The sequence below is a fragment of the Henckelia pumila genome, chromosome 1 (genome assembly GCF_033568475.1).
Source record: "Henckelia pumila isolate YLH828 chromosome 1, ASM3356847v2, whole genome shotgun sequence".
NCBI lineage: Eukaryota > Viridiplantae > Streptophyta > Magnoliopsida > Lamiales > Gesneriaceae > Henckelia > Henckelia pumila.
Window position 1 is genome coordinate 125,348,874 of NC_133120.1, and position 72,089 is coordinate 125,420,962.

The 72,089-nt window shown below is 35.2% G+C and overlaps 2 protein-coding genes and 1 long non-coding RNA gene across 11 annotated transcripts; 2 read left to right on the forward strand and 1 right to left on the reverse strand.

The window, feature by feature from the left end:
• The first annotated feature begins 3,041 nt into the window (after nt 1–3,041).
• On the forward strand, nt 3,042–4,886 carry LOC140873948 (uncharacterized). Its single transcript, XM_073277231.1, has 3 exons — nt 3,042–4,294; nt 4,420–4,507; nt 4,614–4,886. The coding sequence occupies exons 1-3, from the start codon at nt 3,042–3,044 to the stop codon at nt 4,884–4,886; spliced, it is 1,614 nt and encodes a 537-aa protein (XP_073133332.1).
• Nucleotides 4,887–6,210: 1,324 nt separating this feature from the next.
• LOC140877122 (uncharacterized) lies at nt 6,211–38,598 on the forward strand. Its single transcript, XR_012149250.1, has 3 exons — nt 6,211–6,303; nt 6,375–6,476; nt 38,235–38,598. It is a non-coding gene; the product is annotated as an uncharacterized lncRNA (long non-coding RNA).
• Nucleotides 38,599–40,440: 1,842 nt separating this feature from the next.
• On the reverse strand, nt 40,441–44,391 carry LOC140874837 (plasma membrane ATPase 2-like). 9 transcript variants are annotated; one of them, XM_073278273.1, is made up of 6 exons: nt 44,092–44,391; nt 42,848–42,870; nt 42,662–42,743; nt 42,436–42,568; nt 41,681–41,765; nt 40,441–40,756 (listed from the first exon to the last, which is right to left on the reverse strand). In XM_073278273.1, the coding sequence occupies exons 3-6, from the start codon at nt 42,690–42,692 to the stop codon at nt 40,730–40,732; spliced, it is 276 nt and encodes a 91-aa protein (XP_073134374.1). In that variant the 5' UTR covers nt 42,693–42,743; nt 42,848–42,870; nt 44,092–44,391; the 3' UTR covers nt 40,441–40,729. The 9 variants fall into 9 exon arrangements, 6 of the variants coding, with proteins under 6 accessions (XP_073134374.1, XP_073134373.1, XP_073134377.1 ...); XR_012148235.1 differs by lacking the exon at nt 44,092–44,391 and adding an exon at nt 42,139–42,320 and having other exon boundaries at nt 42,405–42,568; nt 42,662–44,075; XR_012148236.1 differs by lacking the exon at nt 44,092–44,391 and adding an exon at nt 42,139–42,320 and having other exon boundaries at nt 41,681–41,780; nt 42,405–42,568; nt 42,662–44,075.
• Nucleotides 44,392–72,089: the final 27,698 nt, after the last annotated feature.

Here is a 72,089-nt window from a genome sequence, read left to right on the forward strand (position 1 = left end):
GGAGAATAAATCCAAATGAAAAAGTCAAGCATGTGACTCCTCCACTAGTAAAAGTTATCATCGGACATGTGACTCCCACTAGCAAAAGATGCCATCAATAATGGCATAAAGAATTCTAGATAGCTGTAAGATTCCCTGAAGTTTCTCGGTGAAACGAGTGGAACTTCGGCTATACATACAGGATTTTAAGGAAGCTGAAGACATCGATCATTTCCTTCAGTTTTCTTACAAATAAAACATTGTAATATTTTTATTTCTATTGTATTAAGTTTTTAATTTTATGTATTTCAAGAACAAGGCTACTATGAGTAGCTAAACAAGTTATCTCCTCCTCTTCAAAGGAGGTTGATTTATGTATTAATATGTTGTCTGAATAAATTTCCGAAGCTCTTCTCTATCATGTTATTTTATTTAAAAAATTAAGCTTTTACTATACGCCCTAATGTAGGAAACGAAATAGGGCTGTGCTAGCTGCTGCTGAAGGAGTCTGTGTCAGGAACCATCGGTTGTGATCACGTGGTTTGGTTGTGAGGAACAACCTGTAAAACCCGGTGGATATAACCCGGCAACAGTGTGGTCAAAGAGGTATTCTGCTTTAATTTACTGACGGAAGCATGATGAGAATAAGCCTTTAAATTTTAAATAGGGAAATAAAGGGTAGAATGGGCATTATTTAGTTTTAAGGACAAATTGAAGAAACTATTTAATGAATCAGAGATATATTTGGAACATGAAAGGTGAAAGGGATATAATACGGAAAATGAAAAAGATACAGGGATATATTTAGGAATTGTCCCGTAAATTTTCATCGAAAGTGATCATTTGGTCCTATACACATGGGTCACATTCTAGCATCAGGTCGGTATTATGTAAACGTCACAATAGCATCGCATCGGGAAAACAAAAGAAAAACAAAAGAAAAACAAAGATGGAAAACTGAAAAGAAATTTGACCAAAATCACATCGAAAATAAACAAATATATTTTATTATGATTACAATTTTCCCTTGAAGAAATACGAGAATCAAGAAATCTTTAGCTTTCTTCCTCTTCGCCTCCCTTAGATTTTGTTTTAGGATTTGAGTTACCCTTATTCTCCCCCTCCTCCATTGTTGTTTCCTTTGGCTTTGGCTGTGTCACAGATCCCAAAAGCTTCTGCACTACTCCATGAACGTATGCTTCGATTTGCTCAGCAGGAATGACAAGGTTTTGGCCCTGCTGAGATTCCTCGGGTGGTGGTTGATCATGAGAATCCATATCTACGTCTATAGAACAAGCTTTCCACAGACAGCGCCAATGATATGGTTTTGATAAACGGATTGCTCGGACCAGCAAGGAAGATGGGTGGGCTTGAATGAAAGACCGGGCTATGTGGATTATGGGATGAGTCGTGAGCTGGTTTTACCAATTTTCTTCTTGCAATGATACCTGCACACAAGAAAAGCATCAAAGCTCATTAGTGGGGCGCCAGAAGGTTTTTCGGCGGGGGCACTTCGATGCTTAAGTCAAACTCAGATGAGGAGTGGACTTAAAGAGAATATAGAAAGAAAATATAGTAATTTTTAGGCTCAAGTGAAATACCCTTGCTAATACCTGATGGAAGATATTTATAGACCTTAGAGTGAGGTGGTTATTCCATTTTTTTTGGGTAGTGTCCACGATTTGCTTCGTGGGTGACCGGTCCGGAATGTCCGGGGTCATAACAATGTGGAGAACATGCTCCTGAAAAATAGGTGTTGACTAGATCACTATGACTTGGTTTTTCCTGTCCGACCCCCTCTTCCTCAAGCATCCGCTTGAGACGAGCTACTTGTCCAGCCCCAAGCTAAGATGGATCGACCCTGGAGCTAGGGATGGGCATTTAGTGTCGGGTATTGGTTACCCGACCCGACCCGATCGGGTCGGTTATTTTTTAAAAAAATCAGGTTTGGGTAGAAACCAAACCCGATATTATGCTTTTCGGGTTGGTATCGGGTAGTTACTACCCGATCGGGTTTGGGTACCCGACTTTTTTTTAAAATTTTTTTAACTTTTTTTTTTGAAAAATCAATATATATTAATATGCATTATCCAAGTTCATATCCTCTCTATTTTTATTTTATTTCTCTCAACTAAAATGATCGTTCGTTTTTTCTTGGATTGGGTATACATACAATAGCACTTAAGAAATAATGATTATTTTTCCACATATCTTGATCATTTAATTCTTTGATATATTTGAGAAATTTCTTATAAAACTAGTAAAAAATAAGAAAATATCAAAGGATTGAAGTACCTGACAACCACAAATATATGGATTGATTTTAATTTTTACATTCAATGAATTTGCAAAAAAAAAAAAAAAAAAAACGGGTACCCGACTGCGGGTAACCGACCCTACCCAAAAAAATCAGGTATCCGATTATTTCGGATCGGGTTCGGGTAGTAATTTTAACTACCGACATGTCGGGTACCCGACCCGCGTCCAACCTACCTGGAGCTTTTACCTCCTTTCCCCGAGTACCAGCCCTGATACCCTTAACTTCCAGGGATATCACCAGTTGAGTTTCAATCATGATCATATAACTTTGTTTTTTTTTATTTATTGTTTTTATTTTTATTATGTCAGAGTGCCAATTTTTTATAAATTCAATTCTCTCTTGACATTCTTCTTACATTTCCTCCTACACATTTAAATTTAATAATTAATATTTTATATTTACTATTACTCAAATTAATCAATATATCACTTGCACTTTTTTTCCTTTATTATAATACAATAATATCTAGAAAAGTAAAAACATTATTCAAAAATTAAGATATCAAAAACTACTTTAATATTTCAACTTAAACTTGGAAAAATAATTATAACCTAATAAAATATTATAATAATATTTAATTATGGCTATTAATATTTTTATTTCTTAATTTAAACATTAAAAAACCTTGTCCCTTCAAATCTCAACAAATTGTGATATGTGTACATGCTGTGGCAGAATTATGGATTTTTTTTATTTGAATTCAAGATGTTGAACCCGAGAAAGGTAGAGTTCAACCTAGAAAATGGGTATTACGTATGCTTTAATGTCTGGATGGAGTACAAAAGGGTATAAAGCATGCCCAACTTGTAATGAAAAAACTCCTTCAAAAGGAATAAGGAGTAAAATAGCTTACATTGGACATAGACGTTTTCTTCCTTTAAATGATCCAATGAGGCGAAACAAACAATTTGATGGTAAGGTGGAACCGAGATCTCCTCCTAAAGAATTAACTGCTGAAGATATATTAGCTCAATTAGAACATGTGCATGTTGGTCTTCCTGGAAAGAATAAGCAATATGGAGGTATAAAGCGCAAGCGTTCACTTCTCGAGCTTAATTGGTCCAAAAAAAGCATATTTTTTCAGCTTGAATATTGGCAATACTTACCAGTTCGGCATAACTTGGATGTAATGCATATCGAGAAGAATGTATGTGATAGTGTTCTTGGCACCTTGTTGAACATAGATGGAAAGTCAAAAGACATAGAAAAGGCGAGGTTAGACCTTCAAGACATGGGGATAAGAAAAGAGTTGCATCTCTACAAAGATGGAAATAAGTGGAAGAAGCCACCAGCAATATATACATTAAGTGTTGAAGACAGACGTTTATTTCTTCAATTTATCAAATCGGTGAAGTTTCCAGATGGTTTTGCTGCTAATTTATCAAAAAATGTCAGTGAGGCCACTGGTAAAATATTGGGGCTTAAGTCTCATGACTGTCATGTTTTGCTCCAGCGTTTATTGCCAGCGGGAATCAGGCCATACTTGAACAAAGAAGTCCGTGAAACCATAATTGAGTTGTGTAATTTTTTCCAACAAATATGTGCCAAGACTTTGAACGTAAGTGATCTTGAATTGTTGGAGAAAAATGTGGTTCTTATTTTGTGCAAATTGGAAAGAATATTCCCTCCAGCGTTCTTTGATATTATGGTTCACTTGATTATTCATTTACCACGAGAGACAATGATGGGTGGTCCTGTGTTTTTTATATGGATGTATGCAATTGAACGAGCTATGGGTATCTACAAACAATATGTTCACAATCGAGCATGTCCAGAGGAGTCAATCGTTGAAGCTTACATTGTTAATGATACTTTAAACTTTTGTTTGATGTATTTTCGAGATATCGAAACTAGATATAATCGCCTAGAAAGAAATGATGATACTCTGAACACTCACCCGTCTCGAGTTATTTCTATATTCAAGCATGTTGGTCGACCGTTGGGAAAGAAAGAGGTCAAAGTTCTTGAACCTTCTTTACGGAGTAAGGCAGAGTGGTATGTGCTAAATAATTGCCAAGAAGTTGAAAAATACATTGAGTAAGTCATCTATAGCTTTTCGATAATTGTTTTTACCTATATGCATATTATTATTAATTAATATTATTTTAAATATCATGTAGGGAACATCGAAATTATCTATTAGCTAGAGGAGTGCGGGATGTAGAACAACAACAAGAAGTTGAATTTCCAATGTGGTTTAGGGATAAGGTAAATAAAAACATGTATAAATACTCAATATGATAAATTATTGAATCCTAAATAATATTATCACAAACTGAAATTTAAACATCATACTTCTTCAAATATTTGCTAGGCTAATGAAATGCGAGCATCTGGATCATCCGAGGTTACAGGTGAATTGTATGAATTAGCTAATAGATCAAATTTCATTGCGTACTCATACTCTGGGGCTATTATCAATGGCGTTAAATTTCTTGTTGAACAACGAGATGTAAGACGAACCACACAAAATAGCGGTATTCTTGTACCTGGAGTCGGAGGGCTAAACTTTTACGGCGTTCTTCAAGAAGTTATAGAGTTGTGTTATTTGAAAGATTGCACAGTGTTGATGTTCAAGTGCAAATGATTTGACACTGATACTAGGAAGAGAAGAATTCACGAACACAATATATTCACAAGCATTTATATTGGGGCATAATGGTACAAAAATGATTCATTCATACTTGCATCACAGGCGAAATCAGTGTATTACATGAATGATATTAAGAATGGCCCACTCTGGAAATAAGTGAAAGCTTATGTCCCACGTAATTTGTGGGAATATCCTAACATTGAATATGAAAATGATATGGACACTAGTCCTGATGTTCAAGTAATGCAAGAAATCAATTCACAATCATTGCAATTTGTGGTAGAACTGCCAGAATTAGAGAATGTCAGCATCCATCGTGATGATATCGAACCAACCGAGGTTATGCATATTGAGCATTTGTTGCATAATATAGATGATTTTGTGATTGATGATGATATTTTGGAAGATGACAAAATAGAAGAATATGATGAAGAAGATGATGGCATGGTTCTATTGAAACCGATGAGGATGATAGTATTGAAAGTGAAACTAAGGACACATCGTCAGATGGAGTAAGAAATATATGTTTTTACTTGTTGTCGATTTTTCTTTTCTATATGTTATTGTCTTTTTTATCTCATTATTTATGATGTCATTCATTTTTTTGTGTTATTAATTTTTTTTTACAGGATGTCTAGTTTGGATGCTAGTAGTTCTGGTGCTGGTGGTCATACAGGTGGATCAGGAGGGGATGGAGAAACTAGACAAAGAACATGGAGACGAGAATCATGTAGTAAAGTTCTCGAGAAAGCATTAATAAAGAACAAAAACAAACTAGAGGTCAAGTTCGAAAATTTTACAAGGGGCAGTGTTGGAGAAACTGGTAAATGGTTTAATAATCTAATAGCTCCAATAGTTCGAGATACAATGTCTCATAGTGTTATGGCTTGGGAGGATGTTACTATGGTTCAAAAACAACTCATCTTCGATCTTCTTGTTGTAAGTTTGAAAAATTAATTAATTGCTTTCTTCCAATTATGTAATAATTTATGCATTAATATAAATGTTTTTTTGTTTAATTTATTTTGGGTAGACCAAATTTATATATGAAAAGACGAGTGTGGTGAAGGCAGAGGTGGAACGGCTCACCATGATAGCTATTCGAGAACAAAGGTGCAAGATGAGGATACACTGGAAACAACTTGGTGGGTTGCAAAATAAAGATGCACCAAAGCAGAAACCGTACAAGGGAGTAAACCAAGATGATTGGAATTTTCTTTGTGATTATTTTGGGAAAAAAGAACAAATGGTTAGCATTAATTATATTAGTTGATAGCTATTTTGTATTAACTGCACTGATATTATTATTATTTTGTACGAAAAATCTGAGAAGAATACAAATAATCGGTTTAGTAGACCACTTGAGGATGCACATGGATCAAAAACTTTGGTTCAACATTATCATGTTGGTGTAAGCTTTATTTAAAAATTGTGACTCTACTTTCATAATGTATATAATAATAACTTATTTTTATTTTTAAGGCAAATCCTGTGACCGAAGAGCTTCCGAGTGTTATTGACACCTTCGAGCAATTCTTTCACAAAGAAAGACATTGGAAGAACGATTATGTTGCACAAAAACATGTAAGTATCTTTCAATATTCTTGGACTGAATTTTTTATCTTAAAGTGATTGTTTGGTGTTTATAATATTGTGGCACATGTTTACACAATTTGTAATTGCCAAGTGTATATTTTATGACTTCATGTTCTTTCCGTGTCTCTGTGGGTGTATAATCACATGCAAAGTGTGTTTGTGAGTATGTTTATTTGGTCACCTTTTTGGGTTTGTTCAGTTTGTGAATGGATATTGATAAAGTTGTGAAATGATGCTGGTTCCTTTCGGACATTTTCTCCATTCTTTTCAAGAATGCAGGCTATAGAGGGAGTGCCAGTGTTGCTTTGTGATTGCTTTTTTTTTTTTTTTAATTCCTAGTAATGGCTATTTTTCATGTGCCTAGGATGAATGGCATGTTGATTTAAAATGAATATAAAAAGTTTAAGTTCCTCTACATGTGAATTTGCATGTACCCACAAAATGTCTTATAAATAGCATGTGTTCCCATACTTGTTATTTTTGTCTTCATTTTCAATTTTATCACAATAATTGATCTTGAATAAATCTCGAATTAAGCCACAATTATTGTTAAACAAAGAAAACAATGGGCAGATGGGCGGAGCTAGCATTTTCATTCAGTGTAGGCGACCGTACATGGATCTATGAAGGGATGACAACGGTGGAAAGGTTTCTTCATATAAAAACAATCATCACTTCAATTGAAACTACAAACAAAAAGAACCCCGCAAAAAACAATCCAATATGATCATCAAGAGTGGGTGTTAAACAAAATGAAGAGTGGCTTATCATCATGACATTAACAAAAAACTAAACTAAGCACCGCGTAGGAGGTGGCGCATTCCAGATCATACGACTAGACGTGGGGAGAAGGGGTGGTCATTGGTGGCATAGGGATGTAAAATGACCAATTGAAATTAGAATCAGGGTCGATCCTAATAATTTTTGGGTCTGAGTCTAAATTCTAAAAAAGGCCCCTATATCATAATGTAGGTTTATATTCTTTTAGACTAATAACAAATTTTTCGATCTAAAAAATGTGCAATAGTCAAAATTTTCTATTTTGATTGAGTGATAAGATAAAACATGTACAAAATGATTGCTATAAAATAACTCGTCTAACAGTTTAGAGCTAAAAATATTTATTAAATTGTTCAGAAATTTTTTTCCTCAATTAATAACATAACTGTTAGGATCGGTTGAAAGTTTAGAGGGGGGTGAATATACTTTCAAGCAGTTTAGTAAGAAATATTGAACTCGATCGGTTTAGTGATTGAATTCGAGACTTATCTTAATGTCAGATGTAGTTTGACAAACAAAATATGTGCAGAAATATGTCAAACTGCAGATTTAAAAAATTGAGTGAATATCAGTTTAGGGTGTGTGGTGAAGGTGAGTAAACTGAAATAGTACAAGCAGTTGTTTATGGATGTTCGGAGATTTCAAACACTCATACGTCACCCCTTCTTCCACCTCGGAAGGATTTCACTAGAAGACTTTGAATTTTACAAGCAATTTGCAAAACCCCGATCCAGTTTAGGACTTAGACACTGCCTAAACAAGAACTCCTAGTACAACACTTTAGTTTCAGTCCTAGACTGATAAGAGAATAGAATGAATACAACTCGAAATTCTTAGCACAAAAATGATCCTACAATGATCAGAATAATACTTCAGCGTTTGTGCTTCGAGTTCCTTGATCAAATCTTGAGCGTATGAAGCTTTTTGTATTCTCGCAAGAATGGCAGAGTTTTCAGAACATCAGTGACTCCTGAGATTGATTAAGATCTCTATTTATACCCTTTGGATTGCCAACGGTCATAAATTCAAATTGTCCTTCAGATAGGATTTAAATAATTCCCGTTGGATTTGTCACTATCATCAACGAATTTTGGAGCCGACATTCCCTTAGTATCGCGGCACTACCTTCTGCAGAGTTGTCAGAGTACGGATGATCTTATCCAGAAATGGCAGGGTAGTAAACTGTTGTGGGTAAACTGATGCAGTCAGTTTGGCAAGGGTAAACTGATGGATTCAGTTTAGCGAGGTAAACTGCATCCCTTAGCCAGTTGAGCGCGGTCGTTGATGATGACGTAGTTTAGTTCCGAATATCAGTTTAGCGCTTTTTAGTTGCTCAATTAGTTTGGCTTTTTTTTAGACTTTGTAAATACCAAAACTAAATTTTTCAACAATAACCAATTCATTCAATCTTTTCTTATGACATGGTTTATTGAGGAAATGTTTTGAAGAGCTTCAAATTTGAGAAATTTTGTTTTGCACTTACAACTGTAAAAAGTATAGTCAACAACATTTTATAAGCAATGTGAGCATTTGAGAAAATATTCATCTATTTTTTTCAAGTAATTCACTACATCCATTGCCGACTTTGTTTTTCTTGGTAATGAGAACTTCAAGAATGTCAACTCTGAAAAAAAAAATCGTCCTCATTAATATCAGAACAACCCCTATGACTCAGAAATATGTTTTTATATTGGTCCAATTACACTACTATAATAATAAATTTAGGAAATAAAAAAAGTTTTTTTTTTATATTGGACACAAAAAAAATAATTTATATTTGAAAAAAATTATCAAGAGACCTAGGAATAATAAACTTCATAAATAAATTTATCAATAGGCCCAAAAATAAAATAAAAAAACTTATATTAGGCAGTAGGCAAAAGAAAAAAATTTCCTGTGATATGAATAAAACCAAATAATTATTAATTTATATTGGATCAATTTACACTTTTATATAATAATTTTTTTCAAAATTATGGGCCCCGAAATAAAATGGGCCTGAGTCGAATGACTCTTCTGCCTCCAAATAAGAACGGCCCTGATTAGAATGAAATACATTTGTTATATTATTTTATGTGTGTACTAAGAAAATGTTGCGATTGGCTACAATTATTTGGTTGAGTTGGTATTTTGTCAGATAATATTAATGAATGAATATTAGGTCGTTGAAGAAGGAATTTTTGGAGAATATGTGTTTAAATTGAAATTAATTATTTAAAAATGAAATTTTATTTATTTACAACTTTACATTAATTATTTTTTTTAGAATTATATATTTATTTTAAAAATATTAATATAATTGGATTGATAAATATATTAGTTTAAATTGATATGTGTGTGTGTGTGTTTCAAAATTTTGATATTTACTTTTTCAATATGTATATACTTATATTTGTATTAGGAAAGTGTATTGATAAAAATATTCTTTATTCTTATAAAATTAATTATCTTAATACATTAAGTTTTTTTAAAAAATAAGAACGGTCATAGTTGAAAGAATATTAAAATTATAAATCAATTTTTTTTTCCTTTTTGAATCTAATTTTAATTTGACCATTAACTACTGAACATGTAATTTTGTTATTGATTAGATTAAATTCACAAGTCCAAGATTCTCATGTTTACACATACATGCCCTACACACCAAAGCTGTGTACATACATAAGCCTTTTTTTTTTCCCTACCTACACACGAAAGCTGTGCACATATATATGAACCTTTTTTTATTGGCCCAGTGTAGGCAACTGCCCACATTGGGCCTACATAAGCTCCGCCCAATTTATTTATGGGTTGTTCTCCAACCAAAAGACAAATGCATTTAATTACTTGCACTAAATTACTTATTCTATTTTGGATTTGAGTTTAGATTAAATGTTTTTTTTTGTACATCTTTCCTTGGTTTGGGTACGTACTAATGTCTTATGCTCCATCTAATAGTATATATTAATTAATTTATTCTTTTGTATGGTGTTTCCCTCTGTTTCTGGGTTTCTTCAGTTTGTGAATGGATATGGATGATGATACCTCGAGAAATTATTTTAACTTGAACCCGTTCAATATGGGTTTAAGAGGGTTGACCCAATTATAGGATTATTATTAGAGATAAGGTTCAGCCCAGTTTTCTACATGTTAGGGCACGTCAAGACCTGAACTGCTGTTAATGGGCCAACCCGAGCTGGGGCCCAGTGGGCTTGGTAGGTTTTCTAGTTCAAGTGAAACTCGAATACATTGACGATAAGCTTGACCATTGCACAGATATGGATGAGATAGGGATAAGCTCAAGGGCGGACCAATGAATGAAGAGTCCTAGTACAGAACATGTTATAATTCGACTAGGTAACTTACTCTATTTTCTCCTATAAATACAGGTATTGTTATGGTTTCATTATTCACTATTCATCACACATTCACTCACTCATATCTCTCAGTTTTCACATTAATCATACTCTCTGCCTTCAAGCCACTGACTTAGGCATCGGAGGGGTCACGCCGAAAACACTTTCGGCGCCCCTTGACCTAGCTGTTGCTTGTGCAGATCTAAGTGGTGCCCGACCCGACCTGCTTCATAAAGGAGTTGGAGGATCCATTCTACCAGACCGAACCCGAGGTAAAATTTCGACATCATCAATTGGCGCCGTCTGTGGGAATTTTAAGAAAAAGAGTTTCGATGGCTAATCAGAATGGAAATCACCCAAATTTAGAGGAGTTAGTAACTCAGGCTATTCAGAGGGCTTTGGCGGAAAGGGGTGAGGTCAATCCTCCACACCCCGATCATAATGCCCACCTCGAGGAGATCAAAAAGTTGAAGGAGGAGATGGAGAAGCTAAGGAAGAAGCAGGCCGGGTACCTAGCTACCACAACCAGAAACATTCTTTTTACTCAGGAGATATTGGACGCTGATCTCCCCAAACAATTCAAATTGCCTCACGTCGGGGAGTATGATGGTAAAGGAGATCCTGAAGACCATTTAGCACGCTTAGAGAATGCAGCTCTGTTGCATAAATACTCTGACCAGATTAAGTGAAGGTCTTTCCTTACAACTCTCATAGGACCAGCCCAGCAATGGTTCAATATGCTACGCCCTGGGGAGATCAAGGAATTCAAGGATTTTAGCAAATCCTTTTTGCATCACTTTGCTAGTAGCAAAAAGCATCCTACCACTACTTTCAGCCTCTTTGCAATCAAGCAACGAGAACATGAAAATTTGAGAACATATATCCGCAGGTTTAGTGCCTTGGCTCTCGAGGTACCCATGGCTACCCCAGACTTGCTCATCAGTGCCTTCATGCAACGGCTGGATACAAAAGATTTTCTCAAATCTATAATAAAGAGGTCGCCGGAGACATACGAGGAATTACTCGCCCGAGCTGAGAAATATGTCAACATGGAAGAAATACAGGTCTCACGAGCAGTTGTGAAGAGGGAACGACCAAAAAGTTCAAAGAACAATAGGGTTCCGAGCAGTAATTCCGGGATGGGACAGCCATTCCGACCCGCACTATTGGGAGAATTCACCTCTTTCACTCCTTTGCGCATGTGCAAAGTCCGAGCTCTTCAAATTTGTGACGATCGGAAACTCACGCAAAGGCCTCCATGGACTGAGAAGGGACCTCGGAATAGGGAATCGGATAAATATTGTCACTTTCATAATGAGTATGGGCACACTACGGAGAACTGTCGTCAATTAGATCAAGAGATTGAAAGGATAATACATCAACACTCTGAATTAAAAAAATATATTGACCCGTCAAGAGGGGTATCGCCCGAACAGGGGACAGGGATGAAGGTCAAGACAAAGAGTCAGGACTGTTCCTCCCCACGAAGACTTCAATCATCCAAATCAAGACCAACCCAGGGATGACCGAGCTCATCAAAGACCGGCCCCTCCTGCTCGAGGAATTATCAATATGATTTCTGGAGGCCCTACAGATGGAGATTCTAATCGAGCTAGGAAAACTAGCAGCCGAAAATTAATAAATATGGAGATTGACAATCAGACTGTCAAAACTGGCCCGAACCTCTCTTTTGGGCCGGAAGATTTAAAAGGGGTTTCTAGCTACCATAATGATGCACTGGTAATAAGGGCCATGGTCGCGAATTACGATGTGGCCCGGATATTTGTGGATTCAGGTAGTTCTGTCAATGTTCTATTCCAAGAAGCTATCGATCAAATGGACCTGGGGCAGTACAAAATGGAGCTCGTCGTTACATCACTCTTTGGTTTCACGGGTCATGCAATCCGGCCTGTTGGGTTAGTACATCTACCCCTAACTCTTGGGAAAGGCAACGGTCGCAAAACCAGGATTGTGAGCTTTATTATAGTAGATGCTCCGTCTGCCTATAACGCCATACTGGGTCGACCTGCCATGACCACTTTCATGGCCATCGCATCATATCTGCATCAGAAAATAAAGTTCCCAGTGGGTAATGAGATCGGTGAAGTACAAGATGATCAAGTTATTGCTCGAAAATGCTATGTGGATCGAGGAAGTCAGAATAGAACAAAAGGTGACCAGGATGGATAGAGTTGACAGACCTGGACTTTCTAGCATGAAAAAAATCAACCTGATAGAAGACACAGCTGTCATCGCTGAAGAAGAAATTGAGGAAATCATGATCTCCCCTCCTTCGGGGACGATAAAAATTGCTCGAACCCTTGAAGCACAGCTAAAGCAAACCTTATTGGAATGTTTGGAAAAAATAAAGATGTTTTTGCATGGTCAGTTTCAGAACTGGTAGGGGTCCATCGGGAACTAGCAGAGCACAAACTCAATGTAATAAAGGGCTGTCGCCCTATTATTCAAAAGAAAAGACACTTCGGTCCTGAAAAAGATTCAATAATAAAGGAGCAGGTGGACGAGTTACTAAGGGCTGGGCATATTGAAGAAATCCACTTCCCGACCTGGTTGTCTAACATAGTCTTAGACTAAAAAATCTACGGGAAAATGGTGTATGTGTGTAGATTTTCGAGATTTGAATAAAGCATGCCATAAAGATTGCTACCCATACCTAGAATCGATCAGCTTGTCGATTCAAATGCAGGGCATGAATTACTCAGCTTTTTGGATGTTTACCAAGGGTATCACCAAATTCCCTTAGCAAAAGAGGACAAAGTGTTGGAACATGCGTTCTCTGATCACACGGATGTGATACCCGGAGCAGCGGAAGTTTAAAAATTTTATTTTTCGATATGGAACGATTCCATATCGTGGGTATCAAATCCTAACGATTAAAATCTTACAAGTAAAAATATAAATTCACAATTAAATATTTTTACCTCTTCAAGCTAGGACTTGATTATGGACTCCAACAGAATTTAATCTGCTCTTCTTGTAAATCTCGGGAACCGATGACTATCACGATCAACCTTCGAAATTAAGTCCACAAATAGAAAACTAAAACCCTCTGATTGATTGCACTAAAAATCAATCAGATGTTTATCGAAGAAAATAAACAGATTTGATCTGTCAATTCAGAATGTAATTTTTCACAAAAATCACAGCCTGAATTATCTCTAAAAGGAGTAGAGGATTTTCGAAAAATCCCCTTGAAAATATATGTGTGTAATTCGAAAATTGCAAGAGGAATTGTGTGTAATTTTCGAACACTACACATGTATTTATAGATAATTTCTAGACTAGATTAAGTTATAATTGTATTAGGACTTTAACTTCTTAGGGCCCACAATCCATAACTTAAGCCCAACAAGCCAAGCCTGTTATTATAGAAATTAATATAAAATTCATCGTGACTCCGATTGATAAACTGATTTTACCAATGTGCACAGAAACCATTTCTGCATCTTTTGAAGTCAAGATAATTTTTCTGAATCTCAATTCAGTGATTTCCAAAAATGTCCATCCCTATGTCATTTTAGGAAATTCAACTCCCTTTAGTTAAGAAGTCCAACTTCTTTTTCATTAAATTTAAATCTTTAAATTTAACTATCTCAACGGGGTTTAGTAATCCATTACTTGTGTGACCCTCAATGGTTCAGGGATACAGCTAGCCATGGGCTCACAACTCCTTGTGATTCGGAACAACAATTTCCGACTTACCCATCGAATCATGGTAAGAGCGTCTAGCAACATCGTCTCATGATTCCCTAGGTATCACTGATAGTGCCTGCAAGAACCAGTAGATTTTGGTTAGCGTACAGTACGGTCCTTTCATCCATATATCCCGATCGAATCAACAACCATTGGTATATCGAGAGTCGTTCGAGATTCGATAACTATGCAATGCATCTTGAAGATCAAATAGTGACATTGCATGTGCTACTAGGAAAACCGAGTAACCTAAAATACATCATGTACTTTGGCCAGAGATTCATCACACTAATATCTCTTCAGATCGCATAGGATATCCACACTCGCAAGTATGTGGTGAATCCTTGACAACAAAGCATCGACTCCTATATGTGTCATAACTGTACCCAATCCCGACACCTGATGACCCTAATAGAGTCGGTAAACGAGTCAAAGTACAGTACTAGCATATAGAGTCTCAATGATGTTTCAAGTAGTAAGGACTAATGGTGTACAACCAAAACCGCGGACTTATCCACTCAAATAATAATAACCACTTGGAAAGTCCGAATAGGGTAGTTCGATCATTCATCATATGAATATCCATTTGCATGCTTTGAACATCTCCATGTTCAATACCAATGAAACGTGGTACTTGGCATCACAAATGCTAGTCTCAATCTCGAGCGATCCTTATCCTTATTAGCGGACGGGTCAATTGACTAGGAACTGTTTAGAATATACAGTGACTATAAGATGTGTTTCATAATAGTGATATCTCTTTATTCACTATCTCATCTTACTTACACTATAATATATTCAAGGTCTTTATCAAAATAACAATAGTATATCACAATATAACAATATGAAGAAAGACAGAGAAAATGCCATTAATGAATGTAAATTATATTAAACAAAGATTGTTTATACATAGAGTCATAAAAGCCCTTAGCCACAAGTTGGCTAACCGGGCACCCACTCTTTCAATCTCCCACTTGCCCTAAAGCCAACTAGTCATACTACGTAATCCCATTGCTTCGCGATGTTTGTCAAACAATGGTCCTGGCAAGGGCTTAGTAAGTGGATCAGCGATATTGTCTGTAGAGGCCACTCTCTCGACAGTGATGTCTCCTCTTTCCACAATCTCCCGGATGATGTGGTATTTCCTCAGTATGTGTTTGGATCTTTGATGAGACTTTGGTTCCTTTGCCTGAGCAACGACACCAGTGTTGTCGCAGTACACCGGAACTGGACCAACAGCTTCAGGAATTACGCCCAACTCTTGGACGAAATTCCTCATCCAAACGGCCTCTTTAAAGCAGCTGATGCTGCAATGTATTCTGCCTCAGTGGTGGAATCCGTTGTGGTGTCCTGCTTGGAACTCTTCCAAGAGACAGCACCGCCATTGAGCATGAATACAAATCCAGAGGTTGACTTTGAGTCATGCACGTCGCTTTGGAAGCTAGAGTCGGTATAGCCTTCCAATTTCAATTTCTCTTCCTCCATAAACCATGAATATATTCTTAGTCCTTCTCAAGTACTTAAGAATATCCTTCACGGCTTTCCAATGCATTTGACCGGGGTTGGCCTGATATCTGCTCGTGACACTCAGAGCAAAGGATACATCCGGTCTGGTAGATATTATCCCATACATAATACTACCTATGGCTGATGCATATGGTATGTGTGCCATTTTCTCTATCTCTTCGTCAGTCTTGGGACACATAGACTTGGATAGAGAAACTCCATGACACATAGGTAGATGTCCTCTCTTGGACTCATCCATAGAAAACCTTTTCAATATGGTGTCGATGTAGGTTGCTTGAGTGAGTCCTATCATTCTCTTAGATCTATCTCTATAGATCTGTATCCCTAGAATATAGGAGGCCTCACCCAAATCCTTCATCGAGAATTTACCTGATAACCATATCTTTGTTGACTGCAACATCCCTACGTCATTCCCAATGAGTAGGATGTCATCAACATAAAGCACTAAGAACGTCACCGCATCCTTAACTACTTTCTTGTACACGCACGGTTCCTCCGGGTTTTTGATGAAACCAAAGTCCTTTATTGTTTCATCAAATTTCTGGTTCCAACTTTTTGATGCTTGTTTGAGACCATAAATTGATCTCTGAAGCTTGCATACCTTATGCTCGCTTCCCATGGATGTGAATCCCTCGGGCTGCATCATATAGATTTTTTTCTTAATGTTTCCATTAAGAAATGCAATCTTCACATCCATTTGCCATATCTCATAGTCATACCATGCTGCTATGGCAATAAGGATTCTTATGGACTTGAACATTGCGACTGGTGAAAAGGTTTCATCATAGTCAACTCCTTGTCTTTGAGTATAACTTTTTGCTACCAATCGTGCCTTGTAGGTGAGTACCTTGCCATCAGGCCCAAGTTTTCTCTTGTAGATCCATTTACACCCTATTGGAACAATTCCATCGGGAGGATCTACTAAAGAACAAACTTGGTTTGTATGCATCGAGTGTATTTTCGACTGCATAGCATCAAGCCATAAATTCGAATCCGCATCAGAAATTGCTTCCTTGAAGTTTCTTGGATCACATCCAATGTCGGGTTCACTTTGATCCCTTTCAAGAAGAAGACCATATCGAATAGGAGGTCTAGAAGTCCTCTCGGATCTCCTAGATGTAGGCGTGTCCACTGAAGGTTCTTGAGGTGTGGGATCGTTATTTTGTATCTCAGGTTCTTCTCAAATTTCTTCGAGTTCCATCATCTTGCCTTTCTTATCTAATAAAAACTCCTTCTTCATAAAGATGGCATTCCTCAAAACAAACACTTTTGTTTCATTAGGATGATAGAAATAATATCCGATTGAATTCTTCGGATATCCTACAAAATAACATAAGGTGGATCGACTATCCAACTTATCTCCCACTATCTGCTTTATGTAAGTAGGACATCCCCAAATCCTTAAGTACGAATACTTAGGAGCTTTGCCATTCCATAACTCGTATGGAATTTTATCTACTGCTTTAGTGTGGACATTGTTCAACAACATTACCGCCGTTTCAAACGCATAGCCCCAAAACAAAGGTGGGAGCGCAGTGAAGCTCATCATAGATCGAACCATGTCCAACAAAGTTCGATTGCGACGCTCCGAGACACCATTCAGCTGAGGTGTCATAGGAGGAGTCCACTGAGAGAGAATCCCATTCTCTTTTAGATAGCTCAAAAACTCGGTACTTAAGTATTCTCCACCTCGATCCGATCGAAGTTCTTTAATACTTCTACCTTGTTTGTTTTCTACTTTAGCCTTGAATTCTTTGAACTTTTCAAATGATTCAGACTTATATTTCATTAAATATAAATACCCATACCTTGAATAATCATCAGTAAAGGTAATAAAGTAGGTGTGACCAAATTTAGTACCGATACTAAATGGTCCACAAACATTTGTATGGATCAAATCCAACAGGTTTTGACTACGCTCAAGCTTCCCTTTGAAAGGAGATTTAGTCATTTTTTCTTTTAGGCAGGACTCACAAGTAGGTAGAGAGTTAATATCAGACATATCAAACATGCCCTCTCCCACTAGCTTGTTCATCCTCCTTGAGGAAATATGACCTAGCCTAGCATGCCAAAGGTTTGCCGGGTTTTGACTATAGTTTTTCCTTTTATTTGTTGTTACCGGTTTATCAACATAATTAATTGGAACGTCTTTTAATTTTAAGTTATATAGATCATTTTCAAGTTGTCCATTTCCAATTAAACATTCATTCTTGTAAATATTGCAAATCTCATTCACAAAATTGCAAGAAAAACCATCTCTATTAAGCATAGAAACGGAAATAATGTTTTTAATCAAATCTGGCACAAATAAAACATCTCTTAAAAGTAACTTAAAATCGTTCTGCAAAACTAAATAAACGTCTCCCACTGCTTTGGCTTCAACTCTGGAATCATTTTCGAGCCTCAGCTGGATCTCACCCATCCTAAGCTTACGACTTCTTGTCATCACCTGCAAATCATTGCAAATGTGAGATCCACATCCGGTATCCAATACCCAAGAAGTAGTATTAAGTGAAACATTTATTTCAATGTAAAACATACGCTTTGCAGTTCGCAACTGCTCGAGGTATTCCTTGCAGTTACGTTTCCAATGATCGGGTTTCTTGCAGTGATGGCAAACATCTCCAGATATGTTCACGTTTGAAGCTTTTGTCTTTCCCTTCTTTTGTACATGGTACAATTTTCTTGGGTGGGGCAGAACATTTCTTACCCTTTTCACTTGGCCCCTTCTTGGAGTAAGAAGAGGAGCCAACCAAGAGTACCGGTTTATCCTTCTTTAATGTGGCCTCATAAGACACAAGCATATTGACCATCTCTTCAAGGGTGGCCTCTATCTTGTTCATATTGAAGTTCACCACAAATCCGTCAAACGACGAAGGAAGAGAAAGAAGTAACAAGTCCGCGTTTAGTTCATGCTCCAAAGTCAAATCGAGTGTTACCAATTTTTCAATTAACACAATCATGTGTACCCCATGCTCACGGACAGAAGTCTCATCTCGCATGCGGCATGTCATGAGCTCTTTGACGGTGGCATACCTCTCCGACCTTGACTGAGCTCCAAAAATTTCCTTGAGGTGCATGTGTATGTCAGCAACATTCACGGCATCCTCAAATCGCCTCTGGAGTTCATCAGACATTGAAGCTTGCATATAGCATTTAGCCTTGATATCATGGTCTCACCATTGATCAAGTTTTGCCAATTCTTCCAGACTTATATTAGCCGGTGCTTCCTTTGGAGGATTCTTTTCTAACACGTAGAAAATTTTCTTCGAGTTTAGAACAATCTTTAATTTACGGAACCATTCCGTATAGTTTGCGCCAGTCAATTTGTTTTGTTCGAGAATTGAGTATAGTGGATTGCGGGAATTCATTGTAATGAAATACTGAAAAGAAACAGACAATAATCAGTGATTGTTTAATTAATTTACTAAGACATAAAATATGGAGAGATTTAATTTTATGAATTTCACTTCCACTATTTTAACGATTTCACTACCCTCTAGTGAAAACGGGAAACTTGTTTCCTTAGTGGGAACATGGAGTCCAATTGACAAACTATAGTCCCGAATAATATCAGCCAACCATAATTTTTAAAAGGTAGAGACCAATTGCTTCCAAAGCAACCCCCATGTTTTTACCTCATGTCCAATAAGGGCCCGATAATATGACGTCATTTAATGTGACATGCCAAGATGACCCATCAATATTAAGTTGTGATGGACGGTCGCGATGTGGATCCCCAATAATATGAGCCAATCCCATGGGAGTTCCACCCAACTTACAACATGTGTCGATCCAATGTACAGCTTTTCGACGAACAGGCCCCTCCAATAATATGAGCCGGACCATGCCCGCGGGTAGCATCTCATACATTGATCGTTTATGGAAGGTAGGAACATTTAAACAATATTTAAATTCTCTTTTGTTTATCTTGATATCAATTTTAAATCATATTTAAAATGAGAGATTTTTAATTTTTAAAATTGTCTCATCAAGCAATATTTGTATGCTTGCGGTATTCATACAATTTAGTCTAAACATGCATACAACAATAATATCATATATTATTTAAAGGATGATCGATCCCAATCACTAATCGACCCGTGGTTGCCAATCACGAGTTTAAGTCCAATCCTAGGTGATATGCAAGTATGCAATGCAATCCTATTACATTGAGCTTCCAATTTACATTTCTTCGGTCTTTATTGTCTGTTGGGCCCACCTTTGTCTTCAAATCTTTATCTCCCACTAAGTCTAATAAATTTACAATAAATTTCGATGACAAGTAGGGGATACATATTTAAGGGTGGGAACGGGCCATAAACCAGGCCCACTTTTTATTACAAATGACAATTCAAATTGGGCTATAAACTAAGCTCATTAATAAAACCCAACAACAATAAAACCAAATGTAAATAACCTAACATACACCTACCAAATTGATCATGGCAATCGATCATCCCTTTATCCAATAATTAATTCAATAATTAAATAATTGGATAACATGCAATGGCATCATAATTAAAAAGATAAAATCAAATTTTATCTTATCCTTTCATAAGATCATATCTTATCATCAATTGTACCAAAATAATTAATTTTATAAAATCTAATTTAACGGATAAAATTTATAAATTTTTCAAAAATTCAAATTTATCCAAAAATCAGTTTTAAAAATTTCGAACTCAAACAATTTGATCCGATGCCTCGTGGACCAATCAAAAACAATTTTCAATCGGACCAAAAACTAAAATTTAAAAAATTTCAAAAAATCCAAAAAATCAAATTTTAAAATTTGCGGACTGTCCGGGACATTCCCGGATAGCCCCGCCTCCACGTGGGATAGGGCTGCCCACGTGGAGGTGGAGCGACATGCTGCCCCTGAATAGCGACGTGCGCTGCCTTGGGCAGCGACAATCACTGCCCGATTGCCCTTGTTTCCCTTCAAATTTAATTTTAAAAATTTTTCGTTTTGTTTCAAAAATCGAGGCTAAAAATTTTGTACAATCGATTAATTTTAATCGTTTGATCAAAGTTTACGACCTGGCTTTGATACCACTGTTGGAACATGCGTTCTCTGATCACACGGATGTGATACCCGGAGCAGCGGAAGTTTAAAAATTTTATTTTTCGATATGGAACGATTCCATATCGTGGATATCAAATCCTAACGATTAAAATTGCAAGTAAAAATATAAATTCACAATTAAATATTTTTACCTCTTCATGCTAAGGCTTGATTATGGACTCCAACAGAATTTAATCTGCTCTTCTTGTAAATCCCGGAAATCGATGACTATCACGATCAACCTCCGGAATTAAGTCCACGAATAGAAAACTAAAACCCTCTTATTGATTGCACTAGAAATCAATCAGATGTTTATCGAAGAAAATAAACAGATTTGATCTGTCAATTCAGAATGTAATTTTTCACAAAAATCACAGCCTGAATTATCTCAAAAAAGAGTAGAGGATTTTCGAAAAATCCCCTTGAAAATATACATGTGTAATTCGAAAATTGCAAGAGGAATTGTGTGTAATTTTCGAACACTACACATGTATTTATAGATAATTTTTAGACTATATTAAGTTATAATTGTATTAGGACTCTAACTCCTTAGGGCCCACAATCCATAACTTAAGCCCAACAAGCCAAGCCTGTTATTATAGAAATTAATATAAAATTCATCGTGACTCCAATTGATAAAATGATTTTACCAATGTGCACAGAAACCATTTCTGCATCTTTTGAAGTCAAGATAATTTTTCTGAATCCCAATTCAGTGATTTCCAAAAATGTCCATCCCTATGTCATTTTAGGAAAATCCACTCCCTTTAGTTAAGAAGTCCAACTTCTCTTTCATTAAATTTAACTCTTTAAATTTAACTATCTCAACAGGATTTAGTAATCCATTACTTGTGTGACCCTCAATGGTTCAGGGATACAGCTAGCCGTGGGCTCACAACTCCCTGTGACTCGGAACAACAATTTCCGACTTACCCATCGAATCATGGTAAGAGCGTCTAGCAACATCGCCCCATGATTCCCTAGGTATCACTGATAGTGCCTGCAAGAACCAGTAGATTTTGGTTAGCGTACAGTACGGTCCCTTCATCCATATATCCCGATTGAATCAACAACCATTGGTACATCGAGAGTCGTTCGAGATTCGATAACTATTCAATGCATCTTGAAGATCAAATAGTGACATCGCATGTGCTACTAGGAAAACCGAGTAACCTAAAACACATCATGTACTCTGGCCAGAGATTCGTCACACTAATATCTCCTCAGATCGCATAGGATATCCACACTCGCAAGTATGTGGTGAATCCTTGATAACAAAGCATCGACTCCTATATGTGTCGTAACTGTACCCAATCTCGACACCTGATGACCCGAATAGAGTCGGTAAACAAGTCAAAGTACAGTACTAGCATATAGAGTCTCAATGATGTTTCAAGTAGTAAGGACTAATGGTGTACAACCAAAACCACGGACTTATCCACTCAAATAATAATAACCACTTGGAAAATCCGAATAGGGTAGTTCGATCATTCATCATATGAATATCCATTTGCATGCTTTGAACATCTCCATGTTCAATACCAATGAAACGTGGTACTTGGCATCACAAATGCTAGTGTAACATCCCGTATTCTAGAACACTTAATAAAATAGTTGCGGAAAAGGTTGGAAAAATTTTTCCTAACTTAAAAGTCATACAGCGAGTGCATCACACCAATTCCAAAAGAATTTAAAATCTAAATCTTTAACAATAGAACTCATGACTCCGTGTTCACGAAGTCTAATAAACACTGATGCAACTCAATAACATAGACCATTTAAAATACGGCACGTAAAAACTTACTACTAACATTTAAATAGGAAAAGGGAATGTGAATTCAATTAATTATTATATAAATAAAATACAGTTGAAAGCAATTGAGAAACTCACTTAACAACTATCAAACTGAAATGAATATTTAAAAGACGAACCATTTGAGATCCTCAAAACTCATCTTTAAAATATTGACAATTTAAATAATTAAACCATTACTTTTGAACATCGTAAATAAAATATTGTAGCAACATAACATAAATAAACATAGGTAAATATTTTCTTTTTAAATACATCAGAGCTTTTGAACTATTGTGTCATGCAATGTTTTCGCCTCTTGGACTCTTCAGCCGTGCTACCAAAGCTTTTTAAATCAAAAGTGCTAAAACATCTGCACCATTCAAGTATAGTGAGTCTAAAGGACTCAGCAAGATTAAAATATACATATCGATGTCATTATAGCTTCAAAATAATTTAAACTTAAAATGACTTGACCATACATAACATGATACCTTGAACTTGAAGAATTTTTAACGTAAACATCATGGAACTTTAAACTTAAAATCTTGAACATGAACTTCAAAACTCTTAAAAGATGCAAGAAACTTAAACTTGGACATCAACTTACTTAACTTTAAATCTTGAAAGTATACCTCATGCATATTCTCAAAACTTTACCATTTCATTCTTAAATGAACGTTTACACATAACATCTAATGTAAATCATGCAATTTGAGCATACAATTATTCATGAACATAAACCATGAACATAACATAAAAACTTATCACTTTGGGGTGATGAATTATGTGAAATTGTGGCAACCTTCATAATGGGCACATTCATCTTTTCTTGTTGATCAACAAGCATATGGCACTAAGCCTCATAACATTCGTTCATTCCTTTTCGGAGGCTCCTCCGGAGCTCATCCCGGAGGACCTAACCCGTACATTGAGCCGTATTTGGGAGGGCTACTCCGGAGCCCAAACCGGAGCACCGTTCCCGTATTGCCACCACAAAGACACATGAGACATCAAAATATTTTCATGCATCAACATATTATATCTTCATAATTCAACATAGCATTATTCATTCATGCTTCATCATTTTCATTTCATCAACATATCATTTCATCCATCCTGAAGCATCATTGAAACATCATAATTTCCATCTTAACTTTTGTTTCATGAACATAAAACTTTACTCGATAACTTCGTGCATGTAATAAATGATAAAAATCATACTTTCATATTGAACATAGGTTTCATGAAAGAAACTTAGACATTTACATGCATCACATAGCGTAATCGATCCACGTAAGTCGTTCTTGTCGTTCTTGACTTAAAACTTGAAACTTTTTGCATAGAAACTCTTAAATATATTTTAGAAGCCTTAAAAGATCAAAATCATGAATTTAGGACCCTAAAATAAAATATTAAAATCATAAATTTCGAATTAAATGGGCGCCCGCTCAACTTCTAGGCGCGGGCGCGCCTGACCTGCGCAACTGGTTCATCTTGCTCGCTCCAAAACTCTATTCCTAAATAAGAATCTGAAAAAGTGGTAAACATGAAAGCTGTAGATCTTGATCTTGGCTTTCGAATGCCGAAAACCTCACCTAAAATAGATTTTTCAGTAAAACGTTATACAGATTCCCCCAAGATGTGTCACTGCCGGAAATTCAAAACATTTGACACACTTCGGAGCAATTTTGGCCAATCTTCCAAACTGATTTTGATAAAACTCAAAACACAAAAATTGTAGATAAATAAGTTACTTTCCAAATAGAATTGGCCTCATATCATTTGGATCAATACACAAATTTTTATCCTCAAAATCATAACAAGTATCGGTATTCCGGTGTCACCGGACACAACTTCAACACTTTAACTTCAAACATATACTTCTTTTACCCAAAATCCTAACTTCATAAATCATCAAAACTCATTTTCTTGTAATTGAAAATGGATTAACTAACTTCAAAACACTAAAATATTAAATGATTTTGCTTCAAAACTTTTAAACCGTAACTACCATAAAAATATTGCTTAACTTCTTCAAAATCTCAAAAATTCATTTTCTTTCAATTAAACATCATTTTCTCACCTTTAAAACTTCCAATAACATCATTTTCTCACCTTTAAAACTTCCAATAACATCATAATCTTCAAAAGAATCATTATTTTCTACACATCTATCAAAAACTTGTCAAGAACGACCACGCTTCACAATTTCAAAACTTCATAACTTGATACTCGTAATTTCATGCTTCTTCAAAATCATAAACCATTAAAACATGCACATAAACATACATTTTCATATTAAAATAATTATAATCTTGAATGAGTTTCAAAACCTTAAAATACTTGTTGAAAAACTTGCCTTAACCGTATATGGAGTTTATCCGGATTCTTGGCAATGATCTAACCACAAGATGAACGAGATACGAAGCTTTGAATTTCTAAATCTCGTAGAAGAACCGCAGGGGAAGAAACAAAGGAGAAAGGAGAAGAATGATGAAGGCAAGAAAGAAACGTGAAGAATGATGGGAGGGGAAAGAGTCAAGGGGACAAGGGGTATTAAGGATGGGGTAGGGAGTAGATAAGTGGGGTGAAGAGGAATTAATAGTATGTGGGTGCTGTCTACATAAAACGTAGTCAGTCCAACACACCTTAAACTAGACTAGTGATATTTTCTCCTCTCGATGATTAAAATAAAAATCATACTAATATTATACTCAAAGCACTCGTAGAATTATTTTCTAACACTTCGTGAGTAGGTTAGCCTCGTCCCGTGAGTCCAAAATCAAACTCGACCTGAATCCATCAACTCAATCGAAATCGTTAAAATAATATAGACACAATTCATGAAATCATATGCATAATAATCATTTAAAACAATTAAGAATATAAAATTATTTAATCAATATTACTCTTTTAAATCATAAATAATAAAATGAAATAACTTAAAAATCATTTAACACAACACATGAAATCATTTAATTAAGAATAAGTATTAAATCTTGATTAAATAAAATAAAATAAAATAACTTAAAACTCATTTAAAATTCTTTTAATAAATCATGAATAGATTTATGGATTTTTCGGGTATTACAATCTACCCTCCTTAAAGTAATTTCGTCCTCGAAATTTGACTGATCAATCTCCAAAATTATAAAATTTTCCTCAACTAATCCATACAATCCCACACTTACATGTCTAGTTTCCAATATTATTGTCTTATAAATCAACAATCTGCTGCGCACTCTGATAAAAATTTATCGTTCTTATTTACAATTCTAATCTTATCAAATCAAAACATATCTGTTCGAATCTGCCACGAATTCGCTTGAAGATTTAATTCAGATCGAAACATATCTTTTTATGTCGGCCATGAATCTGCTTTAAGACTTAATTCAGATCACCAAAATCCTCAATATCTTCAGACACGTGATTTTTACTCAAACGCTAGCTAAAATTCAAAGAAAACGGTAACAAAACGACTTGTTTTCTTCTTATTTTGCCCTATAAATTTGATCACAAAACAAATTTCAATCACACTCAACTTACCCTTCGCACACAAGGTATTTCTCCAAGAACTCAAAGAAGAAGAAGATGACATTTTTAATATTATTCATTGAAACCATCATGATTATCCTTCTCATGTACCTTGTATTTACCGGTGAATATCCACCCGAACTTTTTTATTTGTTCTTACAAATGCTTGTACTCCTTGTTCTTCCATTATATTGTATTGTCGTAATAATAGAGCTTAATTAAACCCAATCAAATTCTCAAATTCATCTGCTAAAACTTAGCATTCAAAGTATTAATTTCAAAAATAAGTTTGTTCCAACAAACTTAACCTTGTAAATTTCAAAAGTAATTTCACACATCAACAAATTTTCGTCTCAAAGCTTAATCCAAAATCATTCTTCTTAAAATCCAAAGCAACAAAAATCGAGAACATTCCTTGTCAACTAGTATATCCTATACAACAAGGGTTCCCAATTTGAAATCTAATTATTATCTTACATTTCTCATGGTGCAAGTATAACATCAAACGAAAAATAATCTTAGTTGTAATGCCCAAAGAAGGAATTTTTCATCAATAAATCCCGTGCCCTCATAAAACCTTTTATTCCAACAATAGTATCCAAAGTATAGCACATTCAAATCGAAAAATGATCACTTAATTTATCCAAACAAGATATTACTATTAACCAAATTTAGAAAGTAACATTAATTTAAATTCATGTCTTTGAACAATGATCATTATTTTCTCAAGATGCTCTTAATCAAGTAAAGTTCGTTACGATCACAAATCCAAAATCCATTAAACACATGAAAAATTTTCTTTTGAAAATCACACCCGATCATAACTGTAAGAGAAAACACAATTTAAAATTTCAAACATTAAACTTACAGTCATGGAGGCAGGAGCATTCGAGTCCTTGACGAGATTGCACACACGAACTATATCCCAGAGCCAATTGCTCTGATACCAACTGTAACGTCCCGTATTCTAGAACATTTAATAAAATAGTTGCGAAAAAGGTTGGAAAAATTTTTCATAACTTAAAAGTCATACAGCGAGTGCATCACACCAATTCCAAAAGAATTTAAAATCTAAATATTTAACAATAGAACTCATGACTCCGTGTTCACGAAGTCTAATAAACACTGATGCAACTCAATAACAAAGACCATTTAAAATACGGCACGTAAAAACTTACTACTAACATTTAAATAGGAAAAGGGAATGTGAATTCAATTAATTATTATATAAATAAAATACAGTTGAAAGCAATTGAGAAACTCACTTAACAACTATCAAACTGAAATGAATATTTAAAAGACGAACCATTTGAGATCCTCAAAACTCATCTTTAAAATATTGACAATTTAAATAATTAAACCATTACTTTTGAACATCGTAAATAAAATATTATAGCAACATAACATAAATAAACATAGGTAAATATTTTCTTTTTAAATACATCAGAGCTTTTGAACTATTGTGTCATGCAATGTTTTCGCCTCTTGGACTCTTCAGCCGTGCTACCAAAGCTTTTTAAATCAAAACTGCTAAAACATCTGCACCATTCAAGTATAGTGAGTCTAAAGGACTCAACAAGATTAAAATATACATATCGATGTCATTATAGCTTCAAAATAATTTAAACTTAAAATGACTTGAGCATACATAACATGATACCTTGAACTTGAAGAATTTTTAACGTAAACATCATGGAACTTTAAACTTAAAATCTTGAACATGAACTTCAAAACTCTTAAAAGATGCAAGAAACTTAAACTTGGACATCAACTTACTTAACTTTAAATCTTGAAAGTATACCTCATGCATATTCTCAAAACTTTACCATTTCATTCTTAAATGAACGTTTACACATAACATCTAATGTAAATCATGCAATTTGAGCATACAATTATTCATGAACATAAACCATGAACATAACATAAAAACTTATCACTTTGGGGTGATGAATTATGTGAAATTGTGGCAACCTTCATAATGGGCACATTCATCTTTTCTTGTTGATCAACAAGCATATGGCACTAAGCCTCATAACATTCGTTCATTCCTTTTCGGAGGCTCCTCCGGAGCTCATCCCGGAGGACCTAACCCGTACATTGAGCCGTATTTGGGAGGGCTACTCCGGAGCCCAAACCGGAGCACCGTTCCCGTATTGCCACCACAAAGACACATGAGACATCAAAATATTTTCATGCATCAACATATTATATCTTCATAATTCAACATAGCATTATTCATTCATGCTTCATCATTTTCATTTCATCAACATATCATTTCATCCATCCTGAAGCATCATTGAAACATCATAATTTCCATCTTAACTTTTGTTTCATGAACATAAAACTTTACTCGATAACTTCGTGCATGTAATAAATGATAAAAATCATACTTTCATATTGAACATAGGTTTCATGAAAGAAACTTAGACATTTACATGCATCACATAGCGTAATCGATCCACGTAAGTCGTTCTTGTCATTCTTGACTTAAAACTTGAAACTTTTTGCATAGAAACTCTTAAATATATTTTAGAAGCCTTAAAAGATCAAAACCATGAATTTAGGACCCTAAAATAAAATATTAAAATCATAAATTTCGAATTAAATGGGCGCCCGCTCAACTTCTAGGCGCGGGCGCGCCTGACCTGCGCAACTGGTTCATCTTGCTCGCTCCACTCTATTCCTAAATAAGAATCTGAAAAAGTGGTAAACATGAAAGCTGTAGATCTTGATCTTGGCTTTCGAATGCCGAAAACCTCACCTAAAATAGATTTTTCAGTAAAACGTTATACAGATTCCCCCGAGATGTGTCACTGCCGGAAATTCAAAACATTTGACACACTTCGGAGCGATTTTGGCCAATCTTCCAAACTGATTTTGATAAAACTCAAAACACAAAAATTGTAGATAAATAAGTTACTTTCCAAATAGAATTAGCCTCATATCATTTGGATCAATACACAAATTTTTATCCTCAAAATCATAACAAGTATCGGTATTCCAGTGTCACCGGACACAACTTCAACACTTTAACTTCAAACATATACTTCTTTTACCCAAAATCCTAACTTCATAAATCATCAAAACTCATTTTATTGTAATTGAAAATGGATTAACTAACTTCAAAACACTAAAATATTAAATGATTTTGCTTCAAAACTTTTAAACCGTAACTACCATAAAAATATTGCTTAACTTCTTCAAAATCTCAAAAATTCATTTTCTTTCAATTAAACATCATTTTCTCACCTTTAAAACTTCCAATAACATCATTTTCTCACCTTTAAAACTTCCAATAACATCATAATCTTCAAAAGAATCATTATTTTCTACACATCTATCAAAAACTTGTCAAGAACGACCACGCTTCATAATTTCAAAACTTCATAACTTGATACTCGTAATTTCATGCTTCTTCAAAATCATAAACCATTAAAACATGCACATAAACATAAATTTTCATATTAAAATAATTATAATCTTGAATGAGTTTCAAAACCTTAAAATACTTGTTGAAAAACTTGCCTTAACCGTATATGGAGTTTATCCGGATTCTTGGCAATGATCTAACCACAAGATGAACGAGATACGAAGCTTTGAATTTCTAAATCTCGTAGAAGAACCGCAGGGGAAGAAACAAAGGAGAAAGGAGAAGAATGATGAAGGCAAGAAAGAAACGTGAAGAATGATGGGAGGGGAAAGAGTCAAGGGGACAAGGGGTATTAAGGATGGGGTAGGGAGTAGATAAGTGGGGTGAAGAGGAATTAATAGTATGTGGGTGCTGTCTACATAAAACGTAGTCAGTCCAACACACCTTAAACTAGACTAGTGATATTTTCTCCTCTCGATGATTAAAATAAAAATCATAATAATATTATACTCAAAGCACTCGTAGAATTATTTTCTAACACTTCGTGAGTAGGTTAGCCTCGTCCCGTGAGTCCAAAATCAAACTCGACCTGAAACCATCAACTCAATCGAAATCGTTAAAATAATATAGACACAATTCATGAAATCATATGCATAATAATCATTTAAAACAATTAAGAATATAAAATCATTTAATCAATATTACTCTTTTAAATCATAAATAATAAAATGAAATAACTTAAAAATCATTTAACACAACACATGAAATCATTTAATTAAGAATAAGTATTAAATCTTGATTAAATAAAATAAAATAAAATAACTTAAAACTCATTTAAAATTCTTTTAATAAATCATGAATAGATTTATGGATTTTTCGGGTATTACAGCTAGTCTCAATCTCGAGCGATCCTTATCCTTATTAGCGGACGGCTCAATTGACTAGGAACTGTTTAGAATATACAACGACTATAAGATGTGTTTCATAATAGTGATCTCTCTTTATTCACTATCTCATCTTACTTACACTATAGTATATTCAAGGTCTTTATCAAAACAACAATAGTATATCACAATATAAAAATATGAAGAAAGACAAATAAAATGCCATTAATGAATGTAAATTATATTAAACAAAGATTGTTTATACATAGAGTAATAAAAGCCCGTAGCCACAAGTTGGCTAACCGGGCACCCACTCTTTCACAAAGATAAGGTGAGTTTTGTCACATCAACAGGTACTTATTGTTATGTGGTCATGCCATTTGGACTAAAAAATGTCAGGGCAACATACCAAAGATTAATGGACAAAGTATTCGAGCAGCAAATTGGAAAAAATATTGAAGTCTACGTTGATGATATCCTGGTCAAGACCCGCACGGCCGACCAGTTTATTACTGACCTGGCTCAAACATTCCAGACGCTGAAAAATTATCAACTGAAGCTAAATCCTAACAAGTGCACCTTTGGAGTCCTGGCTGGAAAATTTCTGGGATACATGGTTACAAGAAGGGGAATCGAAGCTAATCCAGAAAAAGTTCAAGCCATCATTTCTATGAGCTCCCCTAAGAATATACAGGAAGTACAAAGATTAACAGGAAGAATTACAGCACTGACCCGATTTATAAGCAGGTCGGCAGACAAAAGCCTACCTTTCTTTAAAACACTACGAAAGACGAAAGATTTTGAATGGAATGATGAAAGTGAAAAGGATTTTCAGGATTTAAAAACCTACTTAAAGCAATTTCCTGTCCTGAATAAGCCTACTCAAGGGGAAGAGTTGTTCCTCTATCTGGCTGTTACTCCTCGAGCAACCTGTTCGGTCCTTGTCAAAAAAGATGGAATGAATCATCAACCCGTATACTTTGTAAGTCACGCCTTGAAGGGACCTGAGCTCAATTACCTAACTCAGGAAAAGCTTGCTCTAGCTTTAGTCATCACTGCAAGAAAATTGCGTCCTTACTTTTTGTTACATCCCATCACCGTGCTCACCAACAGCGTTCTGGGAAAAATTGCAACCAATCCAGACGCATCGGGGAGACTTATCAGATGGATTACAGAGCTGAGTGAGTATGACATCAAATTTGAGCCTCGGACAGCCATAAAGGCTCAAGCCCTAGCTGATTTCTTGGCAGAGACAGTTCAACTAGAACAAGAAGAGCTATGGAAAATTTTTGTAGATGGGTCATCATGTCAGTCCGGGAGCGGAGCTGGAATTGTGATCATCTCACCTTGGGGTGAAGAAACTAATATTTCAATCAAATTAGACTTCAAAGCCTCAAACAATGAAGCAGAATGTGAGGCATTATTACTTGGGCTCAAAGCAGCACGAAACTTGGGTATCTCCCGAGCTATTCTGTATTCCGATTCCCAATTAGCAATCCAACAGAGCAATGGGAAATTTGAATGCAAAGATGGAAAGATGCTGAGGTATGTCAAAGCACTGGACAAAGCCAAAGAAGGTTTCACCGAGTTGAATTTGGAGCTCATCCCCCGCACTGAAAATATTAAAGCAGACCACTTAGCCCACCTAGCCAGTGCCCTCAGCAATCGACCTGATCCCATTATTCCAGGTCGGGAACTTGTTTCTCAGCTGGAAACTCTCGATGATATTATAGCCCATGTACCAGAGGGAGATTGGAGATATGATATATATCAGTATCTGTCCAAGAAAGAACTACCAAGCGATAATAAGAAAGCTAAGGAGGTAAAGAGAAGGGCTCTTCGCTTCGTCATGATCGATCAGATCTTGTTCAAAAGATCTTTCTCTCAGTATTTGTTAAAATGTTTGGGTCCTGACGAGGATAATTATGTAATACGAGAAATTCATGAAGGGTCTTGTGGCAGTCACCTGGGCAGTCTTGCCCTAGCTCGAAAAGCACTCCTGGCGGGATTCTTTTGGCCTACTATGCGGAAAGACTCTTCAGATCTGGTTCATTCGTGTTATAATTGCCAGAGACATGCTAACTTACAGTGGAGACCCGCAGAATATATGAAGGCAGTAGTGGCAAAGGAATTTTTTGTTGGTCGCAGTCGATTACTTTTCCAAATGGGTGGAAGCTGAGCCCCTGGAAAAAATTACAGAGAATGAAGTGCTCAATTTCCTATGGAAAAATATAGTGTGCCGCTTCGGGATCCCTCGCAGGTTAGTATCAAACAATGAAAGACAATTATGTGGATCCAAAGTCCGAGCATGGTGTCAAAAAATGAAGATCGAACAAGTTTTCACCTCTGTAGCATACCCGCAAGGGAATGGACAGGTCGAAGTTACTAACAGAACGATAGTCCAGGCTCTTAAGACACGACTGGATGCAGCCAAGGGCAAGTGGGCGGATGAACTCCCTTCCGTATTGTGGTCTTACCGAACTACAACTCGATTCGGTACGGGTGAAACTCCTTTTGGTATGGTGTATGCGACTGAATTTGTTCTCCCAGGAGAAATTGGACAAGAGAGTGCTAGGATAATGGCATATGGAGCAAACAATCAAGAATTGCGAGCGATGGATTTGGACTTACTTGAAGAGCACAGGTCCCGAGCTGCAATTAGGCTTGCAGCCTAACGCAAACGAATGACCCAGGCCTACAACAAAAGAGTATACCCTAAGGTTTTCCAAGAGGGAGACCTGGTTATGCAAAAGATACAACATCCAGGGGAAAGAGGAAAGCTAGAGGCCAAGTATGAAGGCCCATTCAAAGTGATAGGAAAAGATGGAATAGCTGCATATTACTTGGAAAATCCCCAAGGAAAAAAGGGTAAAAGGCCGTGGAATGCTCAACATTTGAAAAAATACTATCCCTAGTAGCTCAGCTCGGGTCTCGTCATATTATATTACTAAGCTGGTTTTTAACCAGCCGTCTTTTTGCGTTACAGTCAGTCCTGTTTTGTTTACATCAGGGCCAGTCCTGTTTTAGTGTCAATTTTGTTTTTTGAATGTTGCAAGAGTCAGTTCTGTTTTATGGAACACCCTGTGATTTTTGGTAACATCCTTTATTCAAAAACCACCTCAGTAGAACTCAAAGCCCAGGCAGGTTTGGCACTCAAGGACCACATCAGTGGAACTCAAAACCCAGGCAGGTCTGACACTCAAGGACCACATGAGTGGAACTCAAAGCCCAGGCAGGTCTGGCACTCAAGGACCACATCAGTGGAACTCAAAGCCCAAACAGGTCTGACACACAAAGTCCACCTCAGTGGCCCACATCAGTGGAACTCAAAGCCCAGTCAGGTCTGGCACTCAAGGACCACATCAGTAGAACTAAAAGCCCAGGCAGGTCTGGCACACAAAGTCCACATCAGTGGCCCACATAAGTGGAACTCAAAGCCCAGACAGGTCTGGCAATCAAGAACCACATCAGTGGAACTCAAAGCCCAAGCAGGTCTGGCACACAAAGTCCACCTCAGTGGCCCACATCAGTGGAACTCAAAGCCCAGGCAGGTCTGGCACTCAAGAACCACATCAGTGGAACTCAAAGCCCAGACAGGTCTGGCATACAAAGTCCACATCAGTGGCCCACATAAGTGGAACTCAAAGCCCAGACAGGTCTGGCACTCAAGGACCACATCAGTGGAACTCAAAGCCCAGGCAGGTCTGGCACACAAAGTCCACCTCAGTGGCCCATATCAGTGGAACTCAAAGCTCAGGAAGGTCTGGCTCGCAAAGGTTAAGCAGGTCTGTCATATCAAATATAGTAAAAGTTTAGACAGGACTGGTGTAAAAAAATCAACCCTTGGTACTTAAAAAATCCAAGTAGGGCTCTATTTCAAAGATTGGTATGGTTTAAACAGTTTAATAACTTGGGCCTTGATTTTTATTCGTCCAGTCCAAGTACATGCAGATCGAGTTTCAATGTGTTAAGTCATGGCTTGCATTCGGTCAATCCTGGTAAAGGTAGGTCGGGCCCTTAATGATTTATACTTAATAAATTATAGCTTGACTAGAATTCGGCCAGTCCAAGTACATGCAGATCGAGTTTCAATGTGTTAAGTCATGGATTGCATTCGGTCAATCCTGGTAAAAGTAGGTCGGGCCCTTAATGATTTATACTTAATAAATTATAGCTTGACTAGAATTCGGCCAGTCCGGGTATGTGTAGGTCGGGCCCTTAAAAGATTTATGCTTGATAAATTTTCTGGCTTGACTTTCATTCACACTTATAATAGCAAAATCATGTTAGAATATAAGAATCATTGAAGAAACCCAAACTGGGCAAAAACATTCATGCACGGAAAATAGTCGTAATGTATCAGCCCAACCTGGGCAACAACCAAAATCAATGACCGTGCAGGGTCTACCATTTAGATCATGTTTTTAAACAGTATTTATAAAAATAATCAAGGGGCAGGGGCATCTTGTGACTTTGAGCTCTGGTCGGGATCTTCTGGCTTCTCTTGCTCGGCCTCCTCCGAATCTTCATCAGGCATGTCATCAAGAGCCTTGGTACAATCTAGGAAAAGGGCGGGGTGCTCGGCCTTTGAGTACCCATTAGCCCTGAACTGGGCTAAGAACCCCTTGAAACCTTATTAAAGAAGGTAGCCGCCTTCTCAGCTACGGCGTTAGCAAAATCGGCGGAATTCAAGAACTCCCTTTTCTCGACCTCCTTCGTAGCCTCAAGCTCATGGGTCAGGGCCCGTACTCGGTTCTCTAGTTCAATCATATCCACTTCCAGCTCGGTAGTATTTTTATGAGCAGCCTCCAGAGCATCTCGCGTGGACTCAATCTCCACCCTCATCTCGGTCACCTCTTCATCATGTTCAGCCTTCATTTCCTGGGTTTTGCGGGTTAGCTCGGAAATACGGGTGACAAAAGCCTCCTGATTGGACACATGATCCTCCCGGGCTTTAAAAGCTCGGCTGGTGATCTCCCCTCCCCAAGCTAGAGCCTGTGAAAATATAAAAGGTAAATGACAGCTCGGTAAATTCCAGCTCAGTATACAAGGTAAGAATGAAAAATTGCAAAGTACCTGCAGGGATGCCAGAGCAAAGTTCTGTTCAGCCTCCAAGTGTGGCACCGCTTATAGGATTTTCAAGTCAGATCGGGAAATCAGGTTCTGCATTATTCCCAGGCACCCTTGGGGGTCGGGTTGTGCGAAAAAAGACATATCTGGCATCTCGGACTGGAAGTCCATACCACGAGGCACGGCGTCCGATAGAGACTCAAACTCCTCTACAGGGCCTTTTCCATGAGCTCGGGGGGGCAATGTTGATGGCTGGGGCGACACCTCGGGAGGTACAAGAGGTCCTTGTTCTTTGGACTTAGAATATTTTTTCTTGGATTGCACAGTGGTTTCGGGCTCGGGTTTCGAGCTAGCCTCCGCATCCTCGGGTTTCTTCCTCTTAAAATTCTTCAAAGCAGCTCTGAAGTTTGCAGGCATAGCGGCATATCTGATCCTGTCATCTAAACGAATAACAAATACAGTAAATAAAAGGCACATGTTAAATCAGTCTAAGATAAGGATAGCACGGGTACAGGGGTACTACCTACATCCCCTTGGATCTCTACTCCATTCCCACTGAAGCCATAATGGCATAGCAGATCATCCCCGACCAGGTTCTCGATGTCAAAAACTTGAACGGACATGGTGTTGAGAAAGTTGGTAAAGTTATGGGATGGTAGAGCTGGGGGATCAGGAGTGATGAAATTCATAGCCCAGCTACTCCGGCACTCCCAGGGCTGGTTAGGTTTAACAAAGAAATATCTATTGGTCCAACCCTTGTGATAGCTCGGTTTTCCCCTCAAAAAGGGGTACTCGGGTCGCATGGAAATGTAAAAACGGCCCGGGAAGGTTTTCTTAATTTGAAGGAATTGGATAAAATTTCCTATGTCTAAGGGAATTCTGAAAAAACAGAATAGGACAGCTAGGGATAAGATCGAACTAAAGGAGTTTGGGGATAATTGACTCGGACAGACGCAAAAATATTGACAGAGTTGAGATACACAGTTCGGGATAGGAAATCTCAAACCCATTTTTACTTGATCTAGACTGAAGCTTAAATAGTTAGGGGGTGGTTTGTGAGCTCGGTCCTTCTGACCTGGGATTAGGAGGTCATAACCCTCAGGCATCCCCGATCTCTCCCTAATGAAGGGACCTAGGTCAGGACTTAGATGGGAGGCCAATACCTCAAACCATTGTTTACCCTGGGTGGTTAGGCGGGAATTGTCCGACCTAAGTCTATGCAGTCGCCTTAATTTTTCCTCTCGAGTCTCGGACAAGTCCAGATCTAAGCTGGAATTATCAGAGTTAGAGGGCTCGGGGTTGTTTTGGGGAGAGTTGGGTGCTTCCATAAAGGCTACTATTTCTCTACAGAAGTTTCATCTGGGGGAAGACATTAATTAACCTGGTGTTAGGGCGGTAGGACTTACAGGTAAAGGAGCAGTAGCTCGGGATTGACACAAACAAGACGGAAGCAGCAGTCCGGGTCAGGCGAGCTCTCGAAATTTTAACAGCGTAACAGTACAAGAGTGTGAGGTAAAAAAATGAAATTTTTACTGACCTATTTATAGAGAAGGTGAATTGATCTAGACCGTTGATTTTACCCTTGATCTACGACTCGGGACGGGACGAGTCAGAGTCTTCTAAGCTTCGGGAGGTGAAGCGTCAGAGGGCATCTCGGCCATTCGTAAAAAGCACATCACGCGGATTATGATCTGGACCGTTCAAAGGAACACATCCCTCAGATTCAATTTTGGACTGTCTGACTGAAGTATGGGTAGTACGGGGTTCGGACTGCATTTCTTGGTCTAAATTTATTATTCTTTTAGACCAATTAGGGAGGTACTATTGATATCCCGGGAAATTATTTTAACCCGAACCCGTTCAATATGGGTTTAAGAGGGTTGGCCCAATTATAGGATTATTATTAGATATAAGGTCCAGTCCAGTTTTCTACCTGTTAGGGCACATCAAGACCCGAACTGCTGTTAATGGGCCGACCCGAGCTGGGGTCCAGTGGGCTTGGTAGGTTTTCTAGTTCAAGTGGGACTCGAATACATTGACGATAAGCTTGACCATTGCACAGATATGGATGAGATAGGGATAAACTCAAGGGCGGACCAATGAATGAAGAGTCCTAGTACAGAACATGTTATAATTAGACTAAGTAACTTACTCTATTTTTTCCTATAAATACAAGTATTGTTATGGTTTCATTATTCACTATTCATCACACATCCACTCACTCATATCTCTCAGTTTTCGCATTAATCATACTCTCTGCCTTCAAGCCACTGACTTAGGCATCGGAGGGGTCACGCCGAAAACACTTTCGGCGCCCCTTGACCTAGCTGTTGCTTGTGCAGATCTAAGTGGTGCCCGACCCGACCTGCTTCATAAAGGAGTTGGAGAATCCATTCTACCAGACTGAACCCGAGGTAAAATTCCGACATCATCAGATGAATATGTGAATCATGCGGTTTTACATTCTTTTGTTTTTAAAAGTTCTGCTTGTGTGAATGACAGAATGATCGTTAAGAGATTCTCGAGTTTTGTTTTGACATGATTATGTGTTTGTTTTTTGACAAGTTTTGTCATGTTCCATATACTAGTATATATTAATGATAGTGTATATTAATAAATTTGTAGTTATGTTTTACATTTGTTTACTTACTAATATAATATTTTTTAAGGCCGAAATGGTGGATATTCGATCGAATCGACCATAACCTGAAGTGTCTGTCTCTACTGTTGATGATGTGCATCAGCCCAAGGATGTCGATATAATGACACAAGTTCTAGGTTCACGATCTCGTTACGTCAAAGGTTTAGGTCCATTACCTAAACTTTCCGTAGTGGGTGGTCTTAGGGCCACAAACATCAGTTCAAAGATTTATGATGATAGAGAGAAGATTGTGACTCTGCAACAGACGGTCGACGAGCAGAAACATACTATAGCTTAGCAACAACAAAAATTAGATGCATTATTGCAACATCTTCAACAGGCGATTCCTGGTTTCTCTTTTCAGCTTCCACCGGCATGATCTTCGACTTGATCTCCTTCGCCATCTCCCTCTCATCTGAAAACTATGTAGTTTTTTTTGTGAAAACAAATTAGCATTTGATTATGTTTTTTGGATTTTCGTGTTTCTTTGTGACAAATATTTGATTAATTAATAAATTATATTTTTTTTAAAGTTAGTTATTTGATTTTAATATTTATTGAAAAAATAAAGCATTTACTATACCTTTGACGACGTTTTTATTGTAATGGCAATTGGTAATTGAGAGCTGTTTAATGTGATGGTAGATTTAGCGACGTTTTATGCGTCGCTGAATAATTTATGATAAAAGGTGGAGAGCAATTGGAAAAAACATTTGGCGATGCTGAAATGACGGCGCAAAATAATTAGGTATTTGGCGACGCATTGAAAACACGTCGCCAAATAGTAAAGACGTTTGGCGACGTTTTCGATGCCGCGTCGCCATAGGCAAATTGACATTTGTATTGTGGTGCAACTTCGCGACGTGTTTGTGCGTCGCGAAATGTATAAAAATACACTTATATATAAAAATACAAATCATTAGATGTATATTTTAAGTATTATTCATATATTAGGATCTCATTAACCAAAGTAGTAATGCTTGATCTAGCCATGATATGTTGTTTTTGTATTAGTTTAGTTGTAACTTGGGATATATATAGTTCGGAGATTTTGGTTTTGATGGTGGAAATAGATGTAAGCTTGGAGTTTATATAGTGATCAGTAATCAATGTGTGTACAAGTTTATAACTATTTTGTTGGGAAAAAATGGAGCACTTGTCGACCTCGTTGTGGCCGAATTATAATGCCTTGGTAAAAAGGAAAAATGAATCAAGCTTTTCAAATTTAGGTGTTAATTATAGCTAGCCAAGTGGCATGCACAAATTCAAGAATGGAGTTTATGTTCAAACTAGGATTTGTTAAGCTATATTGCATTATTTTTTAGAGTATTTGACTCGACTTATGAATTATTTTTAACTCAAATATTTTTTTTTAAAATAACTTACAAGCTTTGATTTATAATTTTTTTTAATTTTTTTGAGTTATCTATCGTATTTTAAAATTTTAACGTTTTATTTTTGGTCATTTATGTTTGTCTCTCTTTGTGATTTTGATTCTCTTTGTTGTTAAATTTGAATCTAAGTCCGTTATATTCGTATATTTTTTTTCCCAATATAAGTCATCTTGGCACTCAGGTTGGGAAGAGGAAGTTGTTTTTTTTTGTTTTTGTTTTTGTTTTTTTGGTTCGATTTGGTTTTTTTTTTCGTTTGTGAATTATGATAATCAACAAATTTTTTTTGCGGATAAGAACTCCCGATAGCTTCCATGGCATCAAACACGTCACCAACCATATGATGCCATGTCGCATTTTCTAGTATTACCTCAACATTCTCTTGTGCCACGGAATAATAAATAAGGCCGCTTGCCAAATATTTGGCGTACCAATCGATGAGTAAATGAATTTCTTTTTAGGTTTTTTTTTTATACTATAGAGGAGTACCCTGCTAGCTGCCTCCTATATAGGCTGCTACGAACGAATTCTCTCAATGTTTTTCATTATCCACCCAACACTACAACAAAAATGCTTTTTTACAGTGTGCAAATTGTCTTTCCGCGACGAAACGTTATTGACAGCATGCAACGCACGCCGCAGAAAATTTATTTGCAGCGCGTAAAGCACGCCGCGAAAAGGTTTATTGATAGCTCGCAATGCACGCCGCGGAAACATATTTTGGCAGCGCACATTCGCATGCTGTTGATTTTTATTTTTTATATTTAATTTACTATTGCATTATATTATACCTGTACAAATTAAAATAAATTGAAACTCAAAAACTTATCATACCATAATCAACATCATCAACACATTTAAACAAAACAATATAATATCAGAAACATAAGCACTATGCTAAATGATAAACATGAATATACAAAGCAAGTTTTTCAAGAACCAAAAAGTTAGAATTACGTTCCCCCAACTTGGTCACAAACAACACAAATAACCAAGTGCATATATCATTATACATATGAAACAATCACATGAAGCATGGCAAAGCGCCTTCTTATGTCAGAGCATTATTTTGATACCTCCAGCTGTATCACAAATGGCAAAAGACCTTCTCGATTCCTTAAATCAACTCACACTAGGAGCCTTTTGCCATAAATTCCATCTGTGAAAGAAGAACATTATTAGGTCACAAAAATAACCCTGGAGCTATATATGTCAAAATACAAAACAAAGAGGAGTTCATAATGGTAAGATCATAAATTGAACTCATATATTTATAGTAGTAAATAAATTAGTAATAGATAGAATAGAGTAATAGATTATACATGCTACACATAAATTCAACCACCATCACTTGTACAATCGAAGATCTTGGTTGAATTATGTTGCACACTTACTTTCAATAAGGTGCATCATTTCATTTTTGACTCACTAGCCTATGGGGTACACGATCATATTCCCAAATTTAAACATCATTTCAGATCCAAAATAAAAGTGTAGGAACCAAGATGATTTTACATAAAAAAAAAAAGCTACCGACAAATGATACAAATATCAGCTATTTCACAGATTATACAAACTCCTTGAACTTAAAATATCGGAAAAAAACACCACTTCTCATCCTGTAATTGCAGAATTAACTCTAGCAAATCATTTAAATTATGATGCAAGGCTATTTAAGCCAAGTTACAAGTTTAAGGAGTTATGTTAGTGAAGTATTCTATAGAACAACTCAAATAAATCACGAAACTTACATGAATTTGCAACTAGCAGCACCAAAAATTTTCTCGATTTGGTTAATAAATTCATTCCTCACAAAAAATATTAGAACTGTTTAAGAACATCTATTTAAAATCTATTTCTGAATGCATAAACATTCAAAAAAATCAAAACAAGTGACATATTTTAAACCACCTACAAAACCCAGACTCCATGAAAAATTTAGATGCTTTACTGTTTAGATTAATTTTATTGCCCGGGAAGTCGAATCATGAACTACTAACCAACTCAACAGGGGGTTTTCTCAAAGAATTTTCCGAAATTAACTCGATTCTTTGACGAACTGAATATAGCAGAATAAGAGTACCTCAAAGTAAAGGATTGCGGGGCCGCAGATGTCAACGATAAAGCCACCCTTGAGCATGGACCAACAACCTTCTCGAGCCTCGACCCTGCCAATAACAATACTGAGTGGATTTTATAGACGAATTTAGAATAGATGAATTTAAAATTGATTATCACTAGGTATGATTTAATTCCAAATTTAAACGTCATGAACATATATCATCCAACTAGATATTCAATCAAAAAACAAAATTGTGATTGACTCTAGGGTTGAATAACTAATTAATTCATTAACTATCAGAGCTTAAGTATATGCTTAGATTCATTTCTAGAAATAAATCTTGCAAATGAACCAAATATAACTCTTTTCATTTTTTATTCCAAAATTATAACTTCGTCCCATTTTCACAACTACTCACACGGTCATTACTCTTATTTCAAGCTCTAAGGGTGTGAAAAAGAAGTGAAAACTTATGATACTGTCTGGGCGATCACAAAAGCGATCATCAGCAGGAGACCATGACGTTCAGCATACGACCAGCTTCGTGATCTGGTAACGAATATGAGGGTCTGGCTGACAATACTGACTTGCAAGTAAAGAGCAACCATCATTTCATTGTTATTGCTAATGATGTCTTTTACTCAATTACTCCAAATTTTTCCTGCATTTGGTATCATGGTCTTAGGAAACGTACTGAACAAATTACTTCGGCATACCTATAACAAATAGATGGAGCAAACTTTACCGGAAATAAGCTCGTTTTGTGCATCAATTACCAGAAGAATATAACAGTCATCATTGCAAGGTAGCCTCCAAGTACTATGCATTTGGCAAATATTTCTTTGAGTTTCCAGTTATCTGGAAATGGAGATGGCTTCACTCTATCCTTCGAAATTGTCATAAGTGTACCTTAATATGCATTTAGTGATTGGTCAGTAAAACACTTCCAGAAAGGTTGCAGATAAATAATGAAATACCGAACTCGAAAAGCTCTAATCTCACCATCATTGAGAATGACAATGATCAAAACCATGAATGGAGAGAAATCAAACTTTCAGATCAAAGCAATAAGCATGAAGCCAAACTGTGAATTGAAACCAAAGAACATGAAAAATGGACAAGATTTTGTGTCATCAAATGCCATATTACAATAGTTTTATGTTTTTGCAAATCCCAAAGTTAACTTACCACAATACGGATGGTGATGAAAACTGCAAAAATCCGTGGGAGAAAAAAAAACACAAAGATATGAAAATTTGCAATTTTGTGAAACAAAAAGTCTAGTTGTCAAAGATAACTAACAATGTAATTCTTCATTCTCTGAAAAAATAGCTCTACTTGTCAGCAGAAATCAGTTTTTGAGATAACATCTACATTAAAAATATATTTATTTCAACAAAAAGAAAATAAGAATCATAAAACATCAATAATTTTTGCTTACAAAATGTATATGTTGAGGGATACTCTAAAGCTGAGAAATAAACATTCTTTTATACAATAGTTTGTCATCGGTGGATTCCCAATCAGAAACATCATTCCCCAAATATTCCTTTGAATTCTCAATTACAATGAAAGATTCATGAATATGGCATTCGGATTCAAGAACTTAGTTTGGTAGAAAGATAAATCCGAAATATAATCTTTAGCTAAAGATCCAATTTGAACAATTTCCAGATAAAAGCAAATAATAATAATAACAAAACAGAACTCAGGGAAGCAGAGATGAGCCAAGAAATCAATGCAACCATGCATACGAATGTGTTTTTCTTTAAGTAGAGACGAGTCAAGAAATCAAATCAACCACGTATATGAACATGCATTGATATTTGAGTCTTGAATCATTTAAACCCACCATTTATTGGATTGAAATCACACAAAAAACACAGTCATCATGCACACTCAAACATAAATTAACAAAACAAAAGGGAGTTAAGAAGAATTTTATACAAACATTCTCAAAACAAAAAAGGAATATACAAACGAACCAGATCAATTGCTTCTTTTTTTTATCTTGATTGTGGCAAAAGCTACTGAAGACAGGAAGCTTAAAGGGAAAAAACAACTATTTTAATTCTTTATTGATTAACGTGCACAAAGTTTTATAATTAACATTCGCATGTCTAATATTTAGAACATCATTATCATATTGACAACATTCCATCCATCAAAATTTACTCGCAATTGGGCTCTATAAAGTTAAATACAGAGCAAATTCACATTGAGAAAGTCCAAATATTAGACTGCAAATGATTTGAAAGTGCCAGAAAAAAGTTCAGAAAATCATATCTGGATTAAACAATACTCGAAAGGATCGAGTAAACAGAAAATCCTGTTTCTGGTTTGTGATTTAGCTTACATCTATTCAATTTCTTCACTTCTTTCCTAACATTCACAGTAACTAATAAAGCAATAACAGTTTTACCAAGTCGTACCCACAAAGTAGAAAAGAAACCTGAGGCGTTATTGTGTTGAATTCAAATATGGCGTGTTGCTAGAAATTTGTTTTCCCTCAATCGTTTTCACCATTTGTCAATCTGGAAAATTTAGAGATGGAAGATGGTAAACAACCAAACATTCTTTTCCCAATCGCGACATCAACTATGAAGCACGAGGGGATTTTCAAGGCGAAGATATTTGGCGACTGAGGGTTTCAGTGAGAGAGAAAAGAGAGATACGCCGTGATGCGATAGAAATTGGGGGTTTAGCGCTTTGCTTATAAGAAATTTGGGATTGGCAGCGACCTTTGTGCATGGTAGGTATTGAGTTTTAGCAGCGTGCTAATGCTCGCCTTTGAAATATCTATATACATCGTCCAGCGCATGTGAATATGTGTGCCGCAAATAATAACATTAACGACGTGTCTTTGTTGTGCGCTGTTGATATAGCGCTGCAAAAAATCATTTGTTTTGTAGTGCAAGAATATTCTATACCCATAAATATTAAATTCTATCATAATTATTTATTGTTAAAAATGGAGCTTCTTAAGGAAAAAATGACTTCTTTTAGTTATTAATTCTAGCATAATATATATCCAGATTAGTTGATTAGGGAATCGTTTAATCTTACCATAATATGCTCGTACCAAGACAGTACATACTGATCGATCGGTTATAATAATTATTTAAATCAAAAATTTTCATTTCAATATAACTTAATTTGGAAAAATCAAGCACATGAAATTCTTGTAAATATTGCAAACTGAAGACTCATTAATATTAATTTATTGACAAACATGTATAGCAAAAAAACATCATAGTATACATATCATAAAAGATGAACACACCAGTGATACATAATATTTTAACTAGATTTGACACTGACAATATAGGAGCCATGCAGTGGTACTCATTTATTCATAGATTGTCGAACAAATGGCAAGTAGCCCTATTCAGCAACAACAAACTAGTAGGAAGGTGGTAGTGGCATCCCCAAGTTAATTAAGGAGTCCCCACTTTCGATGGTAATATTGGAGTTGGAATTATTGCTAGTAGGGTGGGCAGTATTCCATGTATGATCCCCAGCTAATGTTGCGCAACGTCTCATTTTTCTCTGTTACTCGTGACGAGGGATAGATTAAACAGAAACAAGAAGCAAGTGAAGATGCTTTTAGCAATGATATATATTTTTTTTAATGTAAATTCAAACTTGCGAATTAATTTGTGATGTTTTGATTTTGATGATGAAAAATATATGGAACATTGGGTTTGTATAGAGACTCTGTGCATGGCTGGAATGGTTAGTAATTAAGTTGTGTACGATTTTGTTTGGAAAAATTGAGCAATATTGTGTGTCCTTTTTATGATGGATATTTCTTGCCTAGCGTTACAGGTTAAGTGAAGTCTTTCACATTTTTACTTCGTGATAAGAGCTTGATCCTAACAACTGGTATCAGAAAGAGGTCATGAGTTCGAGTCTCGCAAGAAGCATATACCTATACTTTTTGAGGGGGATTGTTAGATTAAACGTGCATGTGTTAGAGTAGTACTGGGATTAGAGAACTCCCAAGAAGATCTAGTACCACGTCAAGACGTTGACGTTGTGTTGTGAATATGACCGGCGGTAGGAAAATGACAAGAATGATCTTGAAGAGATATGAGAAAACACCAGCTGTAAGACACTCCTTTTCCTAGACTCATATGCTTTATAACACGACTTTTTTGCACTATCACAAGTATAAGGAAATAAAGTTGCGAATCTCCCTGGACTCATGAGCTTTACATCCCGATACATCTACTTTTCCACAATTATAAAGAAATAAAGTAGTGCCTTAACTAACAACTACAACTTTTGGCCTAGTGGTAAGCGTTTGATTCTAACACATTATTTATGAAATTATATTTAATAATTTTTTACAAGGTCAATTGGATAATACTGTAGGTTATGAAAAGTTATTTGAATTATGTATATAGGATGTATTAAACGTTAAACAAAAAATTTAAGATTTTAAAATTTTCTAATTAAAGGGACAAATTTGAATATAGTATATAGTAACTTTTAGAATTGTTAGGATCTATAGATGTTTCTAGAGGGGGTTTGAATAAACGTCTCAAAAAATCTAAAATTTATTCGTTAATAATCACTATCCCAATTTATATAAATACATAAATAAAAATAGTTTTATTTATCATAGGTACATGGAAAAAGTTTAATTCGTCACTTAATACTAATTTCAGTCCCAAAATTATTAAATCAAAATAAACATGTTATTGTTTATAAGTCATTATTCTACATTGATCCTTTAAAATCATTTAATATATAGTCTAAGTTGTGTTTAAGTCATGTAAGGTTTTGTTTGTTTTTTCTGTCTTCTACTAATTACTAATATCAAACTTGTGTTTTAGCAATGTGGATCATGTTATTTTGTTTTGTTTTGATGATTTTTAGTCCTCTTTCGTCTGATTGTTGATATTGCGCAAAAATATAATTAATTTTCGATGTCACATCAACATTTTCTAATATCACATCAATGTCAAGTATGAATGTCTGACGTACAATGCATGCATCTAAATGAACTTTTTAAATGTTATCTTTACACTCCAATTATGAGTACCCCTGTAAGCCTCCTATACGGGATGCTAGGACTTCTCGATACTTTTCATTGTCCATCCAAGTATATTTTATGTCATAAATCTCTATCATAAATATTATATATATCTATAAAGATGCAGCTTCTTTCAAGTATTAAATATGACTTCTTTAAGTTATTAATTCTACCACAATGTATTTATCCAAATTAGTTTATCAGGGAGTACGTCGTTCAAACGCACCAGTATATTCTAGAAGTTGAACATTTAATTCCATTGGTCAAAAATCCTCTTCTTAATTTCTTTTTCTGGGTTGTATAAACAAAAAAAACTTGTTCCCATTATGAAACGAAACATACACTAAACCATGTTGGTACCAATCTTTGACACATATACTGATAGGTTCTAAAAATTATTTAAATCATAATAACTCATTTTAATATAATTATAAATTTGTAAGAAATTAAGCATATGAAATTCTTGTAAAAATAGCAGTATAAAAAAGCACACCGAAGACACAAGTATATGAATTTATTGATAAGCATGCATATATAATAGCATACATCATAAATGATGCACACACCACTGATACATAATATTTAACAAGAGTTGACACTGCCAATATAGGGCCATGCAGTGGTACTCATTTATTTATTCATGGTATTGTCAAACTTATGGCCAGTAGCCTTATTTCATTATTCAGTAACAGCAAACTAGTCGGAGGTTGTGGCGGCGGCGTCGCCTACTTAAGGAGTCCCCACAATCGGTGGAATATTTAGGATGGCAGGGATCACTTGTGGTAATATTGGAGTTGGAAATATGTTGGGTAGTATTCCAGATATGATCCCCAACAAATGTCGCGCAGCTACACATTTTTCTATGTTATTCGTGATGAGAACTAGAATAAACAGAAACCAGAAGCAAGTGAAGATGCTCTTAGCCATGATACGTATTTATTGAAAATTGTGAATTAAGTTGTGAAGTTTTGATTTTGATGATGGAAAAAAAAATGTAAACTTTGGGTTTATATAGAGAATCTGCGCAAGGTTTGTCATGACTATTAATTGAGTTGTGTACGATTTTGTTTGAAAATCGAGCATTGTATGTCCTTTTTGTGGCAGAATTAGGAAGCCTTGTGGAATGGGTAAATGAATTTTAGGTGTTAGTGTATATAAGCCGAGTGGCTGACATTAATATTTCCCTATTAATGATGTTGTTTATCTTCAAACTAGGATTTGTTAACCTATATTGCATTCTTTTGACTAAATTGGGCAAAAGTAGACTTAAAAATGATAGGAATTAATGAAGAAAGACTAAGATAAATGACGATTTTTTGTTTACATATAAAATTTGATGATATGATAAAAATCATATCATATTTTTATTTATATTTTAGAGATATGTCAGGATATTGCATAGATATCCATAATTCTAGTTGTATTGTACATTAAAATTCTACATAGACTGAGACTTTCTTCCTATAAATAAGGGATTTCTAACGCTTATTAAGGTAAGTTGTATTTTTTTACAACGTCTCTCAACCCTTTTCTCACACCTCACATATGTCTTTTACACGTCTTTTACATTATTTCTATCCCTTGCAATTTTCATACTTTTTCTATTTAATCTCATACTGACTTGAGCGTCGGAGTGGTTTTGCCTTTGGACGAGCCATCTCACACGTTTTCTTTGATACACAGCAGTATTTTGGCTGACATTAATATTTCCCTATTAACGATGTTGTTTATGTTCAAACTAGGATTTGTTAACCTATATTGCATTCTTTTGACTAAATTGGGCAAAAGTAGACTTAAAAATGAAAGGAATTAATGAAGAAAAACTCAGATAAATGAGAATGTTTTGGTTACATATAAAATTTATATAAATTTCTACGGAAATTATGCGTATGATGTATAGAAATTTCGATTTCATACGTGTTGAAAAATTTGATGTACGTAGAAATGTAAGTGGAGTACGTTTGAATTTTTGTGGATATACTATTTTCTATCCTGAATTAATTTTTTAATAATTACTTGTAGATCTCGAATTATTATATAAAATATAACATGCAATTGTATGCATTGTAAAAAGTCTCCTAATAATCACCTGAAATTTACATATAATTTTTGCACAAAATATACCTATCAGATCGTCTCAAGCGTTAATTCTGAAAGACGAATTTCCAACTCGACTAATGAAAAATATTACTTTTCATGTAAAAAAAAATTTATTTTTAAATATAAAAATAATACTAGAGCCTTCTATTTGGGTGGGATCCGTCCGATTGTCTGCCCCGCTAAATAATTTAGGTGGGTTGGGATAAAATTTAATCAACACATTACACATATAATAGAGTGCTTAAATGGGCTGGTCACTGCGGATTGGGTGTCTAAGCCAGCCGGCCCGCATGTGTTGCGGGTTGGCACTAGGGGTGTTTATTCGGATTGAATCGAACCGAACCGAACCGAATTTTACCAACAATTTTGAACGAAAATCGAACTGAATTTCACGGTTCTTTTAAAAGACGAAATATTTTTGGGTTAACCGAATTTCTATTTAGTTTATTTATTTAATTAATTTATATTTATTTATTAATAAAAACAAATAAAAAATGAATTAAAATATTCAAAAAATAAAAAATAAAAAAACCGATTTTGAGTTGTGTACGATTCGTCAATTGTTTGCTGCTCACTCAATAAGGTTTGGCATGTCTATTAATTGAGTTGTGTACGATTTTGTTTGAAAATCGAGCATTGTATGTCCTTTTTAATTTACGGCAGAATTAGGAAGCCTTGTGGAATGGGTAAATGAAATTTAGGTGTTAGTGTATATAAGCCGAATGACTGGCATTAATATTTTCCTATTAACGATGTTGTTTATCTTCAAACTAGGATTTGTTAACCTATTGCATTCTTTTGACTAAATTGGGCAAAAGTAGACTTAAAAATGAAAGGAATTAATGAAGAAAAACTAAGATAAATGAGAATGTTTTGGTTAATTACATATAAATTATAGAAATTTCTACGAAAATTATGAGGATGATGTATAGAAATTTCGATTTCATACGTGTAGAAAATTTGATGTACGTAGAAACGTAAATTGAGTACATTTGAATTTTTGTGGATATACTTATTTCTATCCTGAATTAATTTTTTAATAATTACTTGTAGATCTCGAATTATTATTTAAAATATAAGATGCAATTGTATGCATTGTAAATACTCTCCTAATAATCACCTGAAATTTACATATAATTTTTGCACAAAATACCTATCAGACCGTCTCAAGCATTAATTCTGTGAGACGAATTTTCAACTCGACTAATAAAAAAAATATTATTTTTTTGTGAAAAAAAATATTTTTACTAAAAATAATATTAGAGCCTTCAATTTGGAAGGGACCCGTCCGATTGACCGCCCCGCCAAATAATTTAGGTGGGTTGGGATAAAAATTAATCAACACATTGCACATACAATAATGTGCTTAAATGGGCTGGTCACTGCGGATTGGGTGTCTAGGCTAGCCGGCCCGCATGTGTTGCGGGTTGGCACTAGGGGTGTTTATTCGGATTAAGCTGAATCGAACCGAAAATTCGGCTAACCGAAAATTCGGCTAACCGAACCGAATTTCACCAACAATTCTAACCGGAAATCGAACCGAATTTCACGGTTCGTTTAAAAGTCGAAATATTTTCGGGTTAATCGAATTTCTATTTAGTTTATTTATTTAATTAATTTATATTTATTTATTAATAAAAACAAATAAAAATGAATTGAAATATTCAAAAAAAATAAAAAAAAATCGAATTTTGGTTCGGTTCGGTGAACCGAGCGAAAAAAACAGAACCAAAAACCGAAAATCCGAAAAATTAAAAACCAAAAATCGAACCAAATTTTTGATTCGGTTTTCGGTTGGAACCGAATTTTTGGTTTCGGCTCGGTTCGGACGGTTAACCAAACCATGAATTATTTCTTTTTTGTTTGTTTTTTTTGTATGTGAATTATTATAATAATGTTTTGTAGTGAAAGTTGTGACAAATTTTTTTTGTGTGTGTCAATTTCTTTGGTTATAAGTATGAAATAAAAAATTATTAATTTTATTACGATTTTATTAAAAAAAATTTGTTTATGAAATGAAATATTTAATTAATTTCACAAATTTCACAAACGGGTATACTATTTATAAGTATTTTTTTATTTCACAAAATCAAGAGATACACTATTCAAAATGTCGGGCTTTTATCGTTGCTTCACATATATAATCATGAAACAATTAAAGCTAGGGAAAAAAACAATTAATCCAAAAATTTGTTTTTTTTTTGTATTTTTGGAATTTGATGATTAATAAATTTTTTATTAAATTGAGACGATGACCCTGATAAAAGTTAATGTTTGAGATCAACTTAAAATCGTAAAAAAAAAAACCTATATACTATATATATATATATATGTATATATATATAAAGTGAATTGTCCTAAAATCCCTAATATCCTTCCTAACTTTATTATAACTCTGTAGCCAAAAGATTCTTTACTATAACTCCCTAGAACCACCAAACTTGAATATTTTAATGTTTAATTCTTGTAGTGGATTTATGTTAATCTATGCTTGAAATCTATAGGTTTTATGCTTAAAATTTAAAGGTTTTATGCTTGAATCTGGAGATTTTGTGCTCATTTGCAGTATAAAGAATTATTCGCAAAATGGTATCAGAGCTTTAGGTTAATTATTCAGACGTAATATTATTCGTTAATTCATGCTTTTCTTTGTTGAGGAGAAGATTTTTTACAAAACATGACTTCAAACGAAGGTTTGAATCAAGAGGATTTTATTCATATAAAATCCCATAAACAAGTTAATCTATTCACAATATATTACTTACAACAGGTTGTGATTAATGCTCTTAATATTGAAGAGATAAAGAAAAATGATTTCTAACTCTCAGTTTTTAGAGATTACCCCAGATTCCTCTAAACTCTCCGGAGATCTTAGAAAAATTCAAAAGATGGTACAATGTTACATCAATCAGCTGTATGAAATACCTCGGCAAATTGATGAAATCCTTAAGAAACAAGAAGAAATTCTTGGAACTCTAAAGGATCTTCAAAATAAAATCATAAATCTAGAACACACTTTGGGTTCTAGAAAAGGAAATACAGGAGGAAGGTTACCACTCTTATTTGGTACCGAACCTTTGTTACATCAGAAAGGTAAAACCAAAATGGTTCAAAAACCTTTAACCAATGATGAAATGATGATTAATCTTATAAAAGCAGTATCAGAGAAAAACACTATCTGATGACTACTTTAGAAAGATTAAATCTCGAGGATCTACAAGATCTTGCGGATTCTTTTGCGAATCTCAAAGTAGTAGATCTAAAAATGAATTTCCCTGAGGGTGAACAACCCATAGGGAATCCCCCAAGATATGTGGTTAAAATAGAAGAACCGCATAATGAGTTCCAGGTTGGAGAGGACACCAGTCTTAGTTTCAGGTCAGAGATGATGTTTTGTTTGTGAATAGCCGTATTGTTGTGCCTGAGATTGATGAGATAAGACAGCGTATTCTGAGAGAGGCGCATTGCAGTCGGTTCAGTGTTCATCCCGGAGGCCGAAAGATGTATAACGACCTGAAGAGTCAGTTTTGGTGAAAGAAGATGAAGAGTGATGTTGCGAGGTTTGTTTCCCGATGTTTGAACTGTCAGCAAGTGAAAGCCGAGAGAAAGAGGCCGGGAGGTCTTCTGCACAGTTTGTCTATTTCGGAATGGAAGTGAGATCATATCTCGATGGACTTCGTCACGAAACTACCCCGGTCTGTTCGGGGTTGTGATGCTATTTGGGTTGTGATTGATAGGTTGACGAAGTCTGCTTGTTTTATTCCATATCGGATGACTTATCGACACGACCAGATGACAGAGTTGTACGTCAGAGAGATCGTCAGATTGCACGGGGTGCCGAGATCCATTGTTTCTGACCGAGATCCTCGGTTTACTTCTTACTTATGGCACAGTCTGCAAGAGGCTCTTGGTACTAGATTGCACTTGAGTACAGCATACCATCCTCAGACCGACGGTCAATCAGAACGGACGATTCAGACTCTAGAGGATATGTTACGAGCACTGGTGCTTGACTTTGGCACTACTTGGCAAGATTCATTGCCTCTCGTTGAGTTTTCGTACAACAACATCTTCCAGATAAGTATAGGAATGGCACCCTTTGAAGCGTTGTATGGGAAGAAGTGCAGATCTCCTCTGTACTGGGATGAGATGTCTGAGTCCCCAGACTTGGGACCAGATATGATTCGTGAGATGGCTGAGCAGGTGAAGATTATTCGATTGAGAATGAAGACTGCTCAGGACCGGCAAGCGAAGTATGCGAATATCCGTCGCAGACCTCTATCTTTCGATCAGGGAGACCGTGTATTCTTGAAGATTTCTCCGTTTAGAGGTACTGTTAGATTTGGGAAGAGAGGAAAGTTGTCACCGAGATTCATCGGTCCGTATGAAGTTCTACAGAAGATAGGTGATCTAGCCTACCGTCTAGCACTTCCTCCTTCTTTATCTGGTATTCATGACGTCTTTCACGTCTCGATGTTGAGGAAATACCATCAGCAGGAACCAGATCAAGAAGGAGTAAAATCCCACTCCATCAAACTCCTTACGGAAAAACTGTTTTAGATCCAATTCATCCTTACGGGGTTATGTTAAACCTTGATGTTTTTGACTTCAAAAACAGAGAAGATCTTATAGATGATTGGACGTCAGCTATGAGAATAGCAGCAGGGACATTAGATCTCAGTAAAGAAGGATTCATTAAACTTCTAGAAATGAGTCTAATGGGATCTGTTAAGATCGCATGGGAGATGACTATGCCAGAAACTAAGTAATCAATCTTAGCAGGAGAATCCCTCCGCGAGATTAGAGAAAGAATGGCCACCCTATTTAAAGCACAATTCATAGGGGTAGATTATTTCAATAATCAAGATACAGAGAAAAAGAGAAGATATACTCAAGCTCTTTATAGCCTCGAGTTACATGATATCTGTTTAGTTGATGAATACATTATGTTATTCACTAAATACAGATGGAATTCGAGAGTCGAGGAAAATATAGCTATTCAGCTATTTTTCGCAAAAATGCCAAGTCTCTGGAAAGAAATGTTGATCAAAGAATATGTTCCAGGTAATCTTGATACATTGGCAAGACGTGCCTCCTTTTTAAAAGGAAAATTAGCAGAATGGTGCCATATGACAGCATTACAGAAGAACTACAAGAAAATAAGGGGTATAGATAAGCGTACACCTTTGTGTTGTAGAGAAAATGATCTTCCAACGATCATTGGAAACAGATCACAGGGATTTAAAAGGAAAAAATTCAGAAATACTCCCTATAATAAAAGAATGAAAAGTTCTTGGAAACCAAGAATATTTTGGTCCAAACAAAAAGCCAGATCCTATAGATCGGGTAGAAGAAGTGGACCTAAAGAACATCCCCAACAACAGGCTCATCACAAAGCAGGGGAAGAACACCATCAAGAAGAACTTTCAAAAGAACTCATACAAGAGCAAGTGAAAGTTTCAAAGATTGCAACTGCTGGACATGTGAAGCAAGAGGACATATATCCACAAATTGTCCAGAAAACGAGAAAAAAAGGAGTTAAACTCTTTGAAGCAACACCAGATATGAATGACGCGGTCTTCTTTCAAGATCTAGTCCAAGTATATCAATTTGAGGATATCCCCTCAGATGAAAGCATATACGAAGAAGAGATATTGTTTAGTCGAGAAGTTTCTGAGGATGAATCAGAATCAGAATCAGAGTAAAGAGGAAGTGTTTCGGTATGAAAAACATGAAAGTTTGGCTGGGTTCTTTAGTCAAACCACGATATATCTCATAATATGGTCCAAAGGATTATGAGAGAAAATTCAACATTACAAAAGTACCAAGGATTTTCGGCAGGACAAGTTGAAAGAGTCTTAGGAAACCTAGGGCTAAGACAAAGAAGGCATAATTTGATTTATAAGGTATCCAGAAGAGAAATGGCGATCCCTATGGAATTAACCAGTAATCAAATTGAGATGCAGTTAATTCCCTTTAAAGAAATTCGAGAGGAATTACAAAAATTAAAAGCAGAAGTAGCAAAGACAATGTCTTGGATTCATATTGGAGCAATCCAGATTATGATCAAAGATACTTTTAAAGAGAGAATAGATTCACCCATAGATATCGTAGTATGCGATAAAATAATGGGGAATATACAAGATGCGGTTCTATGAACTATCTCGGGAAATTTGTGTGCAAGAAAAATTATGGGAGTTATTTATCCAAGAATAGTCTACAATTTAGCTGATAGAGATTTTAGTCGAGCCTTGACGTTGCATTAAAACTTCATAGAAAAAAGACTAATGAAGGAAGGTAATAGGCCTATTCTATTACGTATCAAATTTCATATGCTCTTTCTAATACTTACCATTCTGAATTATTTATTAGAAATAAGTTCATTGAAATTCCAAAAATCTTTGGGAAAGTTGCTCAAGCAATATACCCGGAAAGAATCGAGTTTCTTTTAATTCAAGAAACAGACATTCAAATTCAAGACAGACCGGTTCTATACAGAGACCTTAAAATAGAACCCCGAAGGTTATCTTTCCAAGGAGACAGAATGACAAGCAAGATATGGGACAAATCTCCTTTTCAAGAAATTCCACCAGAAGAAAAAGAGTTTTCTATAATAGAAAAACTTAGATCTCCAGAAGGATGGAAAGAAGTGAAAATAGTATTCGAAATTACAAGTCATCGGAACCAGTTCCCTTGTAACTTGATTTACTATTTGGAACAACATGAAAAAGGAACTTACTAAGGAGTGATAAATATTGGAGAATTGAAAGTTCAAATCTGGGGAATTCCAGGAAAAGAAATGGATCAGCTCATTCTTGGTCTAGAATTTCTGGAGGACCATAAACCATGGAAACGCCTTGAAAAGGGAATAGAGTTCATGGCAAAAGAAAAAACTTGGAAGATTCAATAAGAATTCTACGAAATGGAAAACCAAGAGAATTGAATAAGGGACAATCCCTTAATCAGATTCGAAAACTCTGTTCACAAACAGAGGAAGAAGCAACTACTGAAATTAGTAAGTCATGAACATGATTTACTAGAACGCATTGAAGAAGTAGAAAGGAGTAACCATACTCTACCTTCTGAGGCCTTAGGAAAACTAAAGGTAAATAATCTTAATCGGATTACTGGATTACAACACAGTCTGTTAAAAATGGCGGGGCCATTTAGTAATCCCTTTAAAAAATGACAACAAGTCCTTTCTCCATATACATTCCGATAGGGATGTTGTATGAACAATATAAGGCTGAGTACTTTGCAGCTTATATTGACTCGGGAGCAAGAATTTGTACAGCAAAAAGAGGAGTCTTCCCTGAAGAATGTGAGGAAGAATTGCCAAAAATTGCTGGACGAGATTTCTCTCTCAGAATTTTAATTCTTTGCAAAGGAATAAAACAAGCAGAGATCCTTATGGGAGGTGCAGGTCAAACACCTTGGTACAAGGTAAAAACACCACCAATCTATTTTCATGATACAAGAGCTGATATCCTGTTAGGAAATAACTTCTTAAAAATGTTTAAAAAGTACACACAAGACAATGAGTCAAGAAAACTTATGTTCACTATAATTTGTGATCATAAAATTATCGTTCAAAGACTCAAGGTTTCTTTTTATCGACAATTGCCGATAATATTTCGCAGCCAGCGTGGTGATAAAGGACAACTTTTTCACCCGAAAATGAAAGATTCAAGAAGGTTTGGAGAAACCATGTTGAAAATAACAACAGAACAAGAACTCCAAACAGAGGATATGAAGCTTCTCAAGGTAACTCTAAATCACAGAGATATAGAGATATAAAATAAGGTATCCCTTGAAGATGTCAAAAAGAGGCTCAAAGAAAGTTACAACGAGCATCCTTTGGCATGGTGGGATAGAAATCAACTCAATGTCAGTCTTACTCTAAAGGAAGGCAAAGAGTATGAATTCGTCAGATATAAGCCTATCCCGATGAACATAACAGATCAAAAGGATATGAGAATGATTATCAAGGAACATTTGGACCTTGGTTTAATCAAAGAAGGAGTTTCACCATATAGCAGCCCAGGTTTTCTGGTTAGAAATCATGGTGAAATAAAAAGAGGGAAACCCAGGCTAGTTATTAACTACCAAAGTATTAATAAAATTCTGGAGTTTGATGGGTACTTTATACCGAGTAGAGAACACCTAATTAGCTGTGTACGAAATGCTAGAGTATTCTCAAAATTTAATTGTAAGTCTGGATTTTACCAGATTCGAAAGGAAGAAGGCAGTAAGAAATTCATAGCCTTCTCTACTCCACAAGGACACTATATTTGGGAAGTTATGCCTATGGGATTGGCTAATGTACCCCAGATATTTCAAAGAAAGGTGGATAACCTTTTTAAAGATTATTTCAACTTTATGTTTGTTTATATTGATGATATTCTGATAGCATCAAAAAACATAGACGAACACGTTAAACAATTAGATATTTTCTCTAAAATTTGTAAACAAGAAGGACTGGTCTTATCTGAAAAGGAAGCAGTCATAGCAACAAGAAAAATTGAATTCCTTGGTATTGAGATTGATGAAACTAGAATAATTCTGCAACCCCATATTGTGAAAAAGGTAAAGAATTTTCCAGATAAACTCAAAGACGTAAAACAACTCCAGAGTTTTCTTGGAGTAGTTAATTTTGCAGGGATGTTCATTAACAACCTAGCAATGTACAGAAAGGTGTTCAATCCTTTGTTAAAAAAAGATGCTAGGTTTATATGGACCGATGACCATACTTTTAAAATTTTTAGTCCATTGGCAATCTCTCGCACAACTTCGGCTGCAGAGAAAACGCCTGAGCCCCGAAAATCATTCATAAGTTCGGTGTCCAGAAAACTTGGCAGATTTATCCGTGCTGATATTGGAATCATGCAAAGCCCGAAAATCAAGCCGAAATCGAGCAGAGACAGGCGCCACTCGATATCATGAAACTTTGATTTTTACCAGACCAAGTGCAGCAACTACTTATGTTTTTTTTGTTTTTTGTTTTCGCGAATGCTTGTGGCTTTGAACTTGTGGAGAAAACATGTATTGAATCTATTTTCTGAGTGATATTCGTATAAATTAATAGTGTAGAGCACATCTAAATTGATTTGTGTACAAAATTTCATTGATTGATTTGTCAGAGAGATACACTTGTAGTACATTATACGCCTATTGTCTTGCCAATTCTCAGAACAAAAAACTCAATAGGTACTCTAGAGGGAAAATGATTTTTCATCGTTCATTGACTTGTTTTTTTTTTTTTTTTTGGTCCATTAGTTTTTCACAGTTTGGTTTCGATACTTAACTTAAATTTTTTGTTATTTAGGTTCAATTGCTGACGTGACAGTTTTACATGTCATTAATTTCCGGTACCACGTCATCTTTTTCCGGTGTCACGACATCATTTTCACCAAAATAACCGAAAACTAAACGTTAGTGTACCCAAACTAAACTTTAAAAAATTATTTGACCAAACCAAAAAAATGAACAAATTAATGGATCAAAAAAACTATTTTCTTACTATATGTTTGGATAATCACAAGAGGAGCAACCACATTAATTATAAAGGTTTCATTTGGACATATAATTTAAAAACATTTTTTTAGTGTTTTATAACTGAAAAATTATAATATGTGTTTGGACAAAATTTTTATAAAATGGTTTTTGAAAAATATTTTTTAAAAAGAGTTCTTCAAGTATAGTTTTTAGAGAACAATCAAAAGGTATTATTAGATGTTTTTAGAATGGAACTATGTAAGACTTGATTAACAACATTATTTTTATTATAAAATTTGTTTTAAGAATAAATGTTTTTAGAATGGAACTATGTAAGACTTGATTAACAACATTATTTTTGAAATGTTAAATATTTTTTATAAAATATTTTTACAAACACATTTATTCTTAAAACAAATTTTATAATATTTTTTAAATTTTTTTTATAAAAACATTTTATAAGTACTTGTCCAAACAGAAATTCTTCCTTAGGATGATAGTTTATATAAATAGACCTATTTTCCGAAACGTACGTATCAATAGAAACAAAACGTGAAAATGGAAAGTGAGAGAGTTTTGTGGGAGAAAAAATTGCATTGCCGTCTAAAAGAATTAGGGGTGGGCATCGGTCGGTTTGGTTTGGTTTTACTCTACTACGGTTTGGTTTTTTTGATTTTGGTTTTGAAAATCTCTGGTCCGAAATCAAACAATTTTATTACGGTTCAGTCCGGTTTTTTGGTGATACGGTCCAGTTTTTTTGATCGATTTTATACGGTTTAAGTAATGAATTAAATTGATTTTGTGCGACTTCAAATATTAGTTTAGAGATAAAGAAAAGCACGCATTGTTTAAAATAATTATGGATTTAAAACTAAAATGAAAATCAAAATATAAAAAATTTAATACTAAATTTTTTTTTAAAACTAAAATGATATCTCACTTGATGCATGCAATACATAATAAAGAACTAATAACAATAAAACATAAATTATTCTATTAGAATTAACAATATGAACTTCATTTAAAACAAGAAAGGATTATTGAGTTCCATAAAAATCATATTTAATTAAAATAGGCCCACATCTTGTTAGAAAAAAAATCATAGAAGTTAGAATAAAGGCCCAATATTCATAAAAATCTATTTTAATTAAAATACGGCCGGTTCAGTTTTTTTGATTTTTTCGTGGTATAAAACCATAAACCGAACCGAATAATTGGTTCCATAAATTTTAAAACCGAAACCGGCCGAAACACTGAAAAAACCAAACCAAATAAATCGAATTTTTCGTTCGACCAGTTTTTTCGGTTTTAACCAAATTATGCCCACCCCTAAAAAGAATGGGAGAAGAAACTGAATAGTTTTCTTCTTAATTGTCATTTGCTCCTAAAATATGTGAATATATCTCATAATGGTTTGAGATATTTATGTAAAATTTAATTGGTGTAATTAGGTCGAACTAAAGTATGTAATAAGAGGCGCACTTGCTTTATATAAATTTCAAATAAAAATAATTAAATACAATAACATCCCACGTACACGAAAATTAAAAGTAGAATTGTTTAAGAACATCTATTTAAAATCTATTTCTGAATGCATAAACATTCAAAAAAATCAAAACAAGTGACATATTTTAAACCACCTACAAAACCCAGACTCCATGAAAAATTTAGATGCTTTACTGTTTAGATTAATTTTATTGCCCGGGAAGTCGAATCATGAACTACTAACCAACTCAACAGGGGGTTTTCTCAAAGAATTTTCCGAAATTAACTCGATTCTTTGACGAACTGAATATAGCAGAATAGGAGTACCTCAAAGTAAAGGATTGCGGGGCCCCAGACGTCAACGATAAAGCCACCCTTGAGCATGGACCAACAACCTTCTCGAGCCTCGACCCTGCCAATAACAATACTGAGTGGATTTTATAGACGAATTTAGAATAGATGAATTTAAAATTGATTATCACTAGGTATGATTTAATTCAAAATTTAAACGTCATGAACATATATCATCCAACTAGATATTCAATCAAAAAACAAAATTGTGATTGACTCTAGGGTTGAATAACAAATTAATTCATTAGCTATCAGAGCTTAAGTATAAGCTTAGATTCATTTCTAGAAATATTTAATCTTGCAAATGAACCAAATATAACTCTTTTCATTTTTTATTCCAAAATTATAACTTCGTCCCATTTTCACAACTACTCACACGGTCATTGCTCTTATTTCAAGCTCTAAGGGTGTGAAAAAGAAGTGAAAACTTATGATACCGTCTGGGCGATCCCAAAAGCGATCATCAGCAGAAGACCATGACGTTCAGCATACGACCAACTTCGTGATCTGGAACATTGGGTTTGTATAGAGACTCTGTGCATGGCTGGAATGGTTAGTAATTAAGTTGTGTACGATTTTGTTTGGAAAAATTGAGCAATATTGTGTGTCCTTTTTATGATGGATATTTCTTGCCTTGGGTTACGGGTTAAGTGAAGTCTTTCAAATTTTGACCCAGTGATAAAAGCTTGATCCTAACAACTGGTATCAGAAAGAGGTCATGAGTTCGAGTTTCGCAAGAAGCATATACTTATACTTTTTGAGGGGGATTGTTAGATTAAACGTGCATGTGTTAGAGTAGTACTGGGATTAGAGAACTCCCAAGAAGATCTAGTAACACGTCAAGACGCTGACGTTGTGTTGTGAATATGACCGGCGGTAGGAAAATGACAAGAATAATCTTGTAGAGATATGAGAAAACACCAGCTGTAAAACACTCCTTTTCCTAGACTCATGTGCTTTATAACACGACCTTTCTGCACTATCACAAGTATAAGAAATAAAGTTGCGAATCTCCCTGGACTCATGAGTTTTACAACCCGATACATCTACTTTTCCACATTTATAAAGAAATAAAGTAGTGCCTTAACTAACAACTACAACTTTTGGCCTAGTAGTAAGCGTTTGATCCTAACACATTATTTATGAAATTATATTTAATATTTTTTTACAAGGTCAATTGGATAATACTATAGGTTATGAAAAGTTATTTGAATTATGTATATAGGATGCATGTATTAATAAACGTTAAACAAAAAATTTAAGCTTTTAAAATTTTCTAATTAAAGGGACAAATTTGAATATAGTATATAGTAAATTTTAGAATTGTTAGGATCTATAGATGTTTCTAGAGGGGGTTTGAATAAACGTCTCAAAAAATCTAAAATTTATTCGATAATAATCACTATCCCAATTTATATAAATACAAAAATAAAAATAGGATTATTTATCATAGGTACATGGAAAAAGTTTAATTCGTCATTTAATACTAATTTCAGTCCCAAAATTATTAAATAAAAAAAAAACATGTTATTGTTTATAAGTCATTATTCTCCATTGATCCTTTAAAATCATTTAATATATAGTCTAAGTTGTGTTTAAGTCATGTAAGGTTTTGTTTGTTTTTTCTGTCTTCTACTATCTAATATCAAACTTGTGTTTTAGCAATGTGAATCATGTGATTTTGTTTTCTTTTGATGATTTTTAGTCCTCTTTCGTCTGATTGTTGATATTGCGCAAAAATATCATTAATTTTCGATGTCATATCAACATTTTTTAATATTACATCAACGCCAAATATGAATGTCTGACGTACAATGCTTGCATCTAAATGAACTTTTTAAATGTTATCTTTACACTCCAATTATGAGCACCCCTGTAAGCCTCCTATACGGGATGCTAGGACTTCTCGATACTTTTCATTGTCCATCCAAATATATTTTATGTCATAAATCTCTATCATAAATATTATTATATATATCTATAAAGATGCAGCTTCTTTCAAGTATTAAATATGACTTCTTTAAGTTATTAATTCTACCACAATGTATTTATCCAAATTAGTTTATCAGGGAGTACGTCGTTCAAACGCACCAGTATATTCTAGAAGTTGAACATTTAATTCCATTGGTCAAAAATCCTCTTCTTAATTTCTTTTTCTGGGTTGTATAAACAAAAAAAACTTGTTCCCATTATGAAACGAAACATACACTAAACCATGTTGGTACCAATCTTTGACACATATACTGATAGGTTCTAAAAATTATTTAAATCATAATAACTCATTTTAATATAATTATAAATTTGTAAGAAATTAAGCATATGAAATTCTTGTAAAAATAGCAGTATAAAAAAGCACACCGAAGACACAAGTATATGAATTTATTGATAAGCATGCATATATAATAGCATACATCATAAATGATGCACACACCACTGATACATAATATTTAACAAGAGTTGACACTGCCAATATAGGGCCATGCAGTGGTACTCATTTATTTATTCATGGTATTGTCAAACTTATGGCCAGTAGCCTTATTTCATTATTCAGTAACAGCAAACTAGTCGGAGGTTGTGGCGGCGGCGTCGCCTACTTAAGGAGTCCCCACAATCGGTGGAATATTCAGGATGGCAGGGATCACTTGTGGTAATATTGGAGTTGGAAATATGTTGGGTAGTATTCCAGGTATGTTCCCCAACAAATGTCGCGCAGCTACACATTTTTCTATGTTATTCGTGATGAGAACTAGAATAAACAGAAACAAGAAGCAAGTGAAGATGCTCTTAGCCATGATACGTATTTATTGAAAATTGTGAATTAAGTTGTGAAGTTTTGATTTTGATGATGGAAAAAAAAATGTAAACTTTGGGTTTATATAGAGAATCTGCGCAAGGTTTGGCATGACTATTAATTGAGTTGTGTACGATTTTGTTTGAAAATCGAGCATTGTATGTCCTTTTTGTGGCAGAATTAGGAAGCCTTGTGGAATGGGTAAATGAATTTTAGGTGTTAGTGTATATAAGCCGAGTGGCTGGCATTAATATTTCCCTATTAACGATGTTGTTTATCTTCAAACTAGGATTTGTTAACCTATATTACATTCTTTTGACTAAATTGGGCAAAAGTAGACTTAAAAATTAAAGGAATTAATGAAGAAAGAATAAGATAAATGAGGATTTTTTGGTTACATATAAAATTTGATGATATGATAAAAATCATATCATATTTTTATTTATATTTTAGAGATATATCAGGATATTGCATAGATATCCATAATTCTAGTTGTATTGTACATTAAAATTCTACATAGACTGAGACTTTCTTCCTATAAATAAGGGATTTCTAACGCTTATTAACGTAAGTTGTATTTTTTTATAACGTCTCTCAACTCTTTTCTCACACCTCACATATGTCTTTTACACGTCTTTTACATTATTTCCATCCCTTGCAATTTTCATACTTTTTCTATTGAATCTCATACTAACTTGAGCGTCGGAGTGGTTTTGCCTTTGGACGAGCCATCTCACATATTTTCTTTGATACACATTAATATTTCCCTATTAACGATGTTTATGTTCAAACTTGGATTTGTTAACCTATATTGCATTCTTTTGACTAAACTGGGCAAAAGTAGACTTAAAAATGAAAGGAATTAATGAAGAAAAACTCAGATAAATGAGAATGTTTTGGTTACATATAAAATTTATAGAAATTTCTACGGAAATTATGCGTATGATGTATAGAAATTTCGATTTCATACGTGTTGAAAAATTTGATGTACGTAGAAATGTAAGTGGAGTACGTTTGAATTTTTGTGGATATACTATTTTCTATCCTGAATTAATTTTTTAATAATTACTTGTAGATCTCGAATTATTATATAAAATATAACATGCAATTGTATGCATTGTAAAAAGTCTCCTAATAATCACCTGCAATTTACATATAATTTTTGCACAAAATATACCTATCAGACCGTCTCAAGCGTTAATTCTAAAAAACGAATTTCCAACTCGACTAATGAAAAATATTACTTTTCATGTAAAAATAAAATTTATTTTTAAATATAAAAATAATACTAGAGCCTTCTATTTGGGTGGGATCCGTCCGATTGTCCGCCCCGCCAAATAATTTAGGTGGGTTGGGATAAAAATTAATCAACACATTACACATATAATAAAGTGCTTAAATGGGCTGGTCACTGCGGATTGGGTGTCTAAGCCAGCCGGCCCGCATGTGTTGCGGGTTGGCACTAGGGGTGTTTATTCGGATTGAACCGAACCGAACCGAACCGAACCGAATTTCACCAACAATTCTGACCGAAAATCGAACTGAATTTCACGGTTCTTTTAAAAGCCGAAATATTTTTGGGTTAACCGAATTTCTATTTATTTTATTTATTTAATTAATTTATATTTATTTATTAATAAAAAAAATAAAAAATGAATTAAAATATTCAAAAAATAAAAAATAAAAAATAAAAAAACCGATTTTGAGTTGTGTACGATTCGTCAATTGTTTGCTGCTCACTCAATAAGGTTTGGCATGTCTATTAATTGAGTTGTGTACGATTTTGTTTGAAAATCGAGCATTGTATGTCCTTTTTAATTTACGGCAGAATTAGGAAGCCTTGTGGAATGGGTAAATGAAATTTAGGTGTTAGTATATATAAGCCGAATGGCTGGCATTAATATTTTCCTATTAACGATGTTGTTTATCTTCAAACTAGGATTTGTTAACCTATTGCATTCTTTTGACTAAATTGGGCAAAATTAGACTTAAAAATGAAAGGAATTAATGAAGAAAGACTAAGATAAATGAGAATGTTTTGGTTAATTACATATAAAATTTATAGAAATTTCTACGAAAATTATGAGGATGATGTATAGAAATTTCGATTTCATACGTGTTAAAAATTTGATGTACGTAGAAATGTAAATTGAGTACATTTGAATTTTTGTGGATATACTTATTTCTATCCTGAATTAATTTTTTAATAATTACTTGTAGATCTCGAATTATTATTTAAAATATAAGATGCAATTGTATGCATTGTAAATACTCTCCTAATAATCACCTGAAATTTACATATAATTTTTGCACAAAATACCTATCAGACCGTCTCAAGCATTAATTCATTTTTAACTACAAAAATAATATTAGAGCCTTCAATTTGGAAGGGACCCGTCCGATTGTCCGCCCCGCCAAATAATTTAGTTGGGTTGGGATAAAAATTAATCAACACATTGCACATACAATAATGTGCTTAAATGGGCTGGTCACTGCGGATTGGGTGTCTAGGCTAGCCGGCCCGCATGTGTTGCGGGTTGGCATTAGGGGTGTTTATTCGGATTAAACCGAATCGAACCGAAAATTCGGCTAACCGAACCGAATTTCACCAACAATTCTAACCAAAAATCGAACCGAATTTCACGGTTCGTTTAAAAGCCGAAATATTTTCGGGTTAGCCGAATTTCTATTTAGTTTATTTATTTAATTAATTTATATTTATTTATTAATAAAAACAAATAAAAATGAATTAAAATATTCAAAAAAAAATAAAAAAAACCAATTTTTGGTTCGGTTCGGTGAACCGAGCGAAAAAAACAGAACCAAAAACCAAAAATCCGAAAAATTGAAAACCAAAAACCGAACCAAATTTTCGATTCGGTTTTCGGTTGGAACCGAATTTTTGGTTTCGGCTCGGTTCGGACGGTTAACCAAACCATGAATTGTTTTTTTTTTGTTTGTTTTTTTTGTATGTGAATTATTATAATAATGTTTTGTAGTGAAAGTTGTGAAAATTTTTTTTTTTGTGTGTCAATTTCTTTGGTTATAAGTATGAAATAAAAAATTATTAATTTTATTGCGATTTTATTAAAAAAAATTTGTTTATGAAATGAAATATTTAATTAATTTCACAAATTTCACAAACGGGTATACTATTTATAAGTATTTTTTTATTTCACAAAATCAAGAGATACACTATTCAAAATGTCGGGCTTTTATCGTTGCTTCACATATATAATCATGAAACAATTAAAGCTAGGGAAAAAACAATTAATCCAACAATTTGTTTTTTTTGTATTTTTGGAATTTGATGATTAATAAATTTTTTATTAAATTGAGACGATGACCCTGATAAAAGTTAATGTTTGAAATCAATTTAAAATCGTAAAAAAAAAAACCTATATACTTGCACAAAGTATATATATATATATATATATATATATATATATATATATATATATATATATATATATATATATATATAAAAAGTGAATTGTTCTAAAATCCCTAATACCCTTCCTAACTTTATTATAACTCAGTAGCCAAAAGATTCTTTACTATAACTCCCTAGGACCACCAAACTTGAATATTTTAATGTTTAATTCTTGTAGTTGATTTATGCTAATGTATGCTTGAAATCTATAGGTTTTAAGCTTAAAATTTAAAGGTTTTATGCTTGAATCTGGAGATTTTGTGCTCATTTGCAGTATAAAAAATTATCCGCAAAATGGTATCAGAGCTTTAGGTTAATTATTCAGACGTAATATTATTCGTTAATTCATGCTTTTCTTTGTTAAGGAGAAGATTTTTTACAAAACATGACTTCAAACGAAGGTTTGAATCAAGAGGATTTTATTCATATGAAATCCCATAAACAAGTTAATCTATTCACAATAGATTAATTACAACAGGTTGTGATTAATGCTCTTAATATTGAAAAGATAAAGAAAAATGTTTCTAACTCTCAATTTTTAGAGATTACCCCAGATTCCTCTAAACTCTCCGGAGATCTTAGAGAAATTCAAAAGACGGTACAATATTACATCAATCAGCTGTATGAAATACCTCGGCAAATTGATGAAATCCTTAAGAAACAAGAAGAAATTCTTGGAACTCTAAAGGATCTTCAAAATAAAATCATAAATCTAGAACACACTTTGGGTTCTAGAAAAGGAAATACAGGAGGAAGGTTACCACTCTCATTTGGTACAGAACCTTTGTTACATCAAAAAGGTAAAACCAAAATGATTCAAAAATCTTTAACCAATGATGAAATGATGATTAATCTTATAAAAGCAGTATCAGAGAAAAACACTATCTGATGACTACTTTAGAAAGATTAAATCTTGAGGATCTACAAGATCTTACGGATTCTTTTGCGAATTTCAAAGTAGTAGATCAAAAAATGAATTCCCCTAAGGGTGAACAACCCATAGGGAATCCCCCAAGATATGTGGTTAAAATAGAAGAACCGCATAGTGAGTTCCAGGTTGGAAAAAATTCACATCCAGCAGGAACCAAATCAAGAAGGAGTAAAATCCCACTCCATCAAACTCCTTACGAAAAAACTGTTTTAGATCCAATACATCCTTACGGGGTTATGTTAAACCTTATGTTTTGGACTTCAAAAACAGAGAAGATCTTATAGATGATTGGACGTCAGCTATGTGAATAGCAGCAGGGACATTAGATCTCAATAAAGAAGGTTTCATTAAACTTCTAGAAATGAATCTAATGGGATCTGTTAAGATCGCATGGGAGATGACTATGCCAGAAACTAAGTAATCAATCTTAGCAGGAGAATCCCTCGGCGAGATTGGAGAAAGAATGGCCACCCTATTTAAAGCACAATTCATAGGGGTAGATTATTTCAATAATCAAGATACAGAGAAAAAGAGAAGATATACTCAAGCTCTTTATAGCCTCGAGTTACATGATATCTGTTTAGTTGATGAATACATTATGTTATTCACTAAATACAGATGAAATTCGGGAGTCGAGGAAAATATATCTATTCAGCTATTTTTCGCAAAAATTCCAAGTCCCTAGAGAGAAATGTTGATCAAAGAATATGTTCCAGGTAATCTTGATACATTGGCAAGACGTGCCTCCTTTTTAAAAGAAAAATTAGCAAAATGGTGCCATATGAAAGCATTACAGAAGAACTACAAGAAAATAAGGGGTATAGATAAGCGTACACCTTTGTGTTGTAGAGAAAATGATCTTCCAACGATCATTGGAAACAGATCACAGGGATTTAAAAGGAAAAAATTCAGAAATAATCCCTATAATAAAAGAATGAAAAGTTCTTGGAAACCAAGAACATTTTGGTCCAAACAAAAAGCCAGATCCTATAGATCGGGTAGAAGAAGTGGAGCTAAAGAACATCCCCAACAACAGGCTCATCACAAAGCAGGGGAAGAACACCATCAAGAAGAACTTTTAGAAGAACTCATACAAGAGCAAGTGAAAGTTTCAAGGATTGCAACTGCTGGACATGTGGAACAAGAGGAAATATATCCACAAATTGTCCAGAAAACGAGAAAAAAAGGAGATAAACTCTTTGAAGCAACACCAGATATGAATGACGCGGTCTTCTTTCAAGATCTAATCCAAGTATATCAATTTGAGGATATCCCCTCAGATGAAATCATATACGAAGAAGAGATATTGTTTAGTCGAGAAGTTTCTGAGGATGAACAGAATCAGAATCAGAGTAAAGAGGAAGTGTTTCGGTATGAAACACATGAAAGTTTGTGTAGTGACCCGTATCCAGAATTAACGATTAATGAGTATATTAATCGTGTATTCATGTTTAGATTAAGTAAAACATGATTAAGGAAATTCCAAAAGGGTTAACGGAGTCCAGAAATAGATTCAGGACACTCAAAATAGCCGGGAAGGTCCCAAAGATCCGGAGGGTTTGAAAGCTCCGAACCAATTCAGGAGGCTCCGAACTGGATCGGAGGCTCCGAAGAGGATCAGAAGCTCCGTCGGCAAGATCGGACGCTCCGATCAGGACCAGGGCACACGTCATCGCTTACATCAGCAATATGACATCATGGCTGACGTAATATTGGGCGATCGGACGCTCCGAAGACGGGATCGGAGGTTCCGATCGTGTTCGGACGATCCGAACCGGGTTTGGAGGCTCCGAACTTCGTCTATAAATAGGGAGCCGAGATTTCATTTTCAAATGCACCTTTCCCTCTCTTCTCTCTGATTTCTAAGCCTTTTAACTCAGATCTAGGGAGTTCTAGGCATCCTATTGGGAATCCGGAAGTGGCATAGCGATCCCAACGGCGAAGCGAAGATGTGCCTAAGTTTTGAGGCAAATGTCATCAGCGGGCTGACGACGGACGCAGGTATAGCTATGGTCTCCTTAAATTATTTAGGAGTATGCAATAGTTTAATTAAGGCTTTTAGAGCTTAATTATTGATGCATGGGTATTTGCATTGTAGAGCTGATATAGGCTTGGAACCTAGAGTGGTACTGCTAGGAACTTCCTGTAGTAAGGTACGCAAGTACATACTGAGATTGCCAGCAGGTTTTGCATACTTATATGTTGCATTTTGTATGTCATTTATTATGCGGCATGTGCATATCATATTATGCCTGTCCATCTTGTGAGATGAGCCACGTAGGGCCGCTCAGCCCTGTCTGGACGGTTGATGTCTAGCACTCAGTGACTGACGGGTCATGAGTGATTAGCATCGGGGGACACAGTCCACGTCCTGTAGGAATGAGCAGTGTACGTAGGGTTTGCTCCCCGGGTTGTACCACTCATGTCCTAGGCGCCATTACTGAGCAGTTATATACAGTTATCCCAGATTTGGATACCCTATCATTTGCATGCATCACATTTGTATGTTTTACCCAGTGCTTTCATATTGAGCTTAGAGCTCACGTCTAGTCTTTTTTATGTATTTGGACACCCCATTCGACGGGGCAGGTGTAGGTGCAGGATTGAGCACCCGGAGCTTGGAGTAGCCAGTGACCAGTGAAGACAGTAGGATTAGCTGTAGGTTTTGCCTTTGGGCTATTTATTCGATTGGGTTGTATAATCGAATTTATTTAACCGGTTGTATTCTGCCGGTCTGTTTTTATTTAAGTCTTCCGCAGCGATTTATTTAATGCATGTTTAATTATGCTCTTAACTCTGATTAGCTAGCGGATCCGGGTTGGGTCGCTACATTTTTGGTATCAGAGCATATGCATGCAAGAGACTTGGGATATAGTAATAAGACTTTGGGTTATCCTTATAGGATGGATGAGACCTTGGAAGAGGTAATGATGCGGCAATTAGTTTGCCCAGAGACTATCATCATCGACAAGATTTCTAAAGATTTGGCTTATGGGATTCCAGCAAGTGCGGACAGGAGTGATGGATCGTGTCCGAGTTTTCAAGACTTCTACTCATGTGGATCCTAGCTTTGGATCGATTACCGGATGCCAGAGGCAGTGGCAGAGCATTGGATGGGACGCACTTGATGCTTGCATCTGTATCGTCCATACCATGATGACACTACTCTGAAGATTCTCCACTAGTAGTTGGAGAGATTGTCAGATAGACCTTCACCAGAGAATGCCTCGAGTGCCTAAAGCATGACAGGTTTTGAGAGTGAGGTCTTTAACCTTATGCAGAACATGGTTTTGCCGATATGCTTGTATCGATGCGTTCGGTAGGCACACGGGAAACTTCATGTTCAAAATCATGATATGAATACAAGAAGAACGCTGATGGTAGATCGTGAGCAGAAGGGGTCGACTGACATGCACTGACGCAGAGCATAGCTGGTTAGCTATCACGAGTCATTTCTCCGGAGTTCTTCGTAAGAGGACATGTAGAGAGACTTGGTCGGGAGTATGCTTGTATCGATGCGTGTGTCGATTAGAAGCTTCATGCTCAATAAATGAAAACTAGTGCGATGATTTTAATACTGTATTGATGTAGTTAAAAACAGTATTTCAGTTGTAATGAATCATCATACTTTGGTTGTATTATTTCAAGATTCGATTGTACATTTCATTGTATTTTGAATACTGTATGTATTACATGGGTTTTTAATAAAGAAATTGTACATAACTTGAAATAAGTGATACATGTTTTATTTATCCAGCAATTTGTGGATGATTGCATGATTGTGCGGAAGTTTGGATTGGGTTTAGTTGATTAGTGTTCAACTATTTCAGCTCATGGGATTTGAAGTGGGCCGACTGTGACTGTTTGACTTGTGGTTAGTCTAGGCATTTTCCTAGGATTGATCTAGTTAGTCAATGGACTATGTTAGTGCCAACGATGAGTAGACTCATCTAGAGGCATTAAGGGTATTGTTCGGTTTAGAACATTTGGGATTTGTTCTAGGTTGTTTCCTTAGAACAAGCTGTCTGACCTTCGTTAGGTTGAGGCTTGTGATGATGGGTTTTCATCAGGGATACCAGGTCCAGTATATGCCAAGAGTTGTGGACTATGACCATGACTAGACGTGATGGGGAGCGACCCTATGCCAGCATTACTCTGGGAGTCTTTGTACTTCAGAGGTTATCTAGGAGCCTTTGTGCTTCAGGATTAGCGGTGGGAAGGCTGTTCAGTCTAGGGATTTGGTAGCAGTCACGACAGGGTATGACCTTGGATTAGATATCAAGTTTGATATCGATGGTACGATATCGTCTGGTGAGCCAGAGATATACATTGAGTTTTCTGTTGTGGAACCAGTCTTGGAGGGATTTCCTTGACAAGTGTATACTCTGAGCAGATAGGTTTTAACCTTTGGGTTACTGCTAGACGTGTGGATCTAGTAGGTGGACGGATTTCTACCAACGATGACTAGGGGTTGTCATCAGAGTTGTGGTTAAATTTCCTTGTGATAGGAATTATCCAAGATACTGGATGGGATGCTATTTTAAGACTTTGACTCGAATACGAGGACTACTCCTTGATGATTGGTTTCATCAGTAATGGGGTTGTATCAGACACTAAGGATTGTATATGACTATTTAAGATGTGAGGGAAGCATGGCCTATGACCGTGAAACCTTGGTGGTTGTCAAGGTGGGTTATTGAGGTAAACTACCTTAGTCTTGAACTGTTGCACAATCTTAACAAGGGATATGATCAGGAGAGTGTTCGAAGCTTGTGGAAATCTTTGGGATTCTTTAGTTATTCT

Bases quoted from the DNA above. Each gene is read 5' to 3' on its own strand.
- LOC140873948 (XM_073277231.1), top strand. From the start codon at position 3,042: ATGGGTATTACGTATGCTTTAATGTCTGGATGGAGTACAAAAGGGTAT. The intron at 4,295-4,419 runs GTATGTGCTAAA...AATATCATGTAG, and splicing joins TTACGGAGTAAGGCAGAGTG to GGAACATCGAAATTATCTAT. The intron at 4,508-4,613 runs GTAAATAAAAAC...AATATTTGCTAG, and splicing joins CAATGTGGTTTAGGGATAAG to GCTAATGAAATGCGAGCATC.
- LOC140874837 (XM_073278272.1), bottom strand. From the start codon at position 42,692: ATGGTTTTGATCATTGTCATTCTCAATGATG. The intron at 42,569-42,661 runs GTGAGATTAGAG...ATGCATATTAAG, and splicing joins CATTGTCATTCTCAATGATG to GTACACTTATGACAATTTCG. The intron at 41,766-42,435 runs GTAATTGATGCA...TGTTATTGGCAG, and splicing joins ATGACTGTTATATTCTTCTG to GGTCGAGGCTCGAGAAGGTT.